The following is a 71,702-nucleotide window of genomic DNA, read 5'->3' as shown; positions in this document are numbered from 1 at the left end:
CTGTGATTAAAAGATCTAAAAATTCCAGAGATTCAGTGCTAATATGGGGAGTAAAATTTAGATTAAGCAAATTAGTGTTGAGTTCCTGGATAAAAATCTCTAAAGAGTCTCTAGGTCCCTTCCATATGAATAAAATATCATCAATATACCGTCGCCAGAGCACGAGATCCGCGCCTATCCTGGGAGAGATACTGGTATCCTCCCAGGCTGCCATGAATAGATTGGCATAACTGGGCGCAAATCTCGTGCCCATAGCTGTGCCGGTCAACTGTAGATAAAAGGCATCTTCAAAATAAAAATAGTTATGTGTGAGTATAAAAGTGATAGAATCAAGAATAAAATCAATTTGGGTTGGTAAAATGTCTCCCTTCAATAAAAAATATTTGACTGCCTCTAGACCGGCTTTGTGTTGAATGACGGTGTATAGAGAACTTATGTCCAGGGAAGCTAGTATAAAATCAGGTTCCCATGTAACGTTCTCTAAAATTTGAATAATTTGGGTGGTGTCTTTAAGATAAAAATTAGTCGACTGTACAAAAGGTTGTAAAAAACGGTCTATATACTGAGATAAATTGGAAGTGAGAGATTCAATACCGGATACAATCGGTCGGCCGGGAGGGTTCAAATTATCTTTATGAATTTTTGGGAGACAATAAAAAACTGGTGTCCTCGCTTGAGTGCCTAAAATAAAGTCGTGTCCTTTGGAGGTAAGTATGTCTAGTGAAAGTGCATCGTCACAAAGTGTCTTTAGTGCTTTAATAAAATCTTGGGTGGGATCAGATTTAAGTAACATATAGGTTTTAGTATCAGCTAATTGTCTATGGCATTCATTGTTATATTTATCAGTATCTAACAGTACAATACCACCTCCCTTGTCTGCAGGGCGAATAGTAACATTTTCATTTTTTTGGAATTCAGAAATTGCTATTTTTTCTTTATGGGTAATATTATTGTGTTTGGATGTGGTTTTAATTTTTCTCAGATCTGCTTGTATGGATTTCTTAAAAGCTAGAATATCCGGTCCTGTTTCGTGTTTCTGATAAAAGCTGGATTTTAAGGTACATGAGGTATGTTTGTATGGATCAGTCTGAGTGGGAGGGGTAAAGTAAGGCTGTTTAAGAAAATATTTCTTAAGGCAAAGACGTCGGACATATTTTTCTATACCTATATAGGTATCGAATTTACTGATTGGTTGACTGGGGGCAAATTTTAGCCCTTTATTGAGTAAAGTTTGTTGGGGTTGTGTGAGAGAAATGGAACTGAGGTTGAAAATAATTTCTGTATCTTTTAGTGTGTCTTGCCCAATTTTTGGGGGGGTTGTGTTTCTTCTAGAATTTAGCTTATGTGTTCTGCGTACCCTCTTTTTTTGGGGGTACACATGTGGTGCGTGGTGTGAATGACAGGAATTTGGTGAATTTCTGCTTGTACTGTGCGTATCTTGGGTGGAAGTTGTTCTGGTTTTGGAAATTGGGAGGTGTAGTTGGTGTCGGTGAATGTGGGGGGGCGATATTGTTGGTAAGAGGGTCTGTGGTGATGATAATAATTTTGATATGGTGTTTGAGAAGGGTATCTGTGTGGGGATTGGTGTCTGTGTGGGGATTGGTACCTGTGATAGTGTCTTTGGGTGGGAGAGTGATAGTTTGGGTAGTAAGGACGATAACGTCCGTGTGGTGATGGATTGTGATTCCTCCATGTTTGGTTTTTGCCTAAAAAAACGATGGTCATTATTGTTATCAGTAAGTGATGTGAATCTGTTATTTGTGGGACATTGTATACTGGCATTAGCTGAGGTTGATCTCCATTCTTTTTTGGATTTTCTTTAACTTGAGATACTATTGGATTTTTGGTGTTTTTTGTTAATTGCCAAGATATCTTTTTAGACTTCTTTTGAGTGATTTCTTTTTCTAGACTGTCTAATTTTTTTAATGTGAATTCTTCATATGTTTTATATTCATCATTAATAGGCAATGTACCCAAATTTTCTTTCATCTTAGATATTTCACTGTCCAATTCTGAGACCAGTTTTTTTCTTCTTTCTATAATCAATTTAACAATGCTAATAGATTGTTCTTTTAATAAGGATTCCCATTTGAGATTAAATTGATCACTGCTGAGTTCACTAGCAGCTATCTTGTGGACTGATAGTCCTTTTGGTGTAATACCCAAATTTAGATAATGTTCTAAACTTTTGACCTCCCATTGTTGTCTAAGTCTTTTACAAAGGATATTCTCTAATTGTCTAAATGTTTGGGCTATAGAAATAACATTCTCCTGGTTATCAGTGTGTAGAATCTAAGAACTGGCGAAAAGCGAAATTCATCAATAGTTTTTTTTCTTATTTTCTAAATGTGTCCAGATAGTCATAGTGATATAGAGAGAAGATAGAAAAAGGTGTATGAGATTGATGAGCACAAAGAATCACTAGGGGTAAAGGAAATGTGAATATAGAATAGAGTTAGTGCAGCTCAATCAATATTCTAACCTGAGGTTAACTGGTATGGTCTAAGAACCCCAAAAGACCAAATAGTAGGCAGAGAAAAATTATATAATAATAATAAAATATTATATAACCAGTCCTCAAGGGGTAGCGGAAAAAAAGGGAAAAGGAATAGGAGAAAAGGGGATGACAATAAAAGTGATAATAAAAATAAATATGGTAATAAAAAGCCTGAAAGTGTACAATGAATTAAATAATCTTAAACATTTATTAAATTTTAATAATACAATCAATACCCGAGCAGGGCCCTTGCTCAGGTATTAAAAATATTGAATAAAGTGTCCTAAAATATGATGCTAAAAATTGCCAGCCATCTCAGAAAAGAAGAAAAAATAGTCTATAGTAGCAAAAAATTTGACAGATTCCACAAGTTTACATGTGCGAATTGAGGTAGACTTAAATGTCATTCATCAAAGTGTTGAGAGGAGAAGTTAGTAAAATGCCGGTAATTGTATCCAAAAAGTAACAAAATTGTAATAGAATGCTGATACAGTTAATGATAGGATTAAAGCGATACTTTACCGCTGAGTAGACAGAGATTGTAGGCAGTCGAGTGTCCCTGAAAACGGCAGATTCCAGAGAGCAATAGCAGTAAGTGTATGAGTGCGCTTCTCCTGCGGCAAGCACTCGCTTTCGGTACAGCAGTAACCAGCTTTGGATATTTGTGCGTTGAAAAAATCATTCTGCTTGGCACGAATCGGCAGCCGGCCTATAGGGGAGTTTCAGCAGAGGTGAGTCGGCGTCCGTGTGCAGTGTAAATTGCGCGCGATTTGCACTGGTCCTCAAACCGGGGTACTGCAGCGCTGTCAAGACTGGATCGGCTGGTATAGCGGCTATTAGCCGGTGGGATGGATATGGCAGTAGTAAAATACCAAGGGCTATACGCGTTTCATGACTAGTGTCGCATTCTTCAGTAGCCAAGATAAATTAAGGGGCTAGTACATACAGAGCAGGCTTAAATAAGGCAAAATCAGGTGATGTCACTAGAAGGAAAACCCGGAATAGACAGGTGAAAAAAATGTAGGTGGAGGTGATGTGAATATGTGTGGAATAAAATTGTAAAGATGGAAAGAAATGTAAGGCTAAAGGATATATTAAATAGAATATGATCGCATATCTGTAAATGAATGAATGTAATTAGATGAAAGTAATAAGAAGGGTATATATTAATGAATGAAAAAAGGAATATAGATGTCAAGAATTAGATCACAGTGATATGAATGAAGGGGAAAATACTACATTGGTGTGTAGATATAGATATAGCTGAATATGAAAAAATAATGTGAAATATTAAATGATAAATAAATGAATATATATAAATAAATACAAATATGTAGGGATTATATGATGCAGAGAGAGTTGTATTGAACATGAAAAATTCTTAGATATAAAAAACATATAATATGATGTGTGGAATGGCTCATATATATCAGGGAAATAAAGAGGAAAATAGAAGAGATAGAAAAAGGGGGGAAAGAGAGAAGGGGGAATAAAAGTCAAAATGGACACATAAATAATATACAATATAAAATACAGCATAAAAATAGCATAAAAAATTCTATTAAAAATGGTAAAATCTAGGAAGAGACAGAATAAATAATAGGTACCAATATTGTATATAATATAACAATCACAAAAGACATAAAAAGAGGAATCATGAAGCAGAAATAATGAAAGAAGAGATGGAAGCTTTATTCATCCGCAAATGGGACCATCCCATTTGGGGAGGAGCCTCTAGAACGACGAAGAGCAACTGTGGCCAAGTTCGACAAGGTCAGAGGTTATGGGACACTCCTAGATTGCCACACAGGGCAAACCATCCTCGTAAACCGGCGAGCAGTACAGAGGCCATAAGTTCTACTCCTTGGAGGTGGGTGAAATTGTGGAGTACACCCCCGTCCAGAGCCTGCGTGGAGAATGGGCTGCAGCGGTCACAAGACCAACAGCCCCAACACAGCTTCCCTTCAAATACTTTCTGTCTACAGATTGGGAATCGGATCCCTTCAACCTGAGCCCGAAATGGTCTGCTCCTGATGCCTCCACCACCGTACTCAAGGAGGAGGAGCCTCTACAGCATCAATCATCTTCTGTGTACAGTAAAGTGCCAAGTCATGCTCAAGATCAAGAAAGTTGGCCTAAATTGCGGGCACCAAAGACCGTACCTTGACCCTCTCGGAGCAATGAGAGTTTGTCTGTTCCAGAGGTACCAACGCACGTACCTAGGCCCTCTCAGAGCAATGAGAGTTTGCCTCCTGCACAGGTACCAACGTATGTACCAAGGCCTTCTTCTGACATGGAGAGTTTGCCTGCTTCCAGGGTACCGATGAAAGTGTTTTGCCCCACTCCTGATATGGCGAATGTGCTAAAACCTTATGCACCAACTGTGATCCCGGCCAGTAAGCCTTTGGTCACTCTAAATCCTACTGTTACCCATTCTACTCTCACCAATGTGGTGTGGGAGAGTTATATTAACTCCTCGCCTGCTCCAGATGTTGGGAGGTATAAAGGATCTACAAAAGGCACAAGAAGATTCAGGAGAAATGTCTTTTGAAGGACTGTAAAGTAATGTTTATTGCTTTTCTATGTTAACTACTTTTGTTTTTTAGTAACCAAGTTCAAGACATGTGCCTAGCAGGACTGTGCTAAGATTGTTCCAGTTTCAAGTTCAGCAATGTAACCCTTAAGCTTTGTGCCTGACCATCAAGTCAAGAGACTCCTAGCCAGTAGGAGATTCGTAAGTTTTGTGCCCGGTTTAATTGGGACAACCGTGAAACATAGACTTCTAGTGTAGGTGGACTGCAGATCCTTACATGCCCATTTTATGTACATAACCCTATATTTATAGGACTCGCTGGCTAAATGTTGCACTTATCAGGTGTATGCGCCTGAACCTTGTTGGAGTGTTAATAAATGTATCATAAAGATGTATATGGTTCCTGTACACAGAAAAATAGCTTTGTGTCTGTGTACATAAAAAGTAAGTAAAGGCTGTACACGGAAAATTGTCCGCTATATGCACGTGTACACCAAAAACAAAAATGTAAATAACTCTTGTACACATGTACATGCAAAGGTATAAAAATGCTAAAAGGTGTTTAAGTAGTTGCTCAATAGGGGACTCTCTTGGCTCCTCCAAGAGTGACATTGTTTCTAGTCGCCAATCGCTAGCACCTGTCTCAACAAAAATAACAGGATAACTTACCCTTAAGATAGCAAGACTAACTAGTAAGCAGTACTTGCACACATAGTACTTAAACTACTCACTTAAATGTACTACCTCAGTCTTTTCAGTACATACACAAAAACAAAAGTATATCTCACATTCAAGACACACTTAGGAATTGTAGCCTATTGATACCCAATTCCTGCCACTGTTAGGTACACTCATATCTCTTTTCTCTGTATTACGTGTGTGAGATGCTCTACCTGGCCAGTAGGTGCTCTTGCAAGCTTAGAATTAAACACGTATTTCTATAGGTAACCTAGGTAGGTTATACTGTTGTGTTCTAGGGGTAAGTAGCTTGTAGCCGATAGACCCTAGTAGCCATCCTTATTGGTAGATAGCCTTGGGCAAGCCAATATACCCTTCTGTGTACTAACAGGTGACTCATCGTGGCAAAAAAAATAAAATGTGGTGAGATTTCAAAATGTTTACACAGCTTGAGACTAAATGTTATAGAGAGCTGTATATCAATGTCTAGGTAGCCTCATAAATGTCATAGAGAGCTATAATTAATGTCTAAGGAGTTAGAAACTAAAGTTTAGATAGCTTCATCACTGTCTAGATAGTTTCAAAATGTCTAGATGAATTCCTATTGTCTAGTCAAGATACTAGTAGGAGTATCCAGAGAATATAAATGTGTTTAATGTTTACTTAGGTTTTGTCAGGATGTATAAAAATGATATATATATATATATATATATATATATATATATATATATATATAAAATCCTGTTTTAGTCCTAGTTCCTCTGCCTTAGGGGACAGGCGTCGGGGTCGACTTATTTCAAGTAAGGGGGTTTGTGGTGTCCCGGTACCGTATTGTATACGTTACCTTTATGGAGGTCCCCATAGTCAGAGTTCCTAGGACGTTGGGGTCCCTCTTTTGTAGTTTTCCCCTTGTCACCCCTCGGTTAGTCAGTGACTGTATAGAAGTTCATATAAGTATAAGTATATAAACATGTGTATATTTAATTGCCTACCTATTCAAGCGTAGCAGGACCTGCGGGTCACGTGATTAGGTTAGAACTCTATGCTTTTGCTACAGGACCTTTGGTGGTTTAGTCATGTGATCACAATCCATTGTAACAGTGAGTGACAGCTGTATGGACCAATCTAAAAAGGCTCAGCCCCCTGCTCATATAAGGGAGCTGCAGCCATTAAGCTCTCTCTTGTTCCTGTGCTGCCAAGAAAACAGCATCTCTCTTGGGTTGCTGATTCTGGAAGAGGTAGGAGCTCCGCAGCTTACAAGACGATTTACTAGACCAAAGCCTTGCGGCCTAGGCCTCTAATATAACGGATAGACTAAGCAATTCCCCGCTACTCACCGCAAGATCACTGGACCTAAATACTCCCCTAAATCCAGCGGATCTCTGCTATATAATCCTTCAGAAGCTAAATTGGGCTTATCTCATCCCAACCGACTGTCAATCGCTGCTCAAGCTATATGCATAGAGACTCTGTTATCTGGACTGTTACTATTACTACATGTACCGAAATTCTTCAGCAAAAGTTTCTGCAAGTTTTCAATTAACAGTGGTTGTGGACAATCCTTTATTTCTGCATCACCTATTGCTCTTGGGAAGGGTGGCAATAGGCCTATCAAGAAACACAGCATTTAACCCTCACCCTGGCATCACGAGTGACAAGGGTTAACAGCACCCTTAACTATACCGAACAGCAACACCCTAACTACCCTACACCCCCACAAGGCTTGTTCCCAAATTCAGCCACCACAGTTTTTTTTTTGGTCATTGCTCATCATAAGTCGTGGAATAAAAAGGAATCAAAAAGTCCTGTTCATTCCATGATAGTGCCAATAAAAACTAAAGATCAAGGGTTGCTGCAAAAAAGGAAACATAAAACATGAGAAGAAAAGAAAAATGAAAATCACTGCGGCGGAAAGGGGTTAACCTGCACATGGTCATGTTTCTTGGGTTTTGGCCAGTTCTAGTTGAGAAGAAAGTGTTCATCGTATTACAGGTGAAGCAAAGGTCAAAGACTCTGAGTTAAAATTTTGCAACCTGGCTGAGGAAAAGTATACAGTCTGTAGATAATACGGTTCAATAATGCTCTAATCTGCTCATATTACTGATGGAAAAAAGTGTGGTAGCTTGGGGGTGTAGGGTAGGTAGGGTGTAGCTGTGCAGTGATGAAAGGGTGTTGGTTTAACCCTTAACTGTCGTGACACCAGGGTGCGGGTTCCTCTCTGTAAATGTATCCTACCGCCACCCGTCCCAGGAACGATAGGGAGGAATAAAGGATTGTCCACAACCGGAATCTTAGTAAACTGAAGATAACTTTACTGCAGATTTTATGCAGGTTAAACGTAGTAACAGTCTTTACAGAGGACCGGACTTTAGGTTCCTCACAGGTTTGGTTGGGAACTTATAGGGAATAAGCTTGAAGGATTTGCTTTACGCTGTTCCACTGGATTTAGGGGTATTGTTTAGGTCCAGCAGTCACGTAGGATTAGGATTGAGTTAGATTGAACTCACGGTTTTGCATTCGGCTGAAGTTAGCAGGCTTCAGGCCTAGATTTGTCTTGAAGGTACACACGGAGCTTCTATCTCTCTGCTAGTCCGGAACCCAAGAGAGTGAGTATTGGATAACAGCGCCCTTATATCTAAAGGGGCAGGCTTCAAGCTTATTGATCTCCCAGACCTGTCAGTCCTAATACAATGCATTGTGGTACATCACGTGACATGAGCACCTGACCTGGAAGGTCCTTAACCTTAGCAGAACAATATAATTATTAATCATGTGACCTAAGGTCCTGGAAGCAACATTTACACTATACAATATATAAAATATGTACATAAAATTAAAGAAGGAAGAGTCGACTAGGATTATCCCACTAAGAGCATCCCATCAGTACGGAGGAACTCTGACTTTGGGGACTTATTACACAAGGTACAGTGCACGTACAGTATCGGGACACCACAAACCCCCTTACTTGAAATGAGTCGGCCTCGACGATTGTCCCCTGAGACAGAGGGACGAAGTACTGAGACTTTTTAGACTGTCTTGGGCATAATTTGAAATGTCCTTTTAGTCAGGCTGTATCAACACATAACAAAAGAGTCCTTGCTTTTGATAAAAGTCATTGCAGGCTCGAAATATTAAAACAGTTTTTTTTTCTTTCTTATATTTGTATACCAACAAGATTATATCACTTTACTGTACAAACATGGGAAGCTAGTAAACTCATGAACAGGATTGTATTGTCCATGAATTCATGAACAAGATGACATTATGACACATGAAATATATCCTATCATTTATTGACTTTTATTATTTACTTTTTTCCTTCTCTACTTTGACTAAACTGTTAGAATTATGTATGCTAAGCTGAGAGTTACTACATACTAAGACATTTGAATCTCACTTTATATTTTTATTTATACCACATTAGTTACCTGTTATGCACACTGGTGTTGTAATGGCTTGTCTGAGGCTGTCTAACCAAAACCTAGCTAATAGGGTCCTTTGGCTACACGCACTTATCCCTAGAACTCTTCCTAGGTAATCCTAACATAGGTTACTTTACTGAATATGTGTATACACTTAGGCTTACAGGAGCGCCTTCTGGCCAGGAAGAGCATCCTGAACACGTAGAAATAAAAATAACAAGTTAGTGTACAAACAGTGGTATGGAACTGAATAATGACACGTTACAGTCCCTAAAGCTTTGTGTTGAGTTACTTGAAGTGTGAGATATTTATTTTGTGTACTGAAATTAGTGTGAGGTAAGTACACTAGAGAAGTGAGGATATGCACTATGTGTACATGAAATTATTTGGAAGTCAGTCTTGGTATCTGAGGGGTAGATTACCCTGAGTAGACCTTTGAAACCGACGCAACACCACCTCTTGGCTATCAGGAACTTTGTTGATCGACAACTCTCTGAAAACTTCAGTCCCTGAGGGACCAGCTGGAGGGCTGGAAGCAGGAGTGAGATTCCTGTTTGGACTGAGTGCACCCATTGGAATGGGTGAAGAAGGGTCTGAGTTGCTTGGAGCTGTCACTGGAGATAGACTAGCACTGGGTGAGGAGATCAAAGATGGTTGGACTGGAGCTGGACACGGTACACCACAGAACATTGCAGGCGGCTGAGGGGAGAACATTGGAATGTCCATTGATGGATGAATCCCTTCTCCCGGAACATATTATCTCACCGGTCTTGCTGGGGGAGTAGGAGGAGGCAGTACATGTTAAATCTTCCTTGAGACAGAATTTAATTCTATTTCTGTGGACCACCTGTGGTTCAAATCCCTCCTTCTGCACCTCATAGACATCCATGTCAGAATGCAGCACTGCAGTGATGGTATAAGGTTCGGTCTCCCAGAGGAAATCTAGCTTATGCGTCCTGGGAAATTTCCTAAGCCACACTCGATCTCCAAGCTGTAAGGGTTTGGCTGAAGCATGCCGATTGTAATCCTTTTGCTGCCGGCCTTGAGCCTCGCCCATTTTCTTCTCCACAATTTCTTTAGCTTCTTCGATCCTCCAGCGATGTTCAGAGACCCAGTCTTGGGAGGCTTGAGGGGAGTTATTAAAGGGTGGCTGCAATCCAAAAGCCCTATCTTTTGGCAGTTGGCAATGTCGTCCCATCATGAGGAAGAAAGGAGTGTACCATGTGGAGAGGTGGATCGTGTTGTTGTAGATTTCCAGCAGCTCAGGCATAAGTCGGAGCCACTCTTCATGTTTGGAGAAAGATGCTTCCCTTAGCATATGAATGAACACCTGGTTGATCCTCTCACATAAGCCATTTCCTTGAGGATGATATGCTGTAATCCGGAGTTATTTGCAATCATGGAATTGGCAGAGTTCTTGGAACAACTGAGCTTCAAACGCGGTCCCTCGATCTGTGAGGACCGACTCCGGACACCCCAAAGGTTGGACCCAATGGGTGTAAAACATCTGAGCAGCAGTCTTGGCAGTGAGGTCCTTGACGGGGACGACTACTACCCACTTGGAATAATGATCCACCATGGTAAGAGCATAGGTGTAGCCAGTCCAGGTGGACGACAACTTCACGTGGTCCAGGGCAACCATCTGGTTAGGCCTGTCAGTATAGATGGGATGTAGAGGTGCTCTCGCATCCTTGCGGAGGTTCTTGGTGACATTGCAGACCGTGCATTCGGCGCACCACTTTTCGATATCTCCGCGCATTCCCACCCAGTAGTACCTTCGTCTGATGGTGGCTTCGATCTTGTGGACTACAAAGTGTCCCAACTGGTCGTGGTAGGCGTTAAGGACCATGGCTGCGTCCCTTCGGGGAACTAGAATTTGATGCAGACGCTCTCCTGAGACTGGATCAGAGGAGTTTCTGTACAGCAGTCCTTTGTGAAGGAACAGCCGATTTTGTTGTCGCCACAACCGTTTCAATTCAAAGTCTCCCTGTGACCTGCGTAGACGGGTTGGCACCTTCTTGTGGAGCAGGTAATCCAAGAGATCGCCTCTGACTCGGTTCTCATCCTGTAGAGTCTTCCAAATATACAGGTCCTCAGGAATTTTGGGAGGCCCAGGCTCTTCGCCCTCCTGGGTAGCCAGAGTATTCTGTCTCACGAACCTCTGGTAGAAGGGCGGCATCTCTACGTCCTCCCACATGTCTTCTACGGGCGGTTCTTCGCCAGGAGTCAGATGTGAGAGTACCATCAGCGTTGATGTTGATTTTACCACTCCTATGCTTGCTATTGAAGTCATAGTTGGCCAGTCTGGAGGCCCAACGTTGTTCAATGGCTCCCAATTTTGCAGTATTAAGGTGTGCCAACGGATTGTTGTCGGTATAGACCATAAAGAGAGTGGCTGCCAGGTAATCAGAAGAGCCGTAAGGGGTCCAGCAATCTGGGTGAAGTGAGGTATGAAACACCTGTAGTAGCCAGCGAACCCCAGGAAGCTTCTGATGTCCCGTACCATGCGAGGCGTGGGCCAGTCCTTCACAACACTCACCTTTGCAGGGTCAGACTGCACACCCTCGGCACTGACAACATGTCCCAGATAGTGAACGCTTGGTTTCAGTAGATGGCAATTGGATGGCTTGACCTTTAGTCCATGTTGTATGAGGACTTGGAAGACTTCCTTCAAATAGTCCAGATGCTCTTGATAAGTCCTGGAATAGACAATGTTGTCTAGATACAGAAGTACACTCTGGAAGTTTAGATGTCCAAGGCATCATTCCATCAAGCGCTGGAAGGTGGCAGGTGCGTTGCACAGTCCAAAGGGCATGCTCCTGAATTCAAAGAGCCCCATCGGGGTCACAAATGCTGTCTTCTCATGGTCTTCCTCAGCCATCGGTACCTGCCAATACCCACTGGTCAGGTCTAGGGTGGAAAAGTAGGCAGCAGATCCCAAGGCCGTCAGAGATTCTTCTATCCTGGGAAGAGGATAGGCATCTTTGTGAGTGACATATTTAGCTTCCTGTAGTCTACACAGAAGCGGATGGTTCGATCTTTCTTCTTGACCAAACCAAGGGAGCAGGCCAAGGACTTTGGCTCTCCTGGATGACGTCAGCCTCTTTCATCTCAAGTAACATCCTCTTCATCGTCTGGTACATCCCAGGTGCTACTGGGCGATGTCTTTCCTTAATTGCGGGACTATCGCCAGTTAGAATCCGATGCTGGATCATCGTGGTCTGACCAAAATAGGTGGGGTGTTTACTGAAGGCCTCTTTGTATTGCTTAGCCACTTGGATGACTCCCACATCCTGGTCTCTGGGAGTGTCTTCACCCCCTATCTGTAGCTGGGCCCACCAGGGTTCTGGATGACCCTTGTCAGCCCTCTGGGCAGTCTGGGCGGTCCACTGTCGGGCTACTTGGGGCTTTGACACTACATCCTTGGAGTCCAGATGATACAGCTGGGCTATAGGAGTATACTTGGGCAGCCTGGTAGTGAAATCTGACAGATTAACCACTCGAACCGGGACTCTTCCATCCTTCACAGTCACGAGACTCCTTGCGGTACGCACAAGAGGGTAGTGTTCCAGCTGAATGGGTTCCAATAACGCCTGATAATCTTGATTCTTCACCCCTGGTTGGGCACAGCACCAAATGATCGTCTCTGTCTGCGGTTGTAGAGTAACAGCCCATATATCTTGGATTCTTACACGACAGATCTCTCCTTATTGGTTGACGAACTTCTGTTCAGCTTGGAGCGTTCTCAGGTGGGTTTGCGCGACTCCCTGGCCTGAAGGTGACATGTGAGGGAGAGATGCATGCAATGAGCTGACAATTTCCTCAAAACAGTGTCTCATGATGTTCATCCTTAAGATGAATTCTGTGGCATTTTGATCCCTAACATTAGTTACAATAACACCTTGTGCTCTAAGGACATACCTCCCCACCTGTATCGTGAACAGGTTTAATGCACCATCCGGTGCAAAAAGGTAGGGAAATTGCAGCGCTGTCCACAACCGACATGGATAAATCTTTTTGCTTTATTAATACATGTAACACGTTTCAAGGACGCTCTGTACATACAAATCAATCAAAATAAAAAGTTGTCTAAAAATATCATTAAAATCTCCCTATATCTCTTTTCTAGGGGGAACTTCATCAATTATTAGAAAGTATTTTATATTTTAACATGTATTTAAAGTGTTTTTTTCTATCATCTCATTAAGTCCTCTCGGCCACAATGTGTTTAATGAAAAAATCCAAAAGGATTCCCTATTAATCAACCTTTGGAAACGATCTGGTTGGTCAAAAGGGATACTTTCTAGGATACAGAGTTTCATGCATGATACTTACCTGGCAGGGGAGATACCATGATCACTAAGGTCTGAAGAACTCCAAGCATTGTGGTAGAGATTTTGCGTAGTACGATTGCAGTACTTTTCGTTCTTATTAGAACCGCAATTCTCAAGAGCATACCACCTGAAGATCGTCTCCTGCCTGCCTCTGAACATCTGAAGAAGGAGAAGATCTTGAAGACTGCAGCTCAGGAAGAAGCCGACGAAGAACCTGGAAGAAGGGAATCGGCGGTGAATTCCGGAACAGCGGCAAAGACGAAGGCAGCGCAGAATCTTTTCGAAGAAACTCGCTGCCTCTGGAGAAGGATTTGCATAGCTCCTCCCACCGGGATCGGATCTGCATAGCTCCTCCCACCCGGAAAAGAAGACTTTGCGAAGCCTCTCCACAAGCAAGGAAGCGGAAAAGAGCCTGCTGGAAGAAGCCATGGCCTCAACCAGCAAGTCCACCCAGGAGGCTGCAGGGCAAGGCCTGGAGGTCCAGCCCCAACCACAGCAAGCTTCAACCTCCACCACAGCAAGGCAGAAGAGCGGCAGAATTCCCAACCTGGAAGCTCCAACCCTGGAGCCCTGGATGAGGCAGACTCTTGCCTTGAAGCTCAAGCCCGTGGACGGAAGGGTGCCGGACATGTCCCACGACGTGTTCTGCAAGAAGATGCTGGCGGATCAAGGCTTCCCCACGGCTGATACCCTGGGAATAGCAACTTTCTTCTCTGGAATCTTCTACATCACCTTTGCCACCATTGGGATCTGTAGAAGATACTGGGAGGCGGTGAAAGCGGCGAGTCCCGAATCCCCTTTCTCTCGCTTTGTGGGCAACTGCCCTATTCAAAGAGAGGAGAGGCGGGTGACGGTCTCAATGCGGAACCCACATACCCCAGGCACGGACATCTCGACCTTCCTGAAGCGCTTCTGCACAGTGGTGAGGGAGCCCACCCGCATCCTGAACTCCCTCGGATACTGGACCTGCAAGTGGTCTGTGGTCGTCAGACTGAACAAGAACCTTGCTTCTCCAGACGGACTACAGCACCTGCCACCGACATTTTCCTTGGGCAATTCCACAGGACTTATCTTCTACCCGGACATGCCGCAGACCTGCAGGAGATGTGGCAAGATGGGCCACGAGGGCAAGGACTGTAAGGAGGATGCCTGCAGGTTTTGCCATGTGACAGGTCACACGACCAAGGACTGCCCCAAGAGCAAGACCTGCAACCTCTGCGGATTGGCAGCCCACAGCTACAAGGACTGCCCCCAGAGGGAGAGAACATGGGCATCTGTGGCAGCGAGAGCACCGAAGCCAGCCCCAGCTCCGGAGCCAGCAGCACGGATGGCCAAGCCAACCAAGGAGGGTAAGAAGGCGAAAGCCACCACCCCTGCCCCGTCCCTCCCCTGCCCCTTCCGCCCCTGCTCCTCCCGCCCCATCCCCTGCCCCTCCTGCCCCATCCCGTTCCACCCCTGCCCCTCCTGCCACATCCCGTCCCACCCCTGTCCCCCGTACCCCACCCCGGCCCACCCCTGACCCGTCCTCCCCTGCCCGGCCCACCCCTGCCCCGGCCTCCCCTGCCCGGGCACTCTCTCCTGCCCCCCGCCCCACCCAGCCTCCTTTCTCTCCTGGCCCAGCAGCACCTAACCCCCCTCCAGCTGCTGGTGCCCGCCCTTCGGAGGACTTTCCTGTGCTTCCTCCCCCAGGTACCATACAAAGGAAGAGGAAAGGAAGGGACAACGCATCAGAAGAGTCCCACAAAAGAAAGATTATCGAGACCTGCGAGACCCCTCAAGCTTCAGATGAGGAGGAGGAGATGGAGCAGGTCTGCGAGAGCCTTCAAGCTTCAGAAGGAGAGGAGATGGAGCAAGCCCAAGTGGAGCAGGTCCAAGCAGAGCCAGTCCAAGCTCAATCTATAGAGGAGCTGCTACAGGACCCAGAGGTCAAGAAAATCCTGGACACTCCGGCCAACACGGTCTACGACGAGTTCTTGGAAGGGCGCTATGAGAAGCCACAGGAGCCGACAGGCGCCAGAGAAGAGGACCCGCCCGACCAGAGTGGTAACTAGTATCTGAACTAACCTCTCTTTTTATTCCCATGGCTGATCTCAACATCTTCTGCATTAATGTGAGGAGTATTAGAGCTTGGTTTAGATTTCAGACTGTCCTTACGTTCTTAGACTCTCAGAGGTGTGATGTTTACATGCTGCAGGAATGTGCTTTGTCTGCTTCTAGGTCTTACAAGCATCTGGCCAGGCAGTGGCCTCACGGCCCTTCCTACTGGTCTGGTGGGGGTGACAATAGGTCTGCGGGGGTGGCCATCCTGATCAGGGGAGGTAACTTTGCACTTGATTCCGTCCGTCGTCTGTGGCAGACTTCTTGTCGCAGACGGTTCCTGGGCGGGTGAGCCCATGCGGCTCATCAACGTGTATGCCTCCCCTGAGAGGGATGTCCGACTGGAGGTTCTCCAGGCCCTGCGGGCTGAACTCGCCACCACTAGGGCAGTAGTGTTGGGTGGTGACTTCAACTGCCCCATTGAGGTGGACGGGCGCAGTTCTGGCACATCCGCCAACCTGGACGTGACGTCTAAACTTCTGATTGAGATGGTGACAGAGGCATCCTTGATGGACGTTGTTGGGTCCATCGGGAACGGCTCCGTAAACTATACGTGGAGCCGCCCCGATGGCTCGCTCCGTTCTCGGATAGACTTCATCTTCACTTCGAGAGCAGTCAGAAAGGTGTCGTACTCTATGGTCCCCTGCTTCTTCTCTGACCACAGGGCCATTCGATTCTGGGGGACTCTGGGCCATGGATTCCCACCTGGCCCAGGCTCCTGGAAGTTGAATTGTGCCCTGTTGGAGCAGAGGGAGGTCATGGAGGAACTTAGGGATGCGTACCTTGTATGGCGTAATGACAAATGTCTGTTCAAGTGCATCAGCGATTGATGGGAATATGTTAAAGTCGAATTCCGTTGTTTCTTTCAGGCAAAAGGCAGACAACAGGCGTGTGCAAAGAAGTGGGACTTCAGGAAACTGCAGCGCGAGCTGCGGTCCCTGCAGGACCTGCTCCAGTGTGGCTGGGACGTCAGGGAGGAGCTGGAGGAGACCAAAAAGAGCTTGAAAAGGCACTTTGAGGAGGAATCCAAGCGAATCGTCTTTCGTTCCAAAGTGGAGAACCTGGAGAAGGGTGAGAAGTGTAACTCTTTCTTTTTCAGGAAGCTCCATGCTGGCCACACGCCCCTGACTGAGCTACGAGATGAGACCGGACACATGAGGAGTGGCAAGGAGGAAGTGATGGGGGTCGTCTCCGACTTCTACGGCAACCTCTACGCCCCCAAGTCATCCGACCCCGAAGCCGCCGAGAGGTTCCTGTCAGGTATCACTAACGTTGTTGATCCCGCAGGTGCGGCGGCTATGGACGATCCCTTGACGGTGGGGGAGCTGCTCTCTGCCGCTAAATCCTTTAAGCCCGGCAGGACCCCGGGCAGTGTAGCGCTGGGTGACCTGATCTGTCCGGACCTGTTGGAGGTGTACGAGGAGATGGTGGTGGGGGGCAGAATGCCTCCGTCATTGAGGAAAGGGATGATCACGATCTTGTATAAGCGGAAGGGGAAGAGATGTGACCTGAAAAACTGGCGTCCCATCTCTCTCCTGAACGCGGACTACAAGATCCTTGCCAAAGTGCTGGCCAACAGGCTGAAACCTGTCATGGGGCAGATCGTCCATCCGGACCAGACCTGCAGCATTCCTGGTCGCAGGATTGCTGACAGCCTTGCCCTTGTGAGAGACACGGTCCATTACAACCAGGACCGCGGGGGCCGCGCCGCCCCGCCCTGGTCAGCTTAGATCAGGAGAAGGCGTTCGACCGTGTCTCCCACGCATTCATGGACAGGGTTTTGCGCAGGCTAGGTCTGGGGAAGATGTTTTGCTCTTTTGTTAACGTTATGTATTTTGACATTTACAGCACGGTGTTGGTGAATGGCTGGAAGACTGACCCCTTTCCCATCCTTTCAGGGGTTAGACAAGGCTGCCCTCTTTCACCTCTTCTTTTTGTTTGTGTTATAGAGCTCTTCGCTGAGACTATCCGGCAGAATGGAGAGATCAGAGGGATCACCGTACCAGGACCAGATCGCTACGAGGTCAAGTGCTCGCTCTACATGGACGACGTGACCGTCTTCTGCGCTGACCAACGTTCGGTGACTGCGCTCGTCCAGACCTGCGAGGACTTCGGCAGAGCTTCGGGGGCAAAAGTCAACTGCGGGAAGTTGGAGGCCATGCTCTTCGGGGAATGGCACCTGGCTTCTTCCGCCCCCTTCCCCTTTACAGTTAAGCCGGACTTCATTGAAATACTTGGAGTCTGGTTCGGGAAGGAAGGAGCGGCCCTTAAGTCTTGGCAAGACCGACTAGGAAGGATAAATTCGAAGATCGGACTGTGGAGCTCTAGAAAGCTCTCGATGGAAGGCAAGGCACTTGTCCTGCGGAGTGAAGTTTTGCCTGTGCTCCAATACACTGCACAGGCCTGGCCTCCCCATAACAACGTTTGCAAGGCCATCACCCGGACAGTGTTTGGCTTCATCTTGGGCAAAATGGACAGAGTTAAGAGGACTGTGATGTACAAGGAGCCCCGCAAGGGTGGGAAGGGAATACCCGACATCCCCACTCTGCTGAGGGCCTCCTTTGCATCTGTCACCGTGCAGCGGACTCTTGTCGAAAAGACTGGCTCAGCGGGCAGGTCCATGTCTCGCTTGCTTCTCATGCCCCTCTGGAGACAGCTGGGCTGGGACAAGTGGGACAGCTCCATCTCTTACAATTGGAACACTCCCTGGTTCTATGGGGATGTTGTCCGGTTTGTGAGGGAGCACCAGCTGGAAGGACTGAAACCCGACCTATGGAAGCCGAAGACAATCCACAAGCTGATCCGAGCTAAGGACTTGACCGAGCTGGTTCCGGGACTCCCCGCAGCCACTGCAGAGACAGTTTGGAATAATGTGGCCTCAAAGCGGCTTACCAATGGACACAAGGACTTGTCGTGGATGGCCGTGAAGGGAGGACTCACTCTCAGGTCATTCATGCATGCCCGCAACCTGTGCAAAACCCGGTACTGCCCCCCGGTGCCCCTATGTCTTTTCACTTGTTTTGGCAGTGCCCCTTTGCACAGGGTCTGTTGGACGCCCTAGAACATGAACTCAGAGACTCTGTACCCAGGAGCTGCCTATCGTACCATTCGGTGCTTTACGGTCTGTTCCCTGGGACCCACGACGTGGAGGCCATCCAGGAGGCCTTGCGCCTTATGAACTGTTTTAAGGACACAGTGTGGCTTGCCAGGAACCGCCTCGGGATCAACAGGGAAAACATGTCCATCCGGGACTGCCGCAGGCTCATCAAGAACCTGCTTAGAGACTATTCCATCTTGGACAGCCCGGCCGTTGATGAGGAAGAAGAGGAGTGAAGACCCCTCTCCTTCTCCCATTTCTCCCTGACGATACAGCCCAGCAGTTTGGCCCTGTGATCCAGCCCCCTCCCCACCCCCACATAGTCACCCACACCCCTACCCCGATCACAGAATGTATTGTTTTGTTGTTCGATCTCTTGTGCCTTTCTACTACAGGATTGAGCTGAGTGTTAGAGTAGCATGGTGTGCGATGTATAGCTTAGGGAACCTTTGCTGTGTATTGTACTGTCATGCTTTGTGTGACTGTAATTTATTGTATGACTTGTAATGACTGAACGGACAATAAAGCTCTTTCAATCAAAAATAGAGATATATGGAGTGTGCATGGCAGCTCCCGCTTCAGGCTCTCCCATAGAGATATATGGAGTGTGCGTGGAGGCCCCTGCTTCAGGCTCTCTCATAGAGATATATGGAGCGCTTCTCTGCCTTTTGGCTAAGATCAAGTGTAGTACCTTTCCTGTTAGTTGGTGGTGTGGAAGACCACCAAGGCAGGATGGGGAACCACACAGTAGGACGGGTGTACCAGGGATGGCTGTAAAGCACAGCAGTCATCCCCAATGAGACCTGTTCCCTGCTGGATCTGGCCTTAAAGTCCGGGTAGAGTGAAGGCCGAGGTGCACAAGTGCCCTGGGAGTGGTGACCCCAGGGTGCCAGAATTCACTTGGGATTGGCAACCCCACTTGAATGAAAGCACATAGCATGCACTTTTTCTCTCAATCTTCTGGGCACTCACCCTTAGTATCCCGGCCTTCCGGCTAGGATCGGGGAATTTTTATAGATCCGGTCGGATGTCCGGGCAGTATTACACACTGCGCACATCCACCTATTTATTTATTTGTCACTGTGTCCACTTTTTGTGTTCGTTTTGTCCACTAGGATTTGGTAGGGTGCGGTAGCCCTTCTGGGTGTCCCTCCTGCCGATCTAGGGGAGGTGTGTGTGACCATTAGGTTCCTCACCTCCCTGCTATACCCCGTGGCATCCTGTTTCGGCAGGATGCCAAACCGGTTTTACTGGTTCCTTGGTGACAACCTGGTTAACGCCTAGTTGTCTGCCGGGAACACTTTCGGTCCCTGAGTAGCTTCGGTGAAAGGGGACATCGTACCTGGAACCTTGCAGGTGCCTTTTGGCCCGGAGGCGAAGGGTTTGGATTGTTGGGGGGCCTCTCTCCTTTCGGAGAAGGGCTTGCGATAGACCGCATCCTCGTGCACGTTTTGTTTGTGTGACAACTTGCACTTTTTACTTGTACTTGGGTGATTTGAGAGCACGTACCTCGGCTTTCAATAAAGAAAAAAAAAAAGAAAAAAATAGAGATATATGGAGTGTGCGTGGCGGCCCCCGCTTCAGGCTCTCTCACAGAGATATATGGAGTGTGCGTGGCAGCCCCGGCTTCAGGCTCTCCCATAGAGATATATGGAGTGTGCGTAGCGGCCCCCGCTTCAGGCTCTCCCATAGAGATATATGGAGCGTGCGTGGCGGCCCCCGCTTCAGGCTCTCTCATAGAGATATATGGAGTGTGCGTGGCGGCCCCCGCTTCAGGCTCTCTCATAGAGATATATGGAGTGTGCGTGGCGGCCCCCGCTTCAGGCTCTCCCATAGAGATATATGGAGTGTGGGTGGCGGCCCCCGCTTCAGGCTCTCCCATAGAGATATATGGAGTGTGCGTGGCGGCCCCCGCTTCAGGCTCTCCCATAGAGATATATGGAGTGTGCGTGGCAGCCCCCGCTTCAGGCTCTCCCATAGAGATATATGGAGTGTGTGTGGCGGCCCCCGCTTCAGGCTCTCCCATAGAGATATATGGAGTGTGCGTGGCAGCCCCGGCTTCAGGCTCTCCCATAGAGATATATGGAGTGTGCATAGCGGCCCCCGCTTCAGGCTCTCCCATAGAGATATATGGAGTGTGCGTGGCGGCCCCCGCTTCAGGCTCTCTCATAGAGATATATGGAGTGTGCGTGGCGGCCCCCGCTTCAGGCTCTCTCATAGAGATATATGGAGTGTGCGTGGCGGCCCCCGCTTCAGGCTCTCCCATAGAGATATATGGAGTGTGCGTGGAGGCCCCCGCTTCAGGGTCTCCCATAGAGATATATGGAGTGTGCGTGGCGGCCCCCGCTTCAGGGTCTCCCATAGAGATATATGGAGTGTGTGTGGCGGCCCCCGCTTCAGGGTCTCCCATAGAGATATATGGAGTGTGCGTGGCGGCCCCTGCTTCAGGCTCTCCCATAGAGATATATGGAGTGTGCGTGGAGGCCCCCGCTTCAGGCTCTCCCATAGAGATATATGGAGTGTGCGTGGCGGCCCCCGCTTCAGGGTCTCCCATAGAGATATATGGAGTGTGTGTGGCGGCCCCCGCTTCAGGGTCTCCCATAGAGATATATGGAGTGTGTGTGGCGGCCCCCGCTTCAGGCGGAGGGTTGTGATACACTGCTCCGAGGGAGAGCCAGGGCTCCGTAGATTGTGGTGGGCCCAAGCAATCGGACCCCCGTGATCTTAAACTTGTCCGCTAGGGGATGTCATTTTTTTTCTGTATTTTTAAGTATGAGACAACATCTTTGATCAAAGGGGCCTTGGGATGTGTGAATTTTGGGGGGGGGTCAGTTCCTTCAAATATACAGCAGGGTCTGATTTACAATCATCCAGCTTGGGATGAGTACAGAATAGATCACTCGTGTAACCTAACTTGTATAAGCCGCATGACCTTGCTACCCTGACCTTGGTTGCAATCCACACTGAGGCGCTCAGCACTCCCCCAATACAGAGCGGCTCCCTAGCCACGCCCACTACGGCTAGGTATCCCACGTGACCGCACGAGACGCGCTGACAACTACAGAGTGAGATTATGCAAGAAATAACAAAAAACCTTCTATACTGACAGCCCGCTCAGCCAATCACAGTCGGTCCCGCCGCTTTCGCTTCCCCAGCCAATCAAATAGCAGTAAACAAAGAGGGCGCTAAAGGGCGAAGTGGCCAGCCAATGAGTACATGACAGATAATGATTGGCATCCCAGGCGGCCAATCGCAGCGGGGATTATGCAACGCCGCGTCTGCCACCCAATGGGCGCGGAGTGGGTGTGTGCTTGGGGGGGCCCCGAGTTTTCGGGCGTTTCGGTGGCGCCACCACGGCGGTGTCGGGTCAGCAGCGGCGCTCAGGGGCCCAGACCGGCGGCCGGGAGCAGCCTATAGACTGTGACATGGAGCTGGAGGCCGTGCTGAAGGAACGAGGGGGCGCGTCCGCCGGGGATCCCGCCCGGGTGCTGGGAGCTTGGGTGAAGCGTGGATGGCCGGCTGCTGCTGGAGGGCCCGGCGCTGCTGACACCGAACTGAACGCTGCTGAGTCTACGACCATGGGCCGGGCCCGGGAGCTGGGCAGTAAGGGGAGCCCCGCCGATCTGGAGTACGAGGCGCTCCCGGAGGGATCCACCGTCACTACACACATGCTGGCGGGAGCCGTGGCCGGGATCATGGAGCACTGTCTCATGTACCCTGTGGACTGTGTCAAGGTGAGAGCCACATGGTGGGCAGCGGGGGGGGGATGGGACACACGTGTCCGAGGGGGAGGCGGCCATCACTGCCACTCAGCCGGCCCCTCCCCCTGCGCGCCCCGCACTCCCATCATCGCCTGGGAGTAGTCCAGCCTCCTGACAATGAATGGACATTACATACAATACTTTAAATAGTTGCATCCTGCCTTTCTACGATTGTAACGAAACCTCAGCAGTGACAAGTACAGTGGTCCCTCAAGTTACAATATTGGTTCCAGGACGACCATTGTATGTTGAAACCATTGTATGTTGAGACCAGAACTCTATGGAAACCTGGGAATTGGTTCTGAAGTTGCCAAAATATCATCCAAAAAATAGGAAAAAGTGAGGATTAAAGATAAATACGTAGATAACTAATATAGATAAAGCAAATCCTTACATATAAAAGTAAGAAAGACCTGCTGGGAGCTGTAATCACTGTCTATGTCAGTGTTTCCCAACCAGGGTGCCTCCAGCTGTTGCAAAACTACAACTCCCAGCATGCCCGGACAGCCAAAGGCTGTCCGGGCATGCTGGAAGTTGTAGTTTTGCAACAGCTGGAGGCACCCTGGTTGGGAAATGCTGGTCTAGGTAGAGGACAGGAGCTTCTTCAGGGTCCTGTACAGTACACAAATGTCCTAAAAATGTAAAATGGAGTCGTCCTCACCTGGTGTCCAAAGGAGCAGCTAACCCTGGCACAGGTAAAGAGTACAGGACATGTAATACCTCCCTGTACTGTAGGGGGCGCTACCGGACACCAGTCAGTGCATACGCTTCAGTAATATAGGTAGAGTACAGAAAATGTAATACCTCTCTGTACTGTAGGGGGCGCTACCAGACACCAGTCAGTGCATACACTTCAGTAATACAGGTATAGAGTACAGAACATATAATACCTCCCTGTACTGTAGGGGGCGCTACCAGACACCAGTCAGTGCATACACTTCAGTAATACAGGGGTTTTACCAGTGAATGCCCATTCTGATTGGTCGGTTCTTCCAGCCATTGACAGGTATCACAGATCTGGACGGTCCGTACATTGTATGTTGAGTCTGTTTTCAAGTTACAATGGTCCAGAAAAGACTTGTATGTTGAGGACATTGTAAGTTGAGGGATCACTGTATTGCTCTGTAAGTTCTCTTAGTGAGCAGCACCACCTCTCAACTACATCTTGCAAAACTACAACCCTCATCAGTATCTTATGCAAAGGATGGTGGTTGTAGTTTTGCAATGCTTGGGGAGGGGATGGGACACCAGTCTAGTAAGACTTAGCTTTAGATTGCAAGCTTTCAGGGCATGCTGGGAGTTGTAGTTTTGCAACACTAACTCAGACCTTGCTGCTTTGGATTGTGAAAGTTTAGGCCACATTGGGAGTTGTAGTGTTAAAACATCTTTCTCACTTAAAGCGTACGCGTCAGATCACACAAAAAAATATATTTTTATATCACTCAGTACCTAATCCTGACCATGTACATCTCATTTTTATGTGTCTAGCACCTTTATTTATTTTTTATTACACTTTTAATTTAGCTCACTAGTCTGAATTCCTCCCAAAGGAAGGGGGCGTGGCCTCACTGTGCAGGTCTCCGCCCCCTCCCTCAGTATGCTGTCTGCTCACATCTCCCCTAGCATTAGCAAAACTACAACTCCCAGCTTGTCCTCACTGACAGTAGCCGGACACAAGATGACAGTGGGAGGATTTTTCCTCCAGCTCTGAGCCCTGCGCTCACAGCTGTCAATCAAGGAAGTGTGTCCATGACATAGGTGATGATGCATGGACACAGCAGGACTAGTATGTGTCCAAGCAGGCGGGGGGGGGGGGGGGGTCAGTTTTTGACTGGCTTTTTCCATATCAAATACTGACAGTGCCCAGTTAAAGCTGGATCACTGCTTGACTACATGTTGTATGACTACAACCCCCATCAGAGAATAAGGGGGATTGTAGTTTTTCAGCGTTGGGGGATGGTGGAGTTGTAGTTTTTCTACAGGTGTAGAGAACTGATCTAGTTAGAGCTAGCAGCTCGTAAGGTGTCATGCAATGATGGGAGTTGTAGTTTTGCAAAAGGCTGAGCGTTCCTGTCTAGCAGATCAGAAAGTAGGGCGGGCACAAAGGCTGTCAGGGCACGATGGGAGTTGTAGTGTTGTAACAAGTGGGGAAAGCAAATCTAGTAAGATCTTGCAGCGTTAGGTTGAGGGTGTGTTGGGAATTAGTTTTGCAACAGGTGTACAGTGCTGTTCTACTTAAACCAGTGTTTCCCAACCAGTGTTCCTTCAGCTGTTGCTAAACTATAACTCCCAGCATGCCCGGACAGCCGAAGGCCTGGAGTCACCCTGAGTTGGAAACACTAACTTAGGCCTAGCTGCCTTGAAATGTAAGCTGTCAGGCCACAATAGGTAGTTTTGCAACGGTTGGGGAACACTAGTCCAGTAAGACCCAACAGCTGTAGGTTGCAAGCTTTCAGGGCATGTTGGGAGTTGTAGTTTTGCAACATGCAGTTGAAACATCTTTGTCGTTTATAGCCGGGATTACTGCTACAAGTGCTAAAACTACAACCCCTGTCTTTGCCTGTCGGGACTTTTAGTTTTGCAACAGGTGTAGAGGGCTGGTCTGGTTAGCCTTAGCAGCCGGGGGGGTGAACGAATGCTGTTAAAGCATGATGGGAGTTGTAGCATTAACATTGACAGGTATTGGTCTGCACAGTTTCATTTACTTATGGCAAGCAGAGATCTTGAAGATGGTGCCCAATGACCCAACTACAAGCGGGAAATAGGTGGAAAGGACATGTTGTTTTGTACACAGGATTTGTCAGGGTGCGGTAGCCCCTCTGGGTGTCCCTCCTGGCGGTCTAGGGGAGGTGTGTGTGGCCATTAGGTTCCTCACCTCCCTGCAACCCTTGGGCATCTTGGCTTCGGTCAAGATGGCATCAGTATACGGCTCCTTGGCTGATACCCTGGTTAATGCCTAGGTTGAAGCCGGGAGCATTTTCGGCCCCTTAGTAGCTTCGGCGAAAAGGGGCATCGAACCTGCATCCTTGCAGGTGCCTTTTGGCCCAGAGGGGAAGGGTAGGTTTGTTGGGGGGCCTCTCTCCTATCGGAGAAGGGCTTAGCGATAGACCGCATCCTTTGTGCACGTTTTTCTTTTTAGTGTGACACATTTGTACTTTTTCTTGCACTTTGGGTGATAGAGAGCACTTGCCTCGGCTCTTAAAATAGGTGGAAAAGACAGCAGAACTACAATGGCCATCGTGCTCTGAAGGCTGTGAGTGTGTGATGGGAGTTGTAGTTTTAAGTCGGTTGAGGAAAACTGGTCCTCTGTAGTAAGACCCAGCAGCTCTGGGTCAAAGACTGTCAGGCCTTAGAGAACTTGATGCCACCATGGTGCCCGGTGAGTTGGCACTGCCTAATAGTGTCTCCCAACCAGGGTGCCTCCAGCATTCCCGGACAGCCTTTGGTCTATTAGTGTTTCCCAACCAGTGTGCCTCCAGCTGTTGCAAAACTACAACTCCCAGCATGCCCGGACAGCCTTCGGCTGTCCGGGCATGCTGGGAGTAGTAGTTTTGCAACAGCTGGAGGCACACTGGTTGGGAAACACAACACTGGTCTAATATAATCCCCTCCCATGACGTTTGGATGCACTGGTTGCTTTCTGCCAGATCCTTCTTCCTCAAAAAGAATAAAAGTGGGTGATGTCGTACTTTGCGAAGTTTAGAGATCCAACTTTCCTAAAACTCTGAACAAGTGCTAAGTTATACAGAGAGAATAGGAGCAGAGGATGTATGACACTTATTGTCACCCTGCTTTTCCAGATGACTAAGACCGGACAGTCTGTGTGAACGTTCCTTAAAGGGGTAATCCACTGCCCCAGTGTATGGAACATTATAGCAGACCTTGAGAAAGGCTACACTGCCGAAACGTGTCGGTCCATGGTTTTTAACATGATTTGCTACCCTGATGTCTTTTAAGACAACAAAATAAGTTTTATATCTACTGATGTGTCTGGATGTGCTGAGGGATCTTCACTCCAAGTGAGTTACTCCTTTCTACTAGGAACATTTTAGCTCCGAATTAGGGATCGACCGCTATGGATTTTTTTTTTAGTGCCGATAATCTGTTACCTTTCAGGCCGGTAGCCGATAACTTATACTGATATTCCGGTATAAGTTATGGGCTATTTCCCCCCACCGGCCCCGCAGATCAATGATTTAGAGCGGGTTTTTGCGGGGCCAGAGACCACCATCCACTTCTCTCCCCCTGCCTGTCCTGGGGTCCTCCCTAGTTCAACCGCTGCTGCCCCATTGCCTCCCCCATCCCCGGTTTTATAATTACCTGTTCCCGGGGTCTGTGCTACTTCTGGCTCCAGCGGCGTCCTGAGCTGTCACTGTGCGCACTGACGGTGACGTAACGTTGAGGACGTCATTGCACTGCGCACAGCAATAGCGCAGGACGCTGCAGGAGCCAGAAATAGCGTGGAGCCCGGGAACAGGTAATTATAAAACCGGGGATGGGGGAGGCAGTGGGGCAGCAGCAGTGGTCTCTGGCCGGGGGGCGGGGAATTATTGGCATATCGATACCGATAAAGTCCAAAATCGTGAATTTCGGGCGATATCGGCCAAACCGATAATTGGTCGATCCCTACTCCGGGTGCTGGGGTCGTGATGTCACGGCCACATCCCCTCCTATAGACTTGCATTGAGGGGGGCGTGATGTCACGAGGGGGTGTGGCAGTGACATCACGACCCCCGCAGCCCAAACCCAACGTTTTGAACTAAATGTTCCGGACGCTGGGGCAGTGGAGTACCCCTTTAAAGGGAGTAACTGATTAGAGTGAATTTTAAACAACTTGCTGCAAAACTACAACCCCCATCATGCCCTGACAACTGAAAGCTGGCTGGGGCCGCGTGATTGGGGTTGGTTATGCAGCAGTTGGGGAATACCAGTCTACCGTAGTAACTCCCAGCAGCTCTGGGTCGAAGACTGTCAGTACATGATGGGAATTGTAGTTTGGTAACAGCAGGAAGGGCCGCAGGCTGATTTACATGCAGATTCTCAGCTGCCCGGCTGCCTCCCTGCATAGTAATGCATACACGTCCGTAGTCGCATTGTGACTAAGTGACTTCCTGGCATCCCAATCCACATCCCGATGGGTCAGCCATGTGTTGAAGATTCCTTTGGTGGTGCCCGTGCGGGTGTGTGTAGCACATGCGTCGCCATCTTGCAGGGAGCTGCCAGCCTGAGAATCTTGTTTGTTATATTTAAAGTGTTAAGTAATTTGTCTGCGGCCGCCACGCTCGGTGTTACTTTTTTCATGTAAAACCGGTTTGGGCATCAGCGTGTAGATTAAACAGCAGGTAACTGTATCCCTGCACTAATCTGAGCAAATGACGGAGCTTAAGAGGAGAACGATCCGGGGAAAGCTGCTGTAAGGCGCAGACAACGAGGGCAATTAGAGCAAACGAGTGGGTCAGGCCGACCGCAGAGAGAACCCACGAGAACCAGATAAAAATCCTGTTTACCTGCCTTTTGGTCGTACCCGTATCTTGGGAAGCTGGGTGGCAACCAATATGGCTGCCAAGACGGAAGCGAATTCACCACAGGCAGCATTCAGTGCTGTGGGAAAGTGACTGACCGTCCCTAATGAACGTATTGCTTTCAGTCTACACAATAACATTTAGCTTGAAGACTACAGGTGACTAGGCCCCTTTTAGGGCCCAATCACACAACAGAATGTGTGCCCAGAGACCTTCCGTGGGCAGCGGAGCTGCTCAGATATGCGGCGTCTCCACAGACTGCAATGCATTTCCAAGCAGAACGAGTTTTCTGCACGGTCCGAATTAAAATTTCTGTGGAAATCAACGGTAATCCCAGAGAAATCAATGGGAGGCTGCTGCAACTGAATTTCCGAGCTGAATTTTTCTCGTGAATGGGTCCTATGCAGCCTCTGGATTGTACTCGGCCATACAAGTTTTGGAGCCTGCTCTATCTCTGTATGTCATTGTTTCCCAACCAGGGTGCCTCCAGCTGTTGCAAAACTACAACTCCCAGCATGCCCGGACAGCCAACGGCTGTCCGGGCATGCTGGGAGTTGTAGTTTTGCAACAGCTGGAGGCACCCTGGTTGGGAAACACTGCTGTATGTGATAGGTCTTACTATGAATAGATGAAGGGGTACCCAGCACAAAATATATATATTTCCCCATAATGCCCGATCTCCGCCGTGGTCCATTTCCTAGAATGTCACATTGCTGCTTTAGCCAGTGATTGGCTTAGCGGCAATATAACATACTGCACTATGCACCACGATACTGGACTCTGTGGGGAGAGTGAGGCAGGTAAGTACAGGGTGGTTGTGGTGATGGTGGTTGTGGTGATGGTGGTTGTGGCGGTGGTGGTTGTTGTGGTGTTTGTTGTGGTGTTTGTTGTTGTTGTGTTTTTTTTTTTTTTTTTTCCGGAGTACCCTTTAAAAAAAAAAAAAAATGTAAACAAAATAAGTGTCAGGTATTTTCAGGTTTTCTTTAATAATCATTTCGCCGTGACTCGCTGGAGCATGAACCGGGGTGCCTCCAGCTGTTGCAGATTTACAACTCCCAGCATGCCCGGGCAGCTGTAGGTTGTCCAGACATGCTAGTAGTTGTAGTTTTTTTTTAACAGCTGGAGGTGACCCTGGTTGGGAAACAGTGCCCTGGATGTTTAGTCATGCGTTGCGACACCGCCTCGTAACTGACAGGATGTGCTCAAGGACCGAAACCTGGATTGTATCATTGTGTTGTGTTACAACAAGGAAGTGTAGGGCACAGTTGTGACAGGTGTGTTTCCTATGCAAAGCAGTCATACTTGTATAATAAATGCCGGCTTCGAAGGGGGTTATCCCTGACCGACGGGATAAGATGGGGGGGGGGGGGGGGTCCAGCCACCGATCCTCTGTATGAAGGTAAATTGACCCCTGCGTGGAGTACAGGTTAGTAGAGTAGTGGTCTAGTGTGTGTGCAGTTGTTCCATTTACTTGGGGGGGGCTAGAGACCCCTCCCCCCCACCTCAATGATCAGCTAGATATTCCCTTATCCTGTGGCTAGGAGTAACGTTTAATCTTGGGTTAACCCCTTTTATTCTGGGCATCTGAAATAGGTTCATAAATGCACCAATCGCTCCGCATCTCTTAACCCTATTGGCATCCCGCCCCTGGGCTTATTTATGCTATGGAATTGGAGCCTGCAGATATTCCAGGTGGAGGTTCCGTCTGGAGCGGGCATGGGCAAAACAAGCGGGCGCTAAGACTGCCCTGAGCGGATTCCACCAAAAGAATCAACATGTACCTTTTTTTGGGTTGAATCTGGAGTATGGAATTTCCACAGTGTGAATGATGCTGCAAAATCCAATTGATAACAGTCCTGGGGATGATGGGTTCTGCGTAATGTAAGATATACAAACCCTAGGACTGGCATACATGGCAACTAGACTGTCAGACAGGACGGAGAAGGGGGGGGGGGGGGAATGTGCTGCACTATTAAAGGGGTACTCCGCTGCTCAGCGTTTGGCACAAACTGTTCCCAACGCTGGAGCAGGCGCCGGGAGCTCGTGACGTCATAGCCCCCCCCCAATAGACTTGCATTGAGGGGGCGTGATGTCATGAGTGGGCGGGGCTATGACATTACGAGCTCCCAGCTCCAGCATTCCAAACTGTTTGTTCCAAACGCTGAGCAGCGGAGTACCCCTTTAAGACTCATCCATAAGAAATGGTTAACCTAACAGCATAGGACTTACACAAGTGGGAAGCTTTATGGTGCAGTCTTATAGTATTATTCTTTGTTGCCCATAGCAACCAAGCAGAGCTCAGCTTTCATGTCTTATGTTGCTCTGGTAAACTGAAAGTTGAGCTGTGCCTGGTTACTATGGCAACAAAGTCTGCTATCCCACCAAAGAAGGGTGGGTCTAAATGACCATCCACTGGGGATGTAAACATTTGGTGCTGTTGGGGGAACTACTGTTCTCAGCATGGTATGAGCACAGGCTGCAGGGTTTTTTTTTAACTAGAAACTGTTGCCTATAGCAACCAGTCATGTCTGCTTTCATTTACCACGAGTCTAGGAAATTAAAGATGTGATTAGACAACAGACATCTTTTTGATCAGGCAATTGTTCGGCATGATACAGCAGACGGGTGTAGTTGTGGGTGTATAGAGGGTGCGGCGGTGGAGTCACCTTGTCTTGTCATGGCTGACAGGAATGGACCTGAATGTTACTGCCGAGTATGTGACTCGCAAGATATATAAAGATGCTCAGATGACCTTGTATACAAAGACAGCGGAGCAGGGAGCGCTGCATTCATATAGATCTGTGGGCTCCTGACTGTAGAATGCTTTAAAGGCCACTCATGTAGTTTTTGTTGGACGATACACAGTGAATGTGTATACATAGGATACAGGGTAAATAATTGATCGCTTTGGTTGGGGGCCACCAGGACACCCATTGTTACAGGAAAACTGTCAGGTTGCTCCTCCCGCACTAACCAGCCGTACTGGCTGGTAATGTGGGGGATGCTGATCAGTTTGATGCCAACCGTATCTGTGCGGTCGGAATCTTCGATTTTCTGTATATGCTAATTAGGTGCTAACTGGCACAGGCGGCATAACTGGCACTCTAACGTTAGCGCTGCTCGTCCGCAGCTCCACTTAGCTCATCAATATTCCTCCCCTCCCTCCGCCTCTCCCTCTTCTCCCCGCTCTGTAATGAAGAGGGAGAGGCGGAGGGAGGGGATGAATATTGATGAGCTGGGCAGAGCTGCAGATGAGTGGCGCTGATGTCAGAGTGCCAGTTAGCACCTAATTAGCATATACGGAAAATGGAAGATTTCAGCCGAACGGCGGGGCGGACACTGGCATGGTAGACATCAAACTGATCAGCGTCCCCCACACTACCAGCCAGTACCGCCGGTTAGTGTGGGGGGAGAAAGTAGACAGCTTTCCTTTTTAAAGCGATAGTGCACCCCCCCCAAAAAAAATAATTATCATCCGCTGTACTGTACTATCCTGAGCCCCGGCTTCAGAAATATACAAAATAAACTTTAACTAACTCACCGTTCCCCCCGGAACCGGCCTCGCGGTCCTCCTCTGCTCTTGCTGCTTCCTGGGGATGGGAACGTCGGAGAGCAGTCAGCCTATCACCGGCCTAAGCGGGACATCGCTGCGGCCAGTGATAGGCCGACGGCCCTGTGACGTTCCCATCCCCAGGAAGCAAGAGCAGCGGAGGACCGCGAGGCCGGTTCCTGAGCAACGGGGGAAAGTAGGAAGAAGGTGAGTTAAAGTTTGCTTAATATTTGCAGCCCGGGCACAGGAATACAGAGTACAGTACAGCGCAGCGGCTGATAATTCATTGGGGGAGGGAGAGAAGGAGCACTTGCGGGTGACATATTAGTCCCCCGATGTGGGGGGACAACGCAGCGCTGGGTTGATAAACTGGGGGGAAGCAGTGCCCACGGGTCACATGATATGGGGGGGAGCCCGTGATTTCATTGCCCCGCCCCCTCATGCTGTCACACCCCGCCACCTCAATGCAAGTCTATGGAAGGGGGGCGTGATGGCCAGGGCGGGACTATGACGTCACGGGCTCCAGCGTTCGGAACAGTTTTTTCCAAACGCCGAGCAGCGGAGTACCCCATTAAGCGCTAATTCCTGAGAAGGCTGCTGGAAGGAAAATCCGCCTAGAATTTCCTTAGTGTGAATGGGGCCTTGCTGATTTCTTCCACAGCTGCACTGCCTGTAACAATACGCTTCTCAGAAATGAGTTAATACATAAACCTTTTAAAACTTAAATATTGAGTGACAGCAATAAGAAATATTGTTGCACTTCATTTACCCGCACTTCTACGTAGTGTTTGCTCTTCTGCGTCTGTATATACAGGGTATATATACTGTGATAATGCAGCATCTTACCGCAGGGGATAATTCTCGTCTCTTTCTCTTCTAGACCCGCATGCAGAGTCTGCAGCCTGATCCCGCAGCCCGCTACCGCAACGTCATGGAAGCCTTGTCCAAAATCATCCGCACCGAAGGATTCTGGAGGCCGATGCGGGGAATGAATGTTACCGCCACCGGCGCAGGGCCGGCCCATGCTCTCTATTTTGCCTGCTATGAAAAACTAAAAAAGACACTGAGCGACGTTATCCGCCCTGGGGGCAATAGCCATATAGCTAATGGTATTGATGATTCCTGCATAATGCTCGACGGTTGTGCTGTTTTTTTGAGACTTTCTGCACAAGATTTTTATATATTTTTTCTTTAGGAATATTGTGATCCCATGGTGCACTGCCAAGAGTCAGACTCTAAAGCTATAGGACTGTGTCCGTGCACCCTGGAAAGTACCCCCATTAGTCATAGTAGAAGGTTTCCTTTTTATGCCATAGAAGTGGAGTGAGTCCTACATGTCAGAACACCCATCTTCACCAATTCCCTACACAGCGTCTAATGGACGTTAACCCTTTCCCCTGGAAAAACCAAAAGACCGGCAGATGGGTGGTGTAATCATAAGACTGAAAAACTAAAAATCGTATTTAGGAGCACCAGCTGAGCCCACTGTCAGCTAGGAGGGGGCTATCAATGACAGTATTGTTCCTCTGAAGCTCACGCTATTGTGACTTTGCACAGGATCTGCCTGCAGCTGGTTTATCATTATTGAAGCGACCATTAGGAGGGCGCGCGCGCACACATAGCTCCGCATAGCTGCTGTGACTGTGTTCTGCAGGGCGGTGCTGCGGCTTGTGACTCTGCCGTGTGTGTGCGCTGGGCGTCTGTCACCCTGCTCGTTTGGTCTGAGCACGAGTCCATGCCAGCAGCGGATCACTGGGAGACACGAAGAGCGGCGTCAGATCAGCAGCCGTTTCCTCACTCGTTGCTGGATTGCATCGCTTTACTGTGTCACATAAGTGTCCCAGGTTTCAGGATTGAAAAAGCTTAAAATTTAATTTTAATCTGGAAGCCTAGCATTTCATATCCCCAAAAAATTAAGTGCTGAATTTGGCAGTAGGAGTACACAAAGCGAAGGTTTACTTGCATTTGTTTTGGTTATCTGTAGGGTTACCTTTGAAAATCATCCTTTACTTTATATCTAGATACAATCAATTATATATAATTTATATTATAATGTATATTGGTTATGTACCAGGTAGGGATCGACCGATTATTGGTATGGCCGATAGTCACGATTTTGGACATTATCTGTATCGGTAATTACCATGCCGATAATGCCCCCCCCCCCTCCCCGGCCAGAGACAACCGCCGCTGCCCCATTCCCTCCCCCATCCCCGGTTTTATAATTGCCTATTCCCGGGGTCCGCGTTACTTCTGGCTCCTGTGGCGTCCTGCGCAGCGCAATGACTAGTGACATCTTCAACCAGACATCACCGTCAGTGCGCACAGTGACAGCTCAGGACGCCGCCGGAGCCAGAAGTAGCACGGACCGCGGGAACAGGTAATTATAAAACCGGGGATGGGGGAGGCAATGGGGCAGCGGCAGTGGTGGTTGGACTAGGGAGGACCTAGGCAGGGTGGGAGAAGCGAGCAGTGGCGGCGGTCTCTGGCCCCGCAAAAGCCGCTGCAGTTCATTGATCTGCAGCGGCTTCTGCGGGGGGGGGGGGGGGGTTGTTGGTGGTGAAATAGCCGATAACTTATACCGGAATATCTGTATAGGTTATCGGCCTGAAAGGTCACAGATTATCGGTATCGGCCCTAAAAAATCGATATCGGTCGATCCCTAGTACCGGGGGGGTCACAAATCAAGTGTGTATTCAGTAGCACTGGAGAAGGTTGTGGTATAAGGTACCAGAAAAGTAATGTGGATATGCTAAAAGGAGGGGGTGACTGGCGTCATACAGTTTTACGTATGCGCCATAAATACTATTGAATCTCTGCTTGTGACGTATATGTTTAATGGATATCTGTATACTATTATAGCATTCATATAATAGATATGTTAGATTTTTTGCAGATTATCGTAAATGGAATGGCATGGTCTACTATAGTGTTTTCCAACCAGTGTGTACCTCCAGCTGTTGTGAAACTACAACTCCTAGCATGCTTTGGCTGTCCAGGCATGCTGGGAGCTGTAGTTTCGTAACACCTGGAGAGGCACACTGGTTGGGTAACACTGATCTACATTATTCCATACTTTTCATATACATAATAGGCCATATACGACACAAGCTTTCCTGGCATACGTGTTAAAGTGGTACTCCGGTGGAAAACATTTTATTTTTATTTATTTTTTTTTTTTAATCAACTGGTGCCAGAAAGTTATACAGATTTGTAAATGACTTCTATTAAAAAAAAAAATCTTAATCCTTCCAGTACTTAGCGGCTGTATGCTACAGAGGAAGTTCATTTTTTTTAATTATTTATTTTTTGTCCACAGTGCTCTCTGCTGACACCTCTGTCCGTGTCAGGAACTGTCCAGAGCAGCATAGGTTTGCACTGGGGATTTTCTCCTGCTCTGGACAGTTTCTGATAAGGGCATTAGGTGTCAGCAGAGAGCACTGTGGACAAGACAAAAAATAAATAAAAGAAAAAGAGAATTTCCTCTGTAGCATGCAGCTGCTAAAAAGTACTGGAAGGGTAAAGATTTTTTAATAGAAGTAATTTACAAATCTGTTTAACTTTCTGGCTCCAGTTGATTTTAAAAAAAGTGTTCCACCGGAGTACCCCTTTAAGGCTAATGGAAAGCTTCAAATAGCAATGACTTGGATCACTGTTTCCCAACCAGGGCGCCTCCAGGTGTTCAAAACTAAAACTCCCAGCATGCCCGGACAGCCTTTGGCTGGAGGCACCCTGGTTGGGAAACACTGATTTAGAAACCTAAAGGGAAGGTTTCTGTGCAGCCTTTGGTTTGGGCATTAGACCTTATTATCCATTATTCCATCTCTGACCTGACATCTGGTAGCAGCACTCTGTTTTTACTGTATACACAAAGCATGTCCTACTGAAGCACATTTGGGGAATTGTAGGGGGAGATTTATCAAAACCTGTGCAAAGGAAAAGTTGCCCATAGCAACCAATCAGATCGCTTCTTTCATTTTGCAGAGGCCTTGTTTAAAATGAAAGCAGCGATCTCATTGGTTGCTATGGGCAACTTTTCCTCTGGACAGGTTTTGATGAATCTCCCTCGTAGTATTTGTCTTACGTAGAGAAAAAAAAAGCACAAATCTCCCATTAGGCAATGCTTGCAGACTCGATGGGGTGTAATGCTACCTGATGCTAAACAGCAACCAGCAGCATTCTGGATGTGAATAGAGAAGACATGATGCAACTCAAGATCAGTCTGAGATAAGTAAAGCAAAGGTAACTTACCCCTATCCTGCAGATAGGGGAGAAGTGTCTGATCGTGGGGGCCAGAACGCTGGTACCCCCCGCGATCTCCTCCTGTATGGGGCCCCGGCTCTGCCACAGCTCTCCTGACGCTGCCCCGATATGCCTCCGCCATGTATCTCTATGAGAGAGGCCCCCCCCGCGTTCAGAAACGTATCCCCTATCCGCAGAAAAGTGTCTAACACTGTAGTACTCCTTTAATGTTAAATGTAGATTGTATCTAGAGGTAACTTATTAATGGTGATCAAAGGTGACTGAACAATAGCTAAACCCCCTCTAAAAAATAAAAAAATTATAAAAAATCATGATTTTATTATGCAAGCAAATCCTACCGTAAATGGTGTAAAACATTTATAATTCTACCTGTCTTGGGCCCTAGCACTCCCTTAAAATCCTCCGCAGTGCATGTCATGTTACAAAGCCTTACACCCTTGGGATTACACCTCCAGCTATATTCTTACATCTAAATTACGATACATTTAAAGGGGTACTTCACTGCTCAGCATGTGGAACAAACTGTTCCGGAGTCGGCATCGGGGGCTTGTGACGTCATAGCCCCGCCCCCTCATGATGTCACTCTCACGCCCCCTCAATGCAAGGCTATGGGAGGGGGGTATGACGGCTGTTACGCCCCCTCCTATAGACTTGCGTTGAGGGGGGGGGGGGGGCTATGACATCACGAGCTCCTGCATTCGGAACAGTTTGTTACAAACGCTGAGCAGCGGAGTACCCCTTTTAAAGGCCAGATATGTCAAAAGTTTAGATGGCGGCTCGGTCCTGAGAACTGCCGCGATCGTGAGTTTTATAGCCGGGTGGAACCTGATCCGACTGATCGCAAGTTCAGGTTCCACCCTGCTATAACTCAGTCGTGGGAGGAATAGTGCTACCAGGCGCTCTACCTGGTTACAAGTGTCAGGACCGAGACCTGGTACGATAAACTCTATTGACCTGTCTGGACGCCGCGTCAAAAGTTTATAAAAATGACTAACGAAATACGAAAGTGGCAACCAATGCTTTGTGACCTCTTGGAGATGTCACTTTCCTTACCCACTAAGGAATTGAATTTCTAGCTCGGGGTCTTCAAACCAGGGAGCCTCCAGCTGTTGCAAAACTACAACTCCCAGCATGCCCGGACAGCCGTTGGCTGTCCGGGCATGCTGGGAGTTGTAGTTTTGCAACAGCTGCCGGCACGCTGAGTTGGAAAACACTGATGCAGGGAATTCTCACGTATGAGTGAATATTCAGCAGGTCAGGTTTAGCACCGCTCCACACACTTTAATGCAGCCGTCATAGCGATTCCAAGACGAGTTAACCCTTTGCCGTCTGCTCTCCCTCACTTGATGCAGTTTTTGTCTTTCAGGGGCCGCAGGATGTGTAGCGACACTGTTACATGACGCAGCTATGAATCCTGCTGAAGGTGAGAAGCCCGGACACTGAATTGTAGATTCACCTGTACTGGATGTTTTATATAATCAATAAGGCTGTGGTCCTGAATAATGTCATCCGTGTATGACCCACAATGCTGTTCTGTACTGTGGAAGGAGGGTTGTGTGTGTGATCCACAATTTGCTGCTTTCAGGCTTAGAGGGGTACCCTGGTGGAAAACATTTTTTTCTTCTTAATCAACTGGTGCCAGAGAGTTAAAGGGGTAGTCCAGTGGTGAAAAACGTATCCCCTGTCCTAAGGATAGGGGATAAGTTTGAGATCGCGGGGGGGGGGGGGGGGGGGGGTCCGACCGCTGGGGCCCCCTGCGATCTCTCTGTACAGAGGCCAGGCTCTCCGGCCAGATAGCGGGTGTCGACCACCGCACGAAGCGGCGGCCGACACACCCCCTCAATACATCTCAATGGCAGAGCCGGAGATTGCCGAAGGCAGCGCTTCGGCTCTGCCATAGAGTTGTATTGAGGGGGCGTGTCAGCCGCCGCTTTGTGCGGAGGTCGACACGCCCCCTTCCCGCGGGCTGTCGGGGCTCCGTACAGGAGATCGCAGGGGGCCCCAGTGGTCGGACCCCCGCAATCTGCAACTTATCCCCTATCCTTAGGATAGGGGATAAGTTGTTCACCACTGGGTCACCACTGGACTACTCCTTTAAACAGATTTGTAAATGACTTCTGTAAAAAAAATCTTTACCCTTCCAGTACTTATTAGCAGCTGTACGCTACAGAGGAAATTCTTTTCTTTTTGAATTTCTTTTCCGTCTTGACCACAGTGCTCTCTGCTGACACCTCTGTCCGTGTCAGGAACTGTCCAGAGTAGCAAAGGTTTTGCTATGGGGATTTTCTCCTGTTCTGGACAGACAGTTCCTGATAAAGGCATCAGGTGACAGCAGAGAGCACTGTGGACAAGACAAAAAAGAAATTCAAAAAGAAAATAACTTTTTTAGCATACCGCTGCTAAAAAGCACCTGAAGGGTAAAGATTTTTTAATAGAAGTAATTTACAAATCTGCTTAACTTTCTGGCACCAGTTGATTTAAAAAAAAGTTTCCCAGCAGAGTACCCCTTTAAAGTAGGGTCACATGTGTATTGTACATGTATTTTGTTATGCATTTGCTGCTGTGTATTTTCCTACCCATTGAAGACAATGGGTAACACATTACACAGCTGATTTTGCTACCCATTGACTTCAATGAGTAGGACAATAGAGCAGCAAAAACGCAATAAAATACGATACGTGACCCTACCCAAAAAAGTGTTGATTATTTTATTTTTTTTTAAAAGCACCACTCCTGTCCTCAGCTTTTATGTGTAATTACATTATGGCTCCATTTACTTTACTGGAACTGGGCTGTAACACCACACAGGACCTAAGGACAGAAGTGACGCCTTTTTTTCTTTTATCTGTTGTTCTTCTATTTCTGGATACCCCCTTTAATGCTAAGCTTATTAGGATGTGAGAGTTGTAAAAATTGCATATGAATTAAAGGGGTTTGCCAGCTTTACTAAAGTTTATTGCAAACTGCAGTAATAATTTATAATCACTTACTAATTCCCCAAAGCTTCACTATTGGTCCCATTCTGTACAAGCATGCAGCTTCACACCCCCCCCCCCCCCCCCCCCCTGTGATGTAGACAGATGGCTCTTCTGTTTATAAGATGGCCGGCTATGGAAGAGTACGTACAAGAGGCAGCAGAGTGACGCGTAGTCACATATTACTCCATAGCTGGCCAGCTTAAAGGGGTACTCCGCTGGAAAACACTTTTCTTAAGTAAACTGATGCCAGAAAGGTAAACAGATTTGTAAATTCTGTTTAAAAAATATTAATCCTTTCAATAGTTATCGGCTGCTGTATGCTCCACAGGAAGTTCTTTTGTCTGATTACAGTGCTCTCTGCTGACACCTCTGTCCAGAGCAGGATACTTTTGCTATGGGGATTTGCTCCTACTCCTAAAAGGGACCCCCTCCCATAGACTTGCATTGAGGGGGTGGGGCGTGATGTCATGTGGGGGCGGGCAATGACTTCACAAGCTCCCGGCAACGGCTCCAGAGTTCGTAAAAGTTTGTTCCAAACGCTGAGCAGTGGAGTACCCCTTCAAGGTCAAAATGGGCTTGGTTCTTAAGGGGTTAAAATAGGTGGAGTGTATTTTTATATTGTTTACATGTTTTGCTGTGAAATCTCAACTAACCTGTTTTTTTTCTCTTCTTCCCCTTCCCTGTTTGGGACCCATCTGGACCTGGTTTTCGTTGTTGACCTATTCTCAAAGTGATCAAGCAGAGGATGCAGATGTACAATTCCCCCTACCGGCGAGTCACTGACTGTATCAGGGCGGTGTGGCGGAATGAGGGCGCTAGTGCCTTTTACAGGAGCTACACAACCCAACTGACTATGAACATCCCGTTCCAGGCCATACACTTCATGACATATGAGTTCTTGCAGGAGAGTCTTAATCCCCACAGACAGTACAACCCCTCCTCCCACATGTTCTCTGGGGCTTGTGCGGGAGCGGTGGCGGCTGCAGTCACCACACCATTGGACGTTTGTAAGACTTTACTCAACACACAGGAATCTTTGGCCTTGAACTCCCTGAATGTGAGTGGACATATCACAGGCATGGCTAATGCCTTCAGGACGGTTTACCAAATAGGTGGCGTGACTGCCTACTTCCGGGGGGTCCAGGCCAGGGTCATCTATCAGATGCCCTCCACAGCCATCGCATGGTCTGTGTACGAGTTCTTCAAATACATCATCACCAAGCGCCAGGAGGAAAGGAGGGCCGGCCACTGAGACGCACTGGCAAGGCACACGATTCAGAGAAGCTCCAGACACAAGTTACTGAATGGTTCCTAGGCTTTTAATGTTTTATCGCTCTTAGCATGAGAGGCCTCTGCCCTCCACCCAATACAACGTGCAGAAACAAACCGATAGAATGTCTCGTTCTTAACCAGTTCTGGTGATATAATTTTTCTTCTGATTTGTCATGAATGTTCAACACCAAGCACTACCATACCTGCCAAAGCTACAGGGCCCTTATGTTAACACCATATACGACCCTATCGATGCCTCCATGCTGTTTAAACCCCTATGGCCGCACCTATACCTTAAGACCAGGCTAGAAACAGACCTTGGCTGGAGTTTGCCCAATCATCTCTGAGCAGAGCCGTGTGCATATATGTTTAATACCCGTCTGTTACAGCAGTAACCCTACAAGGGGGCACATGGAAAGCTTCCATCTTTCGGCATGTACTCAATAATGTTTACCATTGTTTCCTATAGCAGTGTCCTTACCAAAGTCTTGTCTCAAGACCTAACAGAGTCACCCAGGCCGTTGTCACCACGCACACGATAAAGCACTTATACCACTTTGGCGGCTAGAGACTTTTTTTTTTTTGTTAATCCTGGGAGATTATTGTATACTGTTTTAGTAGGCCAATTCACTTCCTTGACCTATTTTTGTAATACGATGTCATTTTCGATGTTCTAAATTTAAAGACCCAACCACCTCCGTGAAATAAAACGGCAAGAGCCCCCCACATGCTGCTATATTGCGTCATGTCTCGTAGTAGTGTGCGGACCAGGCCTTGTTCCAGTGCGCTTGTCATAGGGCATGCAGGGAGTATAGAACATCGGCGCACATCTGTTTCCTGGAAGAGATGCCTTGTTTTGCATACAGCAAACGTTCTTCTTTGTCTTCTAATGACGACCTAATGGGTGCGCACACAATTTTTGTCCTCCCGTCATTTACACAACTGATGACTATGAATGTGCGATATCATCTGCTGTAGACGTGTCCTCGTAATCATGGGTACGTTTTTTTTTTTTTTTTTCAGTTCTTTCTTTTGCAGTCTGGGTTCTCATTTTAGCTGGTGGATAAAATGTGTATTTCGTTTTCTCTACCGCTATATAACTGCATTGGGGGGGGAAGTGTACTTGGTTTCTGGGTCTGCTGCTCTTATGATCTCATCCAAAACTGTACTCTGATTTTTATTTTTTCCTGGTCCAAATGCACATTAAAAAAGAAATTGAGACCGTGAATAACAAATTTGGGTGTGTGATTTTTTTTTTTTCTTCAAATGTCTGGACTTTTTGGGTATATGATTATGGGATATTCCTTAAAGGGGAATTCACAATTTTTAAATCAACTGGTGACAAAGTTAAAGGGGTAATCCGGTGAAAAACTTTATTTATTTATTTATTTTTTAAATCAACTGGTGCCAGAAAGTTAAACAGATTTGTAAATTCTATTAAAAAAATCTTAATCCTTCCTGTACTTATTAGCTGCTGAATACTACAGTGGAAATTCTTTTCCATTTGATACACAGAGCTGTCTGCTGACATCATGAGCACAGTGCTCTCTGCTGACATCTCTGTCCATTTTAGGAACTGTCCAGAGTAGGAGAAAATCCCCATAGCAAACCTATGCTGTTCTGGACAGTTCCTAAAATGGACAGTGATGTCAGCAGAGAGCACTGTGCTCATGTCAGCAGAGAGCTGTGTTTTGAAAAGAATTTCCGCTGTAGTATTCAGCAGCTAATAAGTACAGGAAGGATTAAGATTTTTTAATATAAGTAATTTACAAATCTGTTTAACTTTCTGGCACCAGTTGATTAAAAAAAAATAATAATTCACCGGAGTACCCCTTTAAACAGATTTGTAAATTAAATGTATATAAAGACAAGAGGAGAGAGCACTCCAAGGGCATATATCACCCGGACTGGAGTGCGGCCAAACCCCAGTACCTATCTTCGTATCTCCTGCGGGGTGCACACATACAAGCATCAAGTATCGGAAATATTCAATAAAGAAAAAGGTAGGTGCACTCACCGTTTCGCACGTAAGTGCGTGCTTCTTCCAGAGGCCGGAAGAAGCACGCACTTACGTGCGAAACTGCCGGCCTAGCCTCCGAGCACCACACTTCCTGCGCCTATCTCGGTACCCAGCTCCCCGTGAATAGGACCCCGACATGCAGTTGTCTCCGCCGAGCGGTGAGTGCGCCTACATTTTTCTTTATTGAAGATTTGTAAATTACTTTATTTAAAAATCTATCCTGTATTCTCTTCTCTTTTTGAATTTCTTTGTCTGACCACAGTGCTCTCTGCTGACACCTCTGTCCATGTCAGGAACTGTCCATAGCAGGAGCAAATCCCCCATAGCAAACCTATCCTGCTCTGGACAGTTCCTGACATGGACAGAGGTGTCTGCAGAGAGCACTGTGATCAGACAGAAAAGAAATTCAAAAAGAAAAGAATTTCCTCTGTAGTATACATCAGCTGATAAGTACTGGAAGGATTAAGATTATTTTTTTTAAATAGAAGTAATTTACAAATCTGTTTAACTTTCTGTCACCAGTTGATTTTAAAATAGGTTTTCCACCGGAGTACCCCTTTAAAGTACTCCACCAGATCACTTTTACAATACTATTTAAAAAAAGATTAGTCTTTAAAAAGATTAACAGCATATATCGTAGAAGAAGGCACTCACCACACGATTATACTGTTATACGGTGCCTGTATTCCTGATGTTACTCCGCTGATAAAGCTGTACACATCACGATTAAGATTCTAATAAAGAGCGACCCAGATGAACAGTATAGTCATGTGGTGAGTGCATTCTTCTATTCCTTATACGATATATGCTGCGAATACTGCACTAAACAGAATAGCACCCCACACCTGAAAAGCGCACTCATTACTGCTCCTATTGAGTATACACTGGCTAGCAGTGCCTAGTGGACTTTTTTCTCTTTGGTATACACTAGAGATGAGCGAACTTACAGTAAATTCGATTCATCACAAACTTCTCGGCTCGGCAGTTGCTGACTTTTCCTGCATAAACTAGTTCAGCTTTCAGGTGCTCCCGTGGGCTGGAAAAGGTGGATACAGACCTAAGAGACTCTTTCTTAGGACTGTATCCACCTTTTCCAGCCCACCGGAGCACCGGAAAGCTGAACTAATTTATGCAGGAAAAGTCAGCAACCGCCAAGCTGAGAAGTTCGTGACGAATCGAATTTACTGTAAGTTCGCTCATCTCTAGTATACACATTTAAAAAGATTGTTTCACTCTAACAGGATAGAGCAGTGTTTCACAATCAGGGTGCCTCCAGCTGTTGCAAAACTACGACTCCCAGTATGCGTGCACAGCTAAAGGCTGTCTGGGCATGCTTGGAGTTGTAGTTTTGCAACAGCTGGAGGCACCTTGATTGGGAAACGCTTGGAGAAAAACTAGCTTGATAGTGGTCTGACCACTGGTACCCCCCTCTAATCATAGGAATGGGGTCAGTTACATACTTGGCCATCTCTCCATTTGCTGTCTGTAGAACTTCCAAACATAGCGCACTTCAGTTCTTGGTAATGTTCGGAAGCCCCAAAGAGAATGAATGGCGCAGAATCAGGGCAGGTCTTCTGTCCACTCCATTAGATAGATATCCCCTATCCTGTAGACCAGAAATACGTTTTAATCTTAGGATAACCTTTTTAATGTCTGCCTGGAAAGTTTCTGGGCGGACATTCAGCAGACATCCGGCAACGTAAGAATAAGCCGGTGCTAAGACCGCACTGAAATGCACCCTCTCCATAGAAACCAATGCATTTCCAAGTCGATTCTGCAAAAGGAATTCCCATGTCAGGTCTTTCTGCGGGGACTGGAATCAGAATTACCTCGGCAGATGTGTCCTTCGGAAATTCTGCTGTCTGCACAGTGCAGCAGAATCCCACTGAAAACAAGAGGACTCTGTTGCAATAGAATTTCCCGGGGAAAAAAAAAATCCCTGCTTTGAAGTTTTGTAAATTACTTCTAATAGAAAAACTTAATCCTTCCACTACTTATCTGCTGCTGTATACTACAGGGGAAATTGACTTGTTCTTTTCTGTCTGACCACAGTGCTCTCTGTTGACCCTTCTGACTGCTGAGCCTCTCCGTGATGTCCTGTACGGGTCCCCGGCAGCACGAAGCGGCGGCCGACACACACCCTCAATACACCGCTATGGCAGAGCTGGAGGTTGCCGAAGGCCATAGAGTTATATTGAGGGGCCGTGTCAGCCGAAGCTTCGTGCGTTGGTCAACACGCCCCCTTCCCGCAGGCTTCCGTGGCCCTGTACAGGTGATCGCCCCATTGGTTGGACCTCCCCCCGCGATCTGAAACTTTAACCTCTGCTCCTCCGTAACTGGTTTTATGCTGTATACACACAATTATTATTGTAGATTGCCTGCACTCAACCACCAAAGACAATTATCCAGATTTATCAATCTGCCTAAAACAGTAATTGTCTCTTTTTTTTTTTCCCCCTATAACAACCAGTTTCATGTTATAACAAGCTCTTGTAAAAAGAAATTTGAGATGTGATTGGTTGCTATGGGAAAAAAACTATTAGGGTTTCACTCACCATAAATTAGGGCCAATATGGTGAGTGAATAACTTGCTTCTTCCTAAATTAGTGCAAAGGTTTAGTGCTAAAAGTACAGTGTTTAAAAAAAAAATTTTATATATTTTTATGCATTTTCCTATGTCCTTCATATGTCACCGCTTGCAGTGAGAAACAGCGTTCGGCACAGCCAGCCGTACAGCCTAATAATCGCTCTTGGTGAAACAGGTGTGTATGTGTGTCACCCTTTGCTAGTCCTGTAATGCTGGGACTTGTAGTTTTGAAAGAGTTGGAGGTACAGTGTTTGGATAGCTCTTTTTTGCACAGCTTTTAGGGCTAGTAACCCCTGTGCCATTTCATCAGTCTCTGGTGTGCAGGACCTGCTGTATGTTCTGTGACCACACACAAGTTTTTTTTTTTTCCTTTTTTTTTTTTCCGTGTGTCCAGCGGGGTCCCAGTCCTGATGCAGGGCTCTACTACAAACATAATTTCATGATGTCAAGAGAAACTGCCTAGAGAAAATTGGGGGGGAATTTATCAAGACCTGTGCAGAGGAAGAGTGGTGCAGTTGCCCATAGCAACCAACCAGCTAGCTTCTTTCGTTTTTAAAGAGGCCTATGAAAAACGAAAGTGATCTGATTGGTTGCTATGGGCAACTGCACTATGCTTCCGCTACACAGGTTTTGATAAATTTCCCCCAATGAGTGAGCGAGTCTGTCCCACTATATATTGAAGTATCAGATTGTGCGGTCACCATTGGTAATCTCTCGTGTGATGTCATTGAGCGTCCTCAGTGACCGATACATTTCCTTCATGTCACATATAGGATGCCTTTAGGTGGGATGTTAGGCCCCTTTCACACTACAGGTATCATCCTGTAAAAAAAAACCTCCGTTATTACTCCTGGCAAAAAGTCCTTAAAACTGCCATCAAAAATCCCATTCATGTCACTTTTGCAGTAACAGCTTTTAGGCTGGGTCCACACTACGTTTTGTCCCATACGGGAGCGCATACGGCAGGAGGGAGCTAAAACCTCGCGCTCCCGTATGTCATTCACTTCAATGAGCCGACCGGAGTGAAACGTTCGGTCCGGTCAGCTCATTTTTGCGCCGTATGCGCTTTTACAACCGGACCTAAAACCACGGTTTTAGGTCCGGTTGTAAAAGCGCATACGGCGCAAAAATGAGCCGACCGAACGTTTCACTCCGGTCGGCTCATTGAAGTGAATGGCATACGGGAGCGCATACGGTCACATACGGGAGCGCGAGGTTTTAGCTCCCTCCTGCCGTATGCGCTCCCGTATGGGACAAAACGTAGTGTGGACCCAGCCTTACTCTCCTGGGAAGACTTTTTAAAAGAATATGAAATAAGGATTTATTTATTTCTTTAGGTGGGGGAAGGGGAGCGGGAGTTTGTTCATACATAGGAACATTGCTGAGGTCGGAGATTAACATTGGAGGAGAGGACCTGGTTGGCAAATTCTGTTTCCCTTTATCACAATGGTGTTGGATGGGGTTGAGGTCAGGGCTCTGTGCGGCCAGTCACAGTCAAGTTCTTCCTCACTAGACCACCCAACCATGGGAGAGATTTATCAAAACCTGTGCAGAGGAAAACTTGCCCAGTTGCCCATAGCAACCAATCAGCTCGCTTCTTTCATTTTCATGAAGGCCTGTGAAAAATGAAAGAAGCGATCTGATTGGTTACTATGGACAACTGGACAACTTTTCCTCTGCACAGGTTTTGATAAATCTCCCCCCATGTCTTTATAGACCTTGCTTTGTGCACTTTAACAGTCATAATGGAACAGAAAAGAGCCAAACCGTTCCCACAAAGTTGGAAGCAACAATTGTCCAATGTCTTTGTATGTGGCTTGTAGGTTACTGTTGGTAAAATTATATTTTGATATCGATGTTCCCTGTATTCTATACACTGCTCAAAAAAAATAAAGGGAACACTTAAACAACACAATGTAACTCCAAGTCAATGACACTTCTGTGAAATCACACTGTCCACTCAGGAAGCAACACTGCTTGACAATCAATTTCACATGCTGTTGTGCAAATGGAACAGACAACAGGTGGAAATTATAGGCCATTAGCAAGACACCCCCCAATAAAGGAGTGGTTGTGCAGGTGGTGACCACAGACCAGACCACTTCTCAGTTCCTGTGTTTCCTGGCTGATATTTTGGTCACTTTTGAATGCTGGTGGTGCTTTCACTCTAGTGGGAGTCTACAACCCACACAAGTGGCTCAGGTAGTGCAGCTCATCCAGGATGGCACATCAATGTGAGCTGTGGCAAGAAGGTTTGCTGTGTCTGTCAGCGTAGTGTCCAGAGCATGGAAGTGCTACCAGGAGACAGGCCAGTACATCAGGAGACGTGTAGTAGGGCAACAACCCAGCAGCAGGACCGCTACCTCCGCCTTTGTGCAAGGAGGAGCCCTGCAAAATGACCTACAGCAGGCCACAAATGTGCATGTGTCCACTCAAATGGACAGAAACAGACTCCATGAGGGTGGTATGAGGGCCCCATGTCCACAGGTGGGGGTTGTGCTTACAGCCCAACACCGTGCAGGATGTTTGGCATTTTCCAGAGAACACCAAGATTGGCAAATTCGCTGTGCTCTTCACAGATGAAAGCAGCTTCACACTGAGCACATGTGACAAAGTCTGGAGATGCCGTGGTGAACATTCTGCTGCCTACAACATCCTCCAGCATGACCAGTTTGGCGGTGGGTCAGTAATGGTGTGGGGTGGCATTTCTTTGGGGGGCCGCACAGCCCTCCATGTGCTCGCTAGAGGTAGCCTGACTGCCATTAGGTACCGAGATGAGATCCTCAGACCCCTTGTGAGACCATATGCTGGTGCAGTTGGCCCTGAGTTCCTAATGCAAGACAATGCTAGACCTCATGTGGCTGGAGTGTTTCCTGCAAGGGGACTGCATTGATGCTATGGACTGGCCCGCCCATTCCCCAGACCTGAATCCGATTGAGCACATCTGGGACGTCTCGCTCCATCCACCACAGACTGTCCAGGAGTTGGCGGATGCTTTAGTCCAGGTCTGGGAGGACATCCCTCAGGAGACCATCCACCACCTCATCAGGATCATGCCCAGGCATTGTAGGGAGGTCATACGGGCACGTGGAGGTCACACACACTACTGAGCCTCATTGTGACTTGTTTTAAGGACATTACATAAAGTTGGATCAGCCTGTAGTGTGGTTTTCCACTTTGATTTTGAGTGTGACTCCATATCCAGACCTCCATGGGTTGCTAAATTTGGTTTCCATTGATAATTTATATGTGATTTTGTTGTCAGCGCGTTCAACTATGTAAAGACAAAAGTATAACTGACCTCGGGTAGTAAAATAATATGTACTTACTTTTATTAATTTTAAGTTTCTACTTTCTCACTGCGTAGTTATAAATCACAATATGGTGCTTGGTTCTTGTGACACACCCTATTAGGGCTGGGCGGTATGACCATATATGTGTATCACAGTATTTTTTTAACTTACGGCGGTTCCACGGTATATAACGGTATTCCCCCTCCCTCCCAAAATCATGTGACCTGCCAGCGCTGTTCTGCTCCCCCCAATTAATGATCAGCCCAGCGGGGTACTACTCACATATGTCAAGCACTGCCCCCCTCCTCTTTGTTGGGGGCCGCCGGCGATGGAACTCACTGTACGCCAGTGGTCTCCAACCTGCGGACCTCCAGTTGTTGCAAAACTACAACTCCCAGCATGCCCCCACAGCCAACGGTTTTCCGGGCATGCTGGGAGTTGTAGTTTTGCAACAGCTGGAGGTCCGCAGGTTAGAGACCACTGCTGTACGCTGTATACCTGTGCCCTGGCTGCAAAAGATATAGAAAATAAACTTAACTCACCCACGTTGGGGGAACACTGGACAGCTGTCAGCCTATCACCGGCCAGAGCGATGCCCCGCCCCTGCCAGTGATAGGCTGAGCCCACTGTCATGTAAGAAGCCGGCTACATACATGACAGTGGGCTCAGCCTATCACTGGCCAGGGCGGGGCATCGCTCTGGCCGGTGATAGGCTGACGGCTGTCCGGCGTTCCCGTCCCCAGCGTGCGGCCGACGTGGGTGAGTTAAGTTTATTTTCTGCATCTTTTGCAGCCCGGGCACAGGTATACAGCGTACAGCAGTGGTCTCAAGCCTGCGGACCTTCAGCTGTTGCAAAACTACAACTCCCAGCATGCCCGGACAGCCGTTCTTTACTTGACTCGCCGGCTTCTGACTGGAACCAGGAGCGGTACCAACATTTATAAACACAGAAAGTTCCCGCCGTTGCCCAGCGACCAATCCAAGGCCAGCTGACCATCTGGCCAGGAACATCTGCCCAGATACAGGTGAGTGACCAATCAGCACCCACCTATATTCAAACAAAACCAACATATATAACAAATACCATTTATTTTTTATATTTATTTAACCCTTACTCCCCAACTACTCCCAGGGATGGAGGCGCCTCCCATGTGGCCCTTCACTTAGGGCTCCGGGCCCCTAGCACTGGTTTAGGCTTATGATGCGACACGATTTATCAAAACCTGTCCAGAAGAAAAGTTGCTGAGTTGCCCATAGCAACCAATCAGATCGCTTCTTTCCTTTTTAACAAGGCCTCTGCAAAACGAAAGAAGCGATCTGATTGGTTGCTATGGGCAACTCAGCAACTTTGCCTCTGGACAGGTTTTGATAAATCGTGGCGCATCATAAGCCTAAGCCAGTGTTTCCCAACCAGTGTGCCTCCAGCTGTTGCAAAACTACAACTCCCAGCATGCCCGGACAGCCAAAGGCTGTCCGGGCATGCTGGGAGTTGTCGTTTTGGAACAGCTGAAGGCACACTGGTTGCGAAACACTGGCTTAAGCTGAGTAAAACTATTTCAGCCTACAGAAAGCAGCAGGGGGCAGTGTTGCGCAAATATTTCGTTTCGCTGCTATACATTCTTGACATGTTTTATTGGAAGTGTCCGTCTGTAGCAGATCACCGCATCCTAAAGAGTTAAAATGTTTTTTTCTGTCTTTATTGGTTTACTATGAAGAATCGGAAGGAACCAATTGTTTCTTGAACCTTAAAAATAATCAGCACTGAAAGACAATTGGGGAGATTTATCAAAACCAGGGTAGAGGAAACGCTAACTAGTTGCCCATAGCAACCAATCAGCGTGCTTGTTTTAGTTCTCAGAGGCCTTTTCAAAAACGAAAGTAGCGATCTGATTGGTTGCTATGGGCAACTTAGCAACTTTTACTCTGGACAGGTTTTGATAAATGTCCCCCCATTGTATTTTGCACAGTAGGTTACCTAAGGACCTATTGGTGATTTAAAGTCAAGCTCTAGCTTGGATTAAAGGGACATCCATGGCACATCCACGTGGGGCTACGCTGTTTTTGCGCAACTGTCATTTAAAGGGGTACTCCGGTAGAAAACTTTTTTTTTTTTTTTATCAACTGGTGCCAGAAAGTTAAACAGATTTGTAAATTACTATTACTATTAAAAAAAATCTTAATCCTTCCAGTACTTATTAGCTTCTGAATACTACATAAGAAATGATTTTTTTTTGGAACACAGAGCTCTCTGCTGACATCACGAGCACAGTGCTCTCTGCTGACATCTCTGTCCATTTTAAGAACTGTCCAGAGTAGGAGAAAATCCCCATAGCAAACATATGCTTCTCTGGACAGTTCCTAAAATGGACAGAGATGTCAGCAGAGAGCACTGTGCTTGTGATGTCAGCAGAGAGCTCTGTGTTCCAAAAAAGAAAAGAATTTCCTCTGTAGTATTCAGCAGCTAATAAGTCCTGGAAGGATTAAGATTTTTTAATGGAAGTAATTTACAAATCTGTTTAACCTTCTGGCACCAGTTGATTTAAAAATAAAATAAAATAATAACGTTTTCCACCGGAGTACCCCTTTAAAGTCAAAGGGGGTTATATAAACTGCATTCACACTACATTTTGAGCATATGGCTGCGTGATCCGGCTGGGAAATGTAAAAGCTGGCCACTGCCGTATCCCCGCCAGACCCGCCCCGCATCCCATTCTTTTAAATGAGCCGGCCACAGTCAGATTGTGACTCCGGTCGGCTCATTTTTGCACTGTATTAGTTTTATTGTCGGACTGAAAATGGTGGCAGAAGACTGTTTTTAATCCAGCAACAAAACTGATACTGTGCAAACATGAGTATTGCCATATGCCCAAAATGTAGTGTGAATGTAGCCTAAAACTACCAACTACCAGGCCGCCTCCAGTGGAGTTGAAGGGGGTCTAGGGGCTCAAGAGTGGAGACTTTCCAGACACTTCTAGCATATTGTGTGAACATTCTGCTGTGTATGTCACTTGGGTGTGCTACAGCATGGATATTGATGGGTTGAACCTCTCATACGCGATGACATCATAATGGACGCATTCAGTGACGTTGTTTGAAATATTTTCTTTAAGGGTTTAGAAAGAACAGTATCACAGATGGAAGCATGGCCAGAGGTGACATCACAAGGGTTGGCCGCAGGGCTGTGGAATCGGTATGCCAAACTTCCAATACATAGAATGTGTCGGCAGATAAGAACCATTTAGCCCATCTAGTCTGCCCAATATTCTGAATACTTATGAATCGTCCCTGGCCCTGTCTTATATGAAGGATAGACTTATACCTATCCCTATCTTATATGAAGGATAGCCTTATGCCTATCCCTATCTTATATGAAGGATAGCCTTATGCCTATCCCTATCTTATATGAAGGATAGTCTTATACCTATCCCTATCTTATATGAAGGATAGACTTATACCTATCCCTATCTTATATGAAGGATAGCCTTATACCTATTCCTATCTTATATGAAGGATAGCCTTATGCCTATCCCTATCTTATATGAAGGATAGCCTTATACTTATCCCTATCTTATATGAAGGATAGCCTTATACCTATCCCTATCTTATATGAAGGATAGACTTATACCTATCCCTATCTTATATGAAGGATAGCCTTATGCCTATCCCTATCTTATATGAAGGTTAGCCTTATACCTAACCCTATCTTCTATGAAGTATAGCATTATACCTATCCCTATCTTATATGAAGGATAGCCTTATACCTATCTCTGTCTTATATGAAGGATAGCCTTATGCCTATTCCTATCTTATATGAAGTATAGCCTTATACCTATCCCTATCATATATGAAGGATAGCCTTATACCTATTCCTATCTTATATGAAGGATAGCCTTATACTTATCTCTATCTTATATGAAGGATAGCCTTATACTTATCCCAATCTTATATGAAAGTTAGCCTTATACCTAACCCTATCTTCTATGAAGTATAGCATCATACCTATCCCTATCTTATATGAAGGTTAGCCTTATACTTATCCCTATCTTATATATAGTATTATGCCTATCCCATACATGCTTAAAATCCATCAAAATCCAGCAGCTACCACTTCTGCAGGAAGGCTATTCCATGTATCCACTACTCTCTCAGTAAAGTAATACTTCCTCATATTACTTAAGACACCATACCTTTGCCCTCTAATATAAAACGATTTCCTCTTGTGGTAGTTTTTCTTCTTATAAATCTCCTCTCTTTCTTTAATGTGTTGATTCCCTTTATATGTATATAAAAGTCTCTATCATATCCCCTCTGTCTCTTCTTTCTTCTATACATGTTAAGGTCCTTTAACCTTTCCAGGTAAGTTTTATCCTACACCCCATGTACTAGTATAGTAGCTTTTCTCTGAACTCTCTCCAATGTATCTATATCCTTCTGGAGATATGGCCTCCAGTACTACGCACAATACTCCGAGTGAGATCTCACCATTGTCTATACAGCGGCATGAGCACTTCTCTCTCTACTGGTAATACCTCTCCTTATACACCCATGAGCACTTCTCTCTCTACTGGTAATACCTCTCCCTATACACCCATGAGCACTTCTCTCTCTACTGGTAATACCTCTCCTTATACACCCATGAGCACTTCTCTCTATATGGCTAATACCTCTCCCTATACACCCATTAGCACTTCGCTCTCTACTGCTAATACCTCTCCCTATACACCCATGAGCACTCCCCTCTCTATTGCTAATACCTCTCCCTATACACCCATGAGCACTCCCCTCTCTATTGCTAATACCTCTCCCTATCCACCCATGAGCACTTCCCTCTCTATTGCTAATACCTCTCCCTATACACCGATGAGCACTTCCTTCACTACTGCTAATACCTCTCCCTATACACCCTTGAGCATTTCCTTCTCTACTGCTAATACCTCTCTCTTTTCACCCAAGCATTCTGTTAGCATTTACTGCTGCCCTATCACATTAAGCGCATGTGCTCGAAATGCACCAAGATTTGAAATGTAATCTGAAGCATGTATGCTGTTTTCCATGAAACAAAAGCTGCATCAATTGCCTGTGCTGAATCAAATGTCTCACTGAAAGAAACACCTGAAGTCAATGATTATGAGGTGGACCCAATACTTCAAATAAAAAAACGGGTATGTGTTATACCTAATGCTGGGCCTGAGGGATGGTTGTGCAAGGTTCTCGAGACCCCCCCAAAAAGACAGTTCCTGGGTGATTCTCCAGGCTAGAGATGAGTGAACTTTCAGTAATTCGATTTGTCACGAACTTCTCGGCTCGGTGGTTGCATAAATGAGTTCAGCTTTCAGGTGCTCCGGTGGGCTGGAAAAGGTGGATACAGTCCTAAGAGAGAGTCTCCAGCCCACCGGAGCACCTGAAAGCTAAACTAATTTATGCAGGCTAAAGTCAGCAACCGCCGAGCCGAGAAGTTTGTGACAAATCGAATTACGATAAGGTTGCTCATCTCTACTCCAGACCTTAAACTGTATTTGCCAGTAGGGTTCCTTGAGCAGCTGCAATCCATCATTTTCTGGCCCTTCATCAGTGTCTTAGCAGATTCATGTAGAGTACAGAGATACCAGCAATGTCTTCATGAATTTACATCCCCTGTTGGCTCAATGCCAATCCCTTACTGGCCCACTACCAAGCCCTCATCATACGGGGCCTTCGGACGGATGGCAGCGGCGCAGAGAGCCCTGCAGGTGCATGATAAGTGCCTATGACTGGGCCTTTGACTTGTGGTTGTTTAGAAAACAATAATGGCTTCTCCAGTGCGATCGGATTCTCTCCTCCCGAGTGAAGCAGAAACAACTCAAAGCAAAAAAAAAAAAAGGGTCAAGACATAAGAGTGGAGAGTGTCCAGCAGGTGGCTGAGCTGTAGGACATGTTGTTTTCCGGAGAACAACTCCATGACATGTGAGGTATTTTGCAGAAGGACCTTGACCGAGTTGTCAGCAGTTCCTTTTTGTCCTTTGACTGAGCCTCTCAAGGGTTGTATGTTTGGTCTAGAATACAGGTGCACCTGGGCCTTCTAACCTCCTGTGATCTTAGCACAAGCCGGGGCCAGGCGAGGCCTTGTCAGAACACGAATGGGGAAACTTCTGGTGTCCACTACATTAACACCGACCTCATCCTCCTCATCATCAGCCAAGGCTTGAAATAACAAGTCAATCTTCTCCCACCTTGACTGTCTCAGATTCTTCTCCTTTCCCTTATGAAAACATCACATGGTGAACTTCACTTTAAGAGTCTTTTCTTTTTTTTTTTTGTCTCTCTTAGGAATCTCCCGAGCTTTAGAATTTCACTTCTTTTGCTTTGAATGCTTTATTTTCTTCTCTCGGTTGAGTGTTTATGCTGCCTTATGAAAACATAATCCTGGTTTTTAAGGCAAGCCCTATCACGGAGGAGTGAGAGTCAAAGATTGAATTTTCAAGGATGTTGAAGGTATTAGTAAATAAAGTAGTGGGTGACTGAAATGATAAGGTCTGATATAACTATTGTGGTTTGTATAGTCTATGAAACACAATATTTTATTTATTTTTTTGCTGAATTATTTCCAGAAAATGACCTGGGAAGTAAATTTCTTAAAAAACTGCCCATCGATACTAGTGTATAAACAATATTAAATATTAACATTTATGTCTACTCATAATTATGGCGTAACTTTCTACATGAAGTTTTACTAAATGCTTTCAGTGCAAAGTAGAAGAGTAAATTAAGGGTGGCAAAAGTGCATGGATGGACAGTAGATCTCCAAATTGCTGTCCCCTGCAGTCACATAGGACTGAGACAAGGTGTTTACCTTACATTGTTGGTGCACCCCTGCCATGGAAGGCAATGAATGGTATGTTGGGGTTCAATGGGGATGCCCCATAAACAACATCCACCATTATATCCATATCTACAGGATATGATAATTATATGATTGGGAAAAGGTCACAAGATTGGAAATGGTGAGTTCTCCCTATTCTCTTGATCAGTGAGAGTGACCATAAAGTGTCCATAACCCCCTCTACCCCCTCTGGCCTGTTTGCTGAGGCCTGAGGTGTCTAGGAAGCTCAAAACACCTGAGCGGGCTGTTTTATTCATTTTACATCACTTATATTGACTTTAAGGGTACGTTCACACGGGCGGATTTTTTTGTGGGTTTCCCGCTGCGTATTTGAAAGTGGGCGGGCTCTTCTCGGCTGTCCGCAGAAGATTTTCTGCGGCGGAATATCCGCCGCAAGCCTGATTGAAGTCAGTAGGGACTGTGGCGGATTTTCCGAAGCGTAAATTCCGCCGCGGAAAATCTGCTGCAGGCAGCTGAGTAGAGCCCGCCCACTTTCAAATATGCAGCGGAAAACCCGCAAAAAAATCCGCCCGTGTGAACGTACCCTAAGGGTATGTTTACATGGCTGAAATTATGCTACTCCACTTAAATTCTATTCTACAAAGCGTGCTGCAAAATATTTGCAGTTTTGCGAAATCTGAGCAGAATTTGTGTGTGCTCAAAACACAGAGTTCTGCCGAAATTCAAACTCATAGGGGGAGATTTATCAAAACCTGTGCAAAGAAAAGTTGCCCATATCAGATTGCTTTTTTCCTTTTTTAAAGAGACCTCTGAAAAATGAAAGAACCAATCTGATTGGTTGCTATGGACAACTAGGCAATTTTTCCTCTGCACAGTTTTTGATAAATCTTCCCCATTGATTTCAGTGGGATTCCACCTGGAATTTTGCTAAATTTGAGGAAGTGATGAAGAAAATTTCTTCACTGAAAGGGGTTATCCAGGAAAAAACTGCATGCATGCATCTGATGAAAGGTCACATGACCTGAAACGCGTCATGCTTCGCGCTGATTCTTGGGATTTTAATCACTTGTCATATTGAAGTCTCTCCATGTCGATGTTTTTAACGTGGATCTAATAAAGGTGAAGTTTTTTAATCGCTGGCATCTACCTGCTTTCTTCTTATCCTTGGAGGACTATTTTGCCGTGCGGTGGCCGGGTGAGCTGACTATCTTCTATTTTTGCAGATTTGTAATTTACTTCTATTTAAAAATCTTAGTCATTTCAGTACTTATGAGCTGCTGAAGTTGAGTTGTTCTTTTCTGTCTAAGGGCTCTCTGATGACCCCTGTCTCGGGAACTGTCCAGCGTAGAAGCAAATCCCCATAGCAAACCTCTTCTACTCTGTGCAATAGCCTTACACCGAGCGGTATATGAATCTGCTCAGCTCGTCCTTCTCTATAACACGTCACTGGTAGATCGGACTGTATCTTTATGGTGATGGGCTCTCTTTGACTAAAAAAACAAACAAAAATATTGGAGTCTCTAAAATTGGTGATGATGTCACTGACCTTCTCCATATCGTAAACCCTTTTTGTTGTGATAGACAATGGCTTCCTTTATTTGTGTACAGTTTACGGCATCGGATCAATGACTATGTGAAGGAGGAACCTATGTGAGGCACAACCGCAGCGTCTTCTAATGCTTCTCACCGGATTGGAATCTAGGCCCTGGGCTGGGAGTGTTTGCATTGTTCTTCCCCCTCCCACACCTGTTACCTGCCTCATTACTTCTCCATCTTTCACTTAAGGAACCAGCGATGACTCTGTTAACAAAGCCATCAGCCGAGGCCTCTTTCCCCATCAGCAGGAAAATTTACGGAACATTTATAACCAATAACCCTTTTCATATAGGACCCTTCCCCCTCCCCGGAGAAGCCTTGACTCTTGTTGAAACAAAGAAGAAAAGAACTTGCAGAGAATGTACTCGCTTTTAACCTCATTTAAACCACAGCTGTCGGAGCCACCTGGTGTGAAGCCGTCACCGCTTTATGTTTTTAAAAGTCTATTGTAAATGTATAAGTAAAGCCTAGGCTAGGCCGGGAAGCCTCGGAGTTTGGACATGCTAGGTTACCAAAGTCCTTTGCGAATTCATTGTATTTCGACTTGACACAAATTTGTTACTGTATGCATAACACAATGCCATATATAATAGAGGTGGGGGTGTATCATTATAAATCTAGTGTCTACATCCAGTCATCTAGTACATGAATCCAGTGTTTTCCAAACAGTGCGTCTCCAGTTGTTGCTAAACTACCAGCATGCCCGGACTGATGCAAGAATTTTTGCCACCCTAGGCAAAAGCTAGTTTTACCACCCCCTTGACTCCTCCCATTGACACGCCCCACCTTACTACTGGGGTAACAAACTGTAACAAACCTCCTCCTCGTGTAATCACCTTCCTACTGAGGTGACACACTGTAACAAACCTCCTCCTCGTGTAATCACCTTCCTACTGGGGTGACACACTGTAACAAACCTCCTCCTCGTGTAATCTCCTTACTACTGGGGTGACAAACTGTAACAAACCTCCTCCTCATGTAATCTCCTTACTACTGGGGTGACACACTGTAACAAATCCCCTCCTCATGTAATCTCCTTACTACTTGGGTGACACACTGTAACAAACCTCCTCCTCATGTAATATCCTTACTACTGGGGTGACACACTGTTACAAATCCCCATCTCATGTAATCTCCTTACTACTGGGGTGACACACTGTAACAAACCCCCTCCTCATGTAATCTCCTTACTACTGGGGTGACACACTGTAACAAACCCCCTCCTCATGTAATCTCCTTACTACTGGGGTGACACACTGTAACAAACCTCCTCCTCATGTAATCTCCTTACTACTGGGGTGACACACTGTAACAAACCCCCTCCTTATGTAATCTCCTTACGACTGGGGTGACACACTGTAACAAACCCCCTCCTTATGTAATCACCTTACTACTGGGGTGACACACTGTAACAAAGCTCCTCCTCATGTAATCACCTTAATACTGGTGTGACACACTGTAACAAACCTCCTCCTCATGTAATCTCCTTACTACTGGGGTGACACACTGTAACAAACCTCCTCCTCATGTAATTTCCTTACTACTGGGGGTGACAGCTTAGAGGCTGTCAGGACCTGGAGAAATAAGTCTCTTGCGGAGGGCAGAATGGCACCCCCATCAAAAGGGCGCTCTAGGCAGCTGCTTATTTTGCCTATAGGTGAAGCTGGCCCTGCCGGGCAACCATTAAAGGGGTACTCCGCCCCTAGACATGTTATCCCCTTTCCAAAGGATAGATCTCAGGGGGGTCCCCAGCACCCGGACCCCTGAGATCAGACATGTTACCCCCCTATCCTTCGGATAGGGGATAACATGTCTAGCAGCTGGAGTACCCCTTTAATTAACCTAATTACGTACAATGCATACTGTGTTAGGACAAATAAATACTCCATCATATTAGTCACGTAGGCTTATCCATATCGTCAGATTCCTGCCACCCCCAGCCCCACGTATGTTTTGTGTATATATATATATTTTTTTCTCAAGGCTCTCAATGTTCACACAGTGTAACTTCGGTAATATTTGTAGTTGTAAAAAAAAATTTGCCGTATTTTTATTTTAATTTTTTGTTATTCCGGGTTATATTTCTTACTTACGCCACAAATAATAAACACACTTATTATTTAACCCCTTAAGGACGCAGGACGTAAATGTACGTCCTGGTGAGGTGGTACTTAACGCACCAGGACGTACATTTACGTCCTAAGCATAACCGCGGGCATCAGAGCGATGCCCGTGTCATGCGCGGCTGATCCCGGCTGCTGATCGCAGCCAGGGACCCGCCGGCAATGGCCGACGCCCGCGATCTCGCGGGCGTCCGCCATTAACCCCTCAGGTGCCGGGATCAATACAGATCCCGGCATCTGCGGCAGTTCGCGATTTAAATGAACGATCGGATCGCCCGCAGCGCTGCTGCGGGGATCCGATCATTCATAACGCCGCACGGAGGTCCCCTCACCTTCCTCCGTGCGGCTCCCGGCGTCTCCTGCTCTGGTCTGTGATCGAGCAGACCAGAGCAGGAGATGACCGATAACACTGATCTGTTCTATGTCCTATACATAGAACAGATCAGTATTAGCAATCATGGTATTGCTATGAATAGTCCCCTATGGGGACTATTCAAGTGTAAAAAAATGTAAAAATGTAAAAGTAAAAGTAAAAAAAAAGTGAAAAATCCCCTCCCCCAATAAAAAAGTAAAAAGTCTGTTTTTTCCTATTTTACCCCCAAAAAGCGTAAAAAACATTTTTTATAGACATATTTGGTATCGCCGCGTGCGTAAATGTCCGAACTATTAAAATAAAATGTTAATGATCTCGTACGGTGAACGGCGTGAACGAAAAAAAAAAAAAAAGTCCAAAATTCCTACTTTTTTAATACATTTTATTAAAAAAAAATTATAAAAAATATATTAAAAGTTTTTTATATGCAAATGTGGTATAAAAAAAAGTACAGATCATGGCGCAAAATATGAGCCCCCATACCGCCACTTATACGGAAAAATAAAAAAGTTAGAGGTCATCAAAATCAAGGGATTATAAACGTACTAATTTGGTTAAAAAGTTTGTGATTTTTTTTAAGCGCAACAATAATATAAAAGTATATAATAATGGGTATCATTTTAATCGTATTGACCCTCAGAATAAAGAACACATGTCATTTTTACCATAAATTGTACGGCGTGAAAACAAAACCTTCCAAAATTAGCAAAATTGCGTTTTTCGTTTTAATTTCCCCACAAAAATAGTGTTTTTTGATTGCGCCATACATTTTATGATATAATGAGTGATGTCATTACAAAGGAAAACTGGTCGCGCAAAAAACAAGCCCTCATACTAGTCTGTGGATGAAAATATAAAAGAGTTATGATTTTTAGAAGGCGAGGAGGAAAAAATGAAAACGTAAAAATTAAATTGTCTGAGTCCTTAAGGCCAAAATGGGCTGAGTCCTTAAGGGGTTAAAGGGGTTATCCAGTAAAAAAAACTTTTTTTTATATATCAACTGGCTCCAGAAAGTTAAACAGATTTGTAAATTACTTCTATTAAAAAATCGTAATCCTTTCAGTACTTATGAGCTTATGAAGTTAAGGTTGTTCTTTTCTGTCTAAGTGCTCTCTGATGACACGTGTCTCGGGAAACGCCCAGTTTAGAAGAGGTTTGCTATGGGGATTTGCTTCTAAACTGGGCGTTTCCCGAGACAGGTGTCATCAGAGAGCACTTAGACACAAAAGAACAACCTTAACTTCAGAAGCTCATATGTACTGAAAGGATTACGATTTTTTAATAGAAGTAATTTACAAATCTGTTTAACTTTCTGGAGCCAGTTGTTATATAAAACATTTATTTTTCCTGGAATACCCCTTTAAGCAGCCATTAAAAATTAAGAATGATTTTTTTAATACAATGTGTGCACAGACGGATGCTATTCCACAGACTTGCATACAACACGTTGTTTAGCAAAATACCGTCTGTAATTTTAACTTAATTTTACGATTGACTATTTGTAAAAATTTGTCTCGTTTTATGCTATGTGTTCTGGGATTTGTTTTAGAAATGTAAATTACAAGTAGGTTCTGAAATTTCTTTTTAATAATTCCGTATTTATTTTCCTCTCATTGATGAAAAAATGGCGTTTTCCAAACAGTGTGTCTCCAGCTGTTGCAAAACTACAACTCCCAGCATGCCCGGACAGCCGAAGGCTGTCCGGGCATGCTGGGTGTTGTAGTTTTGCAACAGCTGGAGACATGCAGTTTGGGGGGGGGGGATGATCTAGAAAAACATATAATATGACTTAAAATAATTTTATTTAATTTCTTTTTATGAAGCTTAAACATTTAGCTATTCAGCATAATTTTGTGTCATAGTTGTGTGTTTGCCATAAGTGACTATCCTCTAAAATTCCAGAATTTTTGCCAGGGGTTGTAATAACCCAACTTCAGCAGTCCAATATCGCATGGATACACATTTGCCGTTCATGCCTCGGGTAAAGCTGGGTGACAACCCCTGTTGAGTGATAATGGAGAGAGAATAGTGGTTGTCCCGTAAGATGCAGCTGAATAGAGGTTCCTATGCCTCAGTCTCATGGGGGAGATTTATCAAAATCTGTCCAGAGGAATAGTTGCTGAGTTGCCCATAGCAACCAATCAGATTACTACTTTCACTTCTCAGAGGCCTTATAAAAAATGAAAGAAGCAATCTGATTGGTTGCTATGGGCAACTCAGCAACTTTTCCTCTGGACAGGTTTTGATTAATCTCCCCCATAGAATGTAATAAAAGTCCTACTGAAGGTCAATGTGTGGTGGCCCAGTACGGGAGGTGTTACCCCGTGCTCCTCCTGTCCTGTCAGGCAGCCTCCTTCAGTGTCCCCGAGGCCCCCTGCACTTGTTTCCCCATTGTAAATATGTTTTACCATGTAAAGTGTTATAAAATGTAATGTTGCTTTAAGAGTTATACCATGTGATATATCATGTGATTGTTACCCAGGAGGTACCAGTGACCAGGGGATCCCAAAAGTGACTTATGGGCTCCCTGCTAGTCTCCCCCATATAAGACCTGGGTGGAGCTCCTCTCTCTCTTCTGCTGGGGTCCAGTGCAGTCCTGTCTAGTGTGTGTGTCCAGAGTGTTGGAGACCTCAAAGTCCAGTCCTGCAGCCGCCATCAAGTCAAGTAAGATAAAGTCACAGCTTTATGAGTCAAGTCAGTCCCTGTCATCTGTCAAGTCAGCGTGGTTTGCCTTCAATTGTCCAGTCCTACTACAAGTCCCAGCAAGCCCTTAAAGGGGTATTCCAGGCAAAAACTTTTTTTTATATATCAACTGGCTCCGGAAAGTTAAACAGATTTGTAAATTACTTCTATTAAAAAATCTTAATCCTTCCAATAGTTATTAGCTTCTGTCTAACTGCTCAATGATGATGTCACGTCCCGGGAGCTGTGCATGATGGGAGAATATCCCCATAGGAGCTGGACAGCTCCCGGGACGTGAGTCATCAGAAAGCAGTTAGACAGAAAACAGCCACTCAACTTCAGAAGCTAATAACTATTGGAAGGATTAAGATTTTTTAATAGAAGTAATTTACAAATCTGTTTAACTTTCCGGAGCCAGTTGATATATATATATAAAAAAGTTTTTGCCTGGAATACCCCTTTAAGGTCTCTGCGTCACTGGTCACCTCCTTGGGCCCTGGCTGAACTGTATAGACTTTACCAACTGTCTAACCTCAGTAAAGCTACCGTTGTCCGTAACATGGTGTTGGAGTCTTTATTGCCCTCGTGCCTAGCCCAGGATCCAGCGGTATACCTTTGGGTGGTTTTAGGCTAAACCACGCCCTGGCGTCACGAATACAAGGGAAGGGGTTAATGCCATCTGCCCCGAGGGTAACAACATCTGCCCTAATCACACACCGCTACCACAACTGTCTAGGTCAAATATTGAACAATAAAATCCAGTTAAATGGCCATCCCTTGGGTCATTGTGGGCATCTGATGGGGGTACGGCTGAGGAGCATGTGATCTCTATTCATGGTTCCAGGGCAAAAGATGGCCCCCAGCTGAAAGATCATAATCCGAGCAAAAATCTCTAATCCTGTGTCCTCTCTACCTTCCTATTGGCAAAATATCATTCCGAGTCTGACAAGTAAAGGATTTAGGTTACACCTCTGACAGCTGTGAGTGAACTTGATGGCGAGAGTGGAGAAAGCGCCAGGATCAGTATCCATAGTCGAGCTACATTGCTGGGGGCAGAACTCTATAAAGAAGTAACCGGAGCGCAGGTCACTTCCAAGACTGGATTGTTTAAGCCTTTGGTTCATGTTACCTGACTTTTTTGTAGCAACTTTACTACTATATTTGTTCTATGTCCTATTATAAGTTCTAATTTTAGGTGCAGGTTCACACTTTTGGGGGTATGGTCTGAAGGACTCCATAATGAATAGTGACAGAGACCATTCCATGAATGGGAAGTCATGGACGGAAACTTTTTATAGTAAAAGAATGCAATTTACTTTAGTACTTTTTATGTATTTATTAAAGGGGTGCTCCGGATAACTAGAAAGTTATACAGATTTGTAAAATACTTCTATATAAAAATCTTAATCCTTCCAGTACTTATCAGCTGCTATATGCTCCAGAGAAATTAGTGAAGTTCTTTCCTGTCTGACCACAGTGCTCTCTGCTGACACCTCTGTCAATGTCAGGAACTGTCCAGAGCAGGATAGGTTTGCTATGGGTATATTTGCTTCTGTTCTAGACAGTTTCTGACACGGACACAAGTGGCAGCAGAGAGCACTGTGGTCAGACTGGAAAGAACTACACAACTTCCTCTGTAGCATACAGCAGCTGATAAGTACTGGAAGAATTAAGATTTTAAATAGAAGTTAATTACAAATGTGTATAACTTTCTGGCACCAGATGATTTGACATTTTTCTCCCCCCAGAGTACCCATAACCTACATTACTGATCTTACATCTTTGAAATGTGTTCACTGGGAAATCAACCTATTTGTCCCTGGACATCCAGAATTTTCACAGGGAATATGAAAAGCCAAGTAGGAGTGGATAGATGTGACTATTGCCCCATACTGGATGGGCTTATGTAAAGCATTCTTGGATCCATGTCTTTGCTTTGTTACTTCATCTACACCTCCTCACCAGTTGAGTATTAATAGATCTATTTTACTTGTTTTATATTAAATTCATGGGGAAGTAAGTAAGCACTATTTGACCCGACCTTTTGTATTTATTCTTTATTTTCTTTACAAAGTTCGGATCGTTCCTCAGACACCAGTAGATAACAGAAATACTGCCTACAGAGATTTTTTTAGGCCTCCAGAAGTATGAGTACTGTCTTTACTTCACCTACATTTTGTTGATAATGAGATGACTCTGCTCATACTGTCCCAGTCTATGCAGTCAGACAAAGCTACAAATTGCAGGAAAGTTCAATGCAAATTGTGACTGCTCTAGTGGCCAGTGTAAAAACTACAGTTTTATATGCATAATCATATAAAGAACACAATGAAAAAGGCAAATAATATGTTTATTACTGACATCTGGTGGACTTTGAGATACAAAGGATAAGGAACAACAAAATGATTGAATTGGTGCTAGGAATGGGAATAGCTGCCATACGGTAATAGCATGAAAGTGGATTAAAGTTATTGAAGGGGCTTTCTAGGAGTTTTTTCTATTGATGGGGCCTCCCTTAAAGGAGTACTCCAGGATAGGAAAACTTATCCCCTATCCTAAGGGTAGGGGATAAGTTTCAGATCGCGGGGGTCCGACCGCTGGGGCCCCCCACTATCTCCCGTACGGAGCCCTCGGCTCTTTGCCGAAATAGTGCGTTTCGACCACCGTATGATGTGGCGGCCGACACACCCCCTTAATACATTTCTATGGCAAAGGCGGAGGCTGCTGAATGCAGCACCCCGGCTCTCCCATAGAGATGTTTTGAGGGGGCTTATCGGCTTCCGTGTCATGCAGTGGTCAGTCCACACCCCCCCTTGCAACTGACGGGTGGGGGGCCCAGCGGTCGGACCCCCCGCAATCTGAAACTTATCCCCTATCCTTAGTATAGGGGATGTTTTCTTATCCCGGAGTACTTCTTTAACCTCTTCAGGACACAGGGCGTATGGATGCGCCCTGCATTCCGAGTCCTTAACCCCTTAAGGACTGAGCCCTTTTTCACCTTAAGGACTCGGCCATTTTTTGCAAATCTGACCACTGTCACTTTAAACATTAATAACTCTGGAATGCTTTTAGTTATCATTCTGATTCCGAGATTGTTTTTTCGTGACATATTCTACTTTAACTTAGTGGTAAAAAATTTTGGTAACTTGCATCCTTTCTTGGTGAAAAATCCCCAAATTTGATGAAAAATTCGAAAATTTTGCATTTTTCTAACTTTGAAGCTCTCTGCTTGTAAGGAAAATGGATATTCCAAATAATTTTTTTTTATTCACACATACAATATGTCTACTTTATGTTTGCATCATAAAATTGATGAGTTTTTACTTTTGGAAGACACCAGAGGGCTTCAAAGTTCCGCAGCAATTTTCCACAAAATTTTGAAACTCGCTTTTTTTCAGGGACCAGTTCAGGTTTGAAGTGGATTTGAAGGCTCTTCATATTAGAAATACCCCATAAATGACCCCAATATAAAAACTGCACCCCCAAAGTATTCAAAATGACATTCAGTAAGCGTTTTAACCCTTTAGGGGTTTCACAGGAATAGCAGCATAGTGAAGGAGAAAATTCACAATCTTCATTTTTTACACTCGCATGTTCTTGTAGACCCAATTTTTGAATTTTTGCAAGGGGTAAAAAGGAGAAAATTTTTACTTGTATTTGAAACCCAATTTCTCTCGAGTAAGCACATACCTCATATGTCTATGTAAAGTGTTCGGCGGGCGCAGTAGAGGGCTCAGAAGGGAAGGAGCGTCAAATGGTTTTTGGGGGGCATGTCACCTTTAGGAAGCCCTTATGGTGCCAGAACAGCAAAAAAACACACATGGCATACCATTTTGGAAACTAGACCCCTCGGGGAACGTAACAAGGGGTAAAGTGAACCTTAATACCCCACAGGTGATTCACGACTTTTTCATATGTAAAAAAAAAAAAAAAAAAAAAAAAAAAAAAATTTTTACCTAAAATGCTTGGTTTCCCAAAAGTTTTACATTTTTAAAAAAGGTAATAGCAGAAAATATCCCCCAAAATTTGAAGCCCAATTTCTCCCGATTCAGAAAACACCCCATATGGGGGTGAAAAGTTCTCTGCTGGCGCACTACAGGTCTCAGAAGAGAAGGAGTCACATTTGGCTTTTTTGAAGGAAATTTTGCTCTGGGGGCATGCCACATTTAGGAAGCCCCTATGGTGCCAGGACAGCAAAAAAAAAAACCGCATGGCATACCATTTTGGAAACTAGACCCCTCGGGGAATGTAACAAGGGGTTAAGTGAACCTTAATACCCTACAGGTGTTTCACGACTTTTGCATATGTAAAAAAAAAAAATTTTTTTTACCTAAAATGCTTCTTTTCCCCAAAATTTTACATTTTTAAAAAGGGTAAAAGCAGAAAATACCCCCCAACATTTGTAAAACTATTTCTCCCGAGTACGGCGATACCCCATATGTGACCCTTAACTGTTGCCTTGAAATACGACAGGGCTCCAAAGTGAGAGAGCGCCATGCGCATTTGAGGCCTAAATTAGGGATTGCATAGGGGTGGACATAGGGGAATTCTACGCCAGTGATTCCCAAACAGGGTGCCTCCAGCTGTTGTAAAACTCCCAGCATGCCTGGACAGTCAGTGGCTGTCTGGCAATACTGGGAGTAGTTGTTTTGCAACAGCTGGAGGCTCAGTTTTGGAAACAGTGGCATACCAGACGTTTTTCATTTTTATTGGGGAGGGGAGGGGGGCTGTGTAGGGGTATGTGTATATGTAGTGTTTTTTTACTTTTTATTTTATTTTTTGTGGTAGTGTAGTTTAGTGTTTTTAGGGTACAGTCGCACGGGCGGGGGTTCACAGTAGTTTCTCGCTGGCAGTTTGAGCTGTTGCAGAAAATTTGCTGCAGCTCAAACTTGCAGCCCGATACTTACTGTAAACCTCCGCCCATGTGAGTGTACCCTGTACATTCACATTGGGGGGGACATCCAGCTGTTGCAAAACTACAACTCCCAGCATGCGCTGACAGACTGTACAAGCTGAGAGTTTTAGTTTTGCAACAGCTGTAGGCACACTGGTTATGTATCACTGAGTTTGTGACCTTCAAAACCAGTGTGCCCCCAGCTGTTGCAAAACTACAACTCCCAGCATGTACGGTGCATGGTGTAAGGTGACTGCTGGGAGTTGTAGTTTGCAACAGCTGGAGGCACACCGGTCATGAAACACTGAGTTAGGTAAAAAAAAAAATGGGTTTCACAACCAGTGTGCCTTCAGCTGTTGCAAAACTACAACTCTCAGCAGTCACCGACAGCCAACGGGCATGCTGGGAGTTGTAGTTATGCAACCAGCAGATGCACCACTACAACTCCCAGCATGCACTTTAGCTGTGTGTGCAAGCTGGGAGTTGTAGTTATACAACAGCTGAAGGTACACTTTTCCATAGAAAAAATGTGCCTCCAGCTGTTGCAAAACCACAAGTCCCAGCATGCCTATAAGGGAATGCTGGGAGTTGTGGTGGTCTGCCTCCTGCTGTTGCATAACTACAGCTCCCAGCATGCCCTTTTTGCATGCTGGGAGCTGTTGCTAAGCAACAGCAGGAGGCTGTAACTAACCTCCTGCTGCTGCTCCGTCGCAGGACTGTCCCTCGCCGCCGCCGTCGCTCCTGGGGCCCCGATCCCAACATGGAAGCCGGGGATCGGGGTCCCCAGCACCCGGGGTCGTCTTCCCGCACTCGCTCACGTCCTCCGGAAGAGGGGCGGAGCGTGTGCGGGAGCGACACCCGCAGCAGGCGCCCTGATTGGTCGGCCGGTAATCCGGCCGACGAATCAGGGCGTTCGTGAGGTGGCACCAGTGCCACCTCACCCCTGCAGGCTCTGGCTGTTCGGGGCCGTCAGAGACGGCCCCGATCAGCCAGTAATTCCGGGTCATCGGGTCACTGGAGACCCGATTGACCCGGAATCGCCGCAGATCGCTGGACTGAATTGTCCAGCGATCTGCGGCCATCGCCGACATGGGGGGGCATAATGACCCCCCTGGGCGATGTGCCAGGGTGCCTGCTGAATGATTTCAGCAGGCATCCGGCTCCGGTCCCCAACCGGCTAGCGGTGGGGACCAGAATTCCCACGAGCGTATGGATACACCCTGCGTCCTTAAGGACTCGGAATGCAGGGCGTATCCATACACCCTGCGTCCTTAAGAGGTTAAGGACCGAGGGCGTATCCATACGCCCGTGGGAAATCCGGTCCCCACCGCTAGCCGGTTGGGGACCGGAGCCGGATGCCTGCTGAAATCATTCAGCAGGCACCCTGGCACATCGCCCAGGGGGTCCTGAGACCCCGCCATGTCGGCGATCGGAGAAAATCGCATGTCAATTCAGACATGCGATTTTCTCCAATTCCGGGCTGATCGGGTCTCTGGTGACCCGATCACCCGGAAAATAGGGCTGATCGGAGTTGTCAGCAACAGCCCCGATCAGCCTAAAGGATAGGAGTGAGGTCGCAAAGCTGTGATCTCCTCCTATCCACTGCCATTACTCAGAACGGAGTTCTGACCAATGGCAGCGCAGGACAGGGGGTTGCCATGGCAACCCCCCGTTCTGCCCGCCCCTGGATGTCGAGGGGCTCTGGGAAGAAGATGGAGGCCGTACCTGCAGGAGAAGATGCCTGGGGACCTGGGATCTTCGCTGGAGCCTGCAGGATCCTGATCAGGTAGGGAATCCGCAGTGGCCCTCCAGATGTTGCCAAACTACAACTCTCAGCATGCCTTGACTGCCCAGGCATGCTGGGAGTTGTAGTTCTGTAACATCTGTCCCTTCAGATTTAGCAATTTTCATGACATTTTTGAAAATTGCTGCTCTACTTTGAAGACCTCTAATTTTTTCAAAAAGCTAAAATATGTCCCTTTTATGATGCCAACATAAAGTGGACATATTGTATTTGTGAAGAAAAATAAAATTTATTTGGAATATCCATTTTCCTTACAATTAGAGAGCTTCAAAGTTAGAAAATGCAAAATGTTCAAAATTTTCATGAAATTTGGGGATTTTTCACCAAAAAAGGATGCAATTAACGCCGAAAATTTACCACCAAAATAAAGTAGAATATGTCACGAAAAAACAATCTCAGAATCAGAATATTTGGCAAAAACATTTTCGTGTTATTAATTCGTAAAGTGACGGTGGTCATAATTGTGAAAAAGGGCTCAGTCCTTAAGGTGAAAAAGGGCTGCGTCCTTAAGGGGTTAATATCCTGCTGGAATTTATTATTTTTTTTTTAAATCCAATACTTTCCTTGCTCTGGTCCCCTGTTTGTCCCCTACAACTCCAGTTTTCCCCCCGATCTTCTGTATTCTTCCGGCTTCTGAGACCAGCGCTCGTTGCATTACCTGCCCTCTCAGTGGTGTCCCGATTTTTTTTTTTTGTCGTGTTCCATGCAGGAGCAGGAACCATTGGACCCAGAGAAATGAGGAGAACCTACAAACTTCATGTAGCTGTGCTTAGTTGGATAGTGATTGTCATGGTGATGGCTTTGATCGGTCAGGTCATTTGGGGAGGGTTGTTTATCTGCATGGGTTGATAAGTAAGGCTGGGTTCATGTATCTCCGATGTGACCCCAGCCTAAAACTCAACTCAGCTGATGCTGCAACTGTTTACAACATGCATCAGTTGTAATCAGTTGTTTAACATCCAGCATCCATTATTTCTGAATGAAGGACAGGGGAACACAGCAAAATATGTTCCCCTGTCCGGTGCCATCCGGCGGGTCCAATCATCCAGTGTCCAAACTGAGACGTCGGATGATTGTGAACAATCCTTCTCAAATGAATGGTATCAGTTCTAGCACCAGTTTCTCTTCGGTGCTTATTAGCAAGTAATGGATGGAAAAGATGACTGATGCCGGACATATGTGAACGAGCCCTTAGTATGCCGCCTTCTTCATTATTGGTGTCAGCTTTACTTGCTCTGGATTGGACCATCATTAGAGCTTGCCAAGTGCTATAGCCATTATTGCTATTTTATGTTATATTTTGGGTATCCCCTATTTAACTTTTTTCCACACATTAGGATAGGTTAAAGGGGTTATCCAGGAAAAAACTTTTTTTTATATATATCAACTGGCTCCAGAAAGTTAAACAGATTTGTAAATTACTTCTATTAAAAAAATATTAATCCTTTCAGTACTTGTGAGCTGCTGAAGTTGAGTCGTTCTTTTCTGTCTAAGTGCTCTCTGATGACACCTGTCTCGGGAACCGCCCAGTTTAGAAGCAAATCCCCATAGCAAACCTCTTCTACTCTGTGCAGTTCCCGAGACAAGCAGAGATGTCAGCAGAGAGCACTGTTGTCAGACACAAAAGAACAACTCAACTTCAGCAGCAGATAATTATTGGAAGGATTAAGATTTTTTAATAGAAGTAATTTACAAATCTGTTTAACTTTCTGGAGCCAGTTGATATAAACATTTTTTTTTCCTGGAATACCCCTTTAAACAGGGTGACCACCCACCAAGAAGCAGAGCTTTATTTTCTAAGGCACATAATTTGCTTGTAGGCCACTTAGCTTAGCATTGAGGTACAGGTCTCCTTCTCTCCTTCATTTCAATCTCTTTTTTTTTTTTTAACACCCGTTTTCACATTTGTCAGTGCCTCATGTCATATTTATCTGAGCCACTTTAAACAACCAACTAAGTAGACAAGTAAACCATTTACTACTTTACATATTACATTAGTGGATTCTGGTGATTTCCCAGTTGCACAATATTTTGTGGTATGTCAGGTACCTAGCATATACATTATTCCCTGACATAATTATAACTGGATATTTGTATTGAATTATATGTTATTACTTATTTGTTTTGTTCGGGCTGTTTAAGGTATTTATTGCAACATCCTATAACTAAATTTAAGGAACTAAATTGTAAACTGCTGACACATTGGTACTAATATTAATATCCTAATACGTCTTCTTACCTGCCTCCTGCCGTTATCATTGGGTCTTCTTCTCTGGTCTGCCTTCGAGCAGACCAGAAAAGTAGATCTCAGATAACACTGATCAGTACTATGCCTATGCATGGCACTGATCAGTATTAGCAATCTAAAGATTGCAATAAATTGTCTCCTGTGGGAATTAAAAATATGTAATAAATAAATAAATAAAAAAAGCCCTGATACATCACTGTATACGGAAAAATAAAAAGGTTAAAGGGGTCAGAAAACGACAATTTAAAATATACTGATTTTGTTCAAGTTTGATATCTTATTATATAAGATATAAGCAGTACAATAATAGAGAAACTATATACGCACTTTTTCTCCCCCAAAAGTGGGAAGGAAATGTCTGTGCGTCTTATGGAGCGAATGTGTGTGCGAATGAAGTGCAGGGAAGGCTGCAGAGGGGAGGCTGCTAAGCTTACCTGCTCCTGGGTCTGTACGGCGAAGTGCTCCGCTGCCCCTGATTCACGCCGCTGCCGCTGCCCCATTCTTCCATCCCCTTTACTGCCGCTGTCCTGTTCTCCTGTCCGCATAATGGAGTCTATGGAGGAGCATGTGACACACACGTCACTCCCCTGCGCCCAGCGTAACGCTATGGAGGAAGCAGAGTGACGTGTGTGTCACATGCTCCTCCATAGACTCCATTATGCGGACGGCAGAACAGGGCAGCGGTAGTGATATACTGATAGGCAACTACAAGGGGGGTCCTGGTGGCCACAAGGGGGGTCCTGCTGGCCACAAGGGGGGTCCTGCTGGCCAAAAGGGGGGTCCTGCTGGCCAAAAGGGGGGTCCTGCTGGCTACAAGGGGGTTCTGCTGGCCACAAGGGGGTCCTGCTGGCCACAAGGGGGGTCCTGCTGGCCACAAGGGGAGTCCTGCTGGCCACAAGGGGGGTCCTGCTGGCCACAAGGGGGGTCCTGCTGGCCACAAGGGGGGTCCTGCTGGCCACAAGGGGGGTCCTGCTGGCTACAAGGGGGTCCTGCTGGCCACAAGGGGGGTCCTGCTGGCCACAAGGGGGGTCCTGCTGGCCACAAGGGGGGTCCTGCTGGCCACAAGGGGGGTCCTGCTGACCACAAGGGGGGTCCTGCTGACCACAAGGGGGGTCCTGCTGACCACAAGGGGGGTCCTGCTGACCACAAGGGGAGTCCTGCTGGCCACAAGGGGGGTTTGGTTCAGAATATTTTTTTTCTTGTTCTCCTCCTCTAAAACCTAGGTGCGTCTTATGGTCAGGTAAGTCTTATGGAGCGA

General features: G+C 46.1%; 1 protein-coding gene and 1 long non-coding RNA gene across 8 annotated transcripts; one reads left to right on the top strand and one right to left on the bottom strand.

The window, feature by feature from the left end:
- Nucleotides 1-21,942: 21,942 nt before the first annotated feature.
- On the top strand, nt 21,943-41,239 carry SLC25A28 (solute carrier family 25 member 28). Of its 4 annotated transcripts, none has more exons than XM_056529340.1 (4): nt 21,943-22,392; nt 32,372-32,600; nt 37,121-37,177; nt 39,464-41,239. In XM_056529340.1, the coding sequence occupies exons 1-4, from the start codon at nt 22,084-22,086 to the stop codon at nt 39,982-39,984; spliced, it is 1,116 nt and encodes a 371-aa protein (XP_056385315.1). In that variant the 5' UTR covers nt 21,943-22,083; the 3' UTR covers nt 39,985-41,239. The 4 variants fall into 4 exon arrangements, with proteins under 4 accessions (XP_056385315.1, XP_056385317.1, XP_056385316.1 ...); XM_056529342.1 differs by lacking the exon at nt 21,943-22,392 and adding an exon at nt 30,292-30,404; XM_056529341.1 differs by lacking the exon at nt 21,943-22,392 and adding an exon at nt 30,535-30,654.
- LOC130281755 (uncharacterized) lies at nt 41,051-48,499 on the bottom strand. 4 transcript variants are annotated; one of them, XR_008846099.1, is made up of 3 exons: nt 45,313-45,417; nt 43,485-43,630; nt 41,051-41,191 (listed from the first exon to the last, which is right to left on the bottom strand). It is a non-coding gene; the product is annotated as an uncharacterized LOC130281755 (long non-coding RNA). The 4 variants fall into 4 exon arrangements; XR_008846096.1 differs by lacking the exon at nt 45,313-45,417 and adding an exon at nt 48,447-48,499 and having other exon boundaries at nt 41,060-41,191; nt 43,481-43,630; XR_008846098.1 differs by lacking the exon at nt 45,313-45,417 and adding an exon at nt 48,187-48,269 and having other exon boundaries at nt 41,060-41,191; nt 43,481-43,630.
- Between the last annotated feature and the right edge of the window lie 23,203 nt (nt 48,500-71,702).

Source organism: Hyla sarda, chromosome 7 (assembly GCF_029499605.1).
Source record: "Hyla sarda isolate aHylSar1 chromosome 7, aHylSar1.hap1, whole genome shotgun sequence".
In the NCBI taxonomy this organism is placed as follows: Eukaryota; Metazoa; Chordata; class Amphibia; order Anura; family Hylidae; genus Hyla; species Hyla sarda.
The sequence above is the reverse complement of the archived record's forward strand: the minus strand, read 5'-3'. Positions and strand labels throughout refer to the sequence as shown.

What these genes read in the sequence shown, in the direction of transcription:
- SLC25A28 (XM_056529340.1), top strand. Translation starts at nt 22,084, where the DNA reads ATGGAGCTGGAGGCCGTGCTGAAGGAACGAGGGGGCGCGTCCGCCGGG. An exon ending in ACCCTGTGGACTGTGTCAAG is followed by an intron (nt 22,393 to 32,371) that starts GTGAGAGCCACA and finishes TTTCTCTTCTAG; the next exon opens with ACCCGCATGCAGAGTCTGCA. An exon ending in AGCTATGAATCCTGCTGAAG is followed by an intron (nt 37,178 to 39,463) that starts GTGAGAAGCCCG and finishes CTATTCTCAAAG; the next exon opens with TGATCAAGCAGAGGATGCAG.